The 55,352-nt window shown below is 47.6% G+C and overlaps 2 protein-coding genes and 1 long non-coding RNA gene across 13 annotated transcripts; 1 reads left to right on the top strand and 2 right to left on the bottom strand.

The window, feature by feature from the left end:
- Positions 1–4,097: 4,097 nt before the first annotated feature.
- Positions 4,098–34,531, bottom strand: FYB2 (FYN binding protein 2). 11 transcript variants are annotated; one of them, XM_037404779.1, is made up of 24 exons: positions 33,855–34,530; positions 30,254–30,544; positions 29,879–29,980; positions 28,206–28,445; positions 27,917–28,120; positions 22,911–23,691; positions 21,697–21,891; positions 20,591–20,624; positions 17,754–17,842; positions 16,930–16,958; positions 15,684–15,718; positions 14,736–14,820; positions 14,234–14,387; positions 12,346–12,472; positions 12,203–12,246; positions 11,831–11,900; positions 9,824–9,907; positions 8,504–8,532; positions 7,701–7,761; positions 7,039–7,131; positions 5,363–5,447; positions 4,873–5,029; positions 4,689–4,722; positions 4,098–4,281 (listed from the first exon to the last, which is right to left on the bottom strand). In XM_037404779.1, exons 3-24 carry the CDS (start codon positions 29,963–29,965, stop codon positions 4,266–4,268), a joined length of 2,733 nt encoding a protein of 910 aa, XP_037260676.1. In that variant the 5' UTR covers positions 29,966–29,980; positions 30,254–30,544; positions 33,855–34,530; the 3' UTR covers positions 4,098–4,265. The 11 variants fall into 11 exon arrangements, with proteins under 11 accessions (XP_037260676.1, XP_037260677.1, XP_037260675.1 ...); XM_037404780.1 differs by lacking the exon at positions 30,254–30,544 and having other exon boundaries at positions 12,203–12,243; XM_037404778.1 differs by lacking the exon at positions 30,254–30,544 and having other exon boundaries at positions 33,855–34,529.
- Positions 23,729–26,839, bottom strand: LOC119155774. Its single transcript, XR_005106835.1, has 2 exons — positions 25,166–26,839; positions 23,729–23,823 (listed from the first exon to the last, which is right to left on the bottom strand). It is a non-coding gene; the product is annotated as an uncharacterized LOC119155774 (long non-coding RNA).
- Positions 34,532–34,650: 119 nt separating the features above from the next.
- Positions 34,651–54,709, top strand: C8A (complement C8 alpha chain). The gene is made up of 11 exons (XM_037404791.1): positions 34,651–34,869; positions 36,955–37,051; positions 37,978–38,122; positions 39,289–39,433; positions 40,957–41,146; positions 42,632–42,832; positions 44,164–44,404; positions 48,350–48,478; positions 49,179–49,336; positions 51,496–51,718; positions 54,224–54,709. The coding sequence occupies exons 1-11, from the start codon at positions 34,751–34,753 to the stop codon at positions 54,373–54,375; spliced, it is 1,800 nt and encodes a 599-aa protein (XP_037260688.1). The 5' UTR covers positions 34,651–34,750; the 3' UTR covers positions 54,376–54,709.
- Positions 54,710–55,352: the final 643 nt, after the last annotated feature.

Here is a 55,352-nt window from a genome sequence, read left to right as displayed (position 1 = left end):
TTCTGTCTACTCCTTTTACTGCTCTTTACCATCAGTCATCTTGTGCGCACCCATACAGAGGGAAGAGACACCTATACGTAGGACATGAAATCGTGCCTTCGACATGCATTAGGACTGCTGGAAGCGGCAGCTTTATTTCACAAGGTGCACAAATCCCCCAGCTCACGCACAATCCCACTGCTGAGACACGCAGGCCGTGTTCCTAAATACTTGAAGTACTATTTGTCGTGCGGTTATCTGTCTTCCCCTGTTTATTAGCTGAGAGGAGAAGGGGGAAGAAGACTCGTACGTCCATCCCTTTGAATGAGCCAAACAAAACCCCGCTCCAGCTCCTCCAGTATTTTCCTGGAAAGTTTTAGGATCCGTTTTTGTTTCAGGTGTATGATGTACCTACTAGGGTCACCTTTTTCAAGGTCTTACAATGGTACGGGCTTCCCATTTAGTGCTTCCCTTGGGCTTCCTTTGCCCTTCCCTTAAATATTCCTTTTTTGTCACTCACTCACAAAAAAACCCAACAGCTTCTTGTAATTCTGAATTTCCAGCCTGCCCCTTGGACATGGAGTTAACGATTCGTTCAGCAGTACCTCACTCCCGTGCCTGAGGGATGACCTGGTTTTCAGAATTTTCACATCATATCTATTGACCAAACACTGACTTTTGCAGAGAACAAGCCTGGTATTGCAGGTATTCGGTGCACAAATCTTTGCTCGTTTTGATCATCAAAATTAGGAGAACTGGATGGTCAATCAGAGCTCTAGCTACAAAGCATGAGTACACGTTTGGTGTTAGAAGAATTCTGTTTTCAGCAAAAGCCTTGAAATACCTGCTGAAGCTGCCTTAATTTAAAAATCAAAGTTTATTTGTAAGACTCATCTCTTTTTTTTTTTTTTCCACATTTTGAAATAGTTTATTTATCCTCATCTCACAAAGCTGTGAAGTAGATACTGTAGACATGGTAATATTTATTCTTGTTGCTGAAAGCATGTTCATGTTTTTTATCATGTTATATTCACATGTTTTGTACCTCAATGCATTTGGGTGTTTTGTTTTTTTTCTTTTAGAGTGCAAAGCAAAACTGAATCCCAGGATTACTGTAGTGTCCCAGCATCTTTGGGCAGACAAACCTCAGCTCTATGAGAGAGATGAACCAGACTAGTCCATTTTATTTTTTCATTTGTACTATAAGGAGTATTTATGATTTATTATATTATTTATTTATGATTTGTTGTTGTTGTTGTTAAAATACTGAACTTTAAAAAACTCTTGAGTATAAACATCCCTTCAAACGGATCATTAACATGAAGCTCAGAATAAAATCCTGAGCTCTATAAATACTCCATCCTTCTTGGTATTTTCTGTTTTGTCAACTGATGGACTCGAGGAGGTTTCATTTCCAAGTTAATTGCTGTAGTGCTTTCTGGGACTGGCTGCTGTGGAAGGGCACAGGGCCTGGGTTCAGTTTTGTCCTTTGTGCGAGTAACTGTACGTTAGATAATCACAACGGAGCCTTTTACCTTCCATTGATGGTGTGGAAAGTGTTTCTTGGTGTACTGCACTGCATGTGATAGCTGTCTCCATGGCTTACATTTGCACTTTAATAAACTCAGAGATGAAAAGAGACATAAGCAACAAATCCTTAAAACTTCCTTATTGCACAGTCCCTATTTGCAGGCTGGTGTTGGCTGGTAAGGCTTCCCTCTGGAGATGCTCCCAGCATATCCTGGCTGTGGGACCATGGATGCCTCCAGGCCTTGTGGGGTGGGACAGGGAGGGGAGTAAGATAAACAGCTTCCCCAACCCAAAATATATGCCAGGAGTCAGGCTCAAAGGTTTTCTTTGGTATTAATGTGCATCCAGCAGAGCTGATGGACCTGTGCTAACTCAGATCTCAACTCCTTAAGCAAAAGCATAGGGAAAAAATAAGTTAAAGGTATTGTGCAAAAATAACCTTTCATAGCAGAAAAGGTATTGGGGGGTGGGAGGGGATCGGACACTTAGTTCATATATGCCTGTGATGCAGTGGGATGTAACTCCAGTTAAAGCACAAAGCTGCAGGAAGTGCTCCAGCTCCATCCCTATCTGCCCTCTCCTTTTTACACCATTTAGTGATACAGAATTGGCTTCTTAAGAAATTTCAGTTCACCCTCAGGTCCAGCAGATCACAACTGTTATCATGATGATTTCCATTTTGAGAAGAAATGTGGAGAAACAGGGTTTAAAATTCGCATGAGAATTATTTTAAGTTTTGATACATTTAGGATGTACCAGCAAGGCTATAAAAGAAAAAAAGGAATGGTTTAATTTCCTGACCTAAGTTTAATTTCTGGACCTCACTATAGCCAGCCTCTGGTTTAATTGAGGAAATCTAAGTAGCTGTATGTAAAGCATTTCTGTATTGTCTCCAGCCATTCTGCACCAAGCGTTTTCCTTCTGTACCTGCATTGGAATCGGCTCGTGAAAAAAAACCAGTTCTTACTGCACTGCAAGGTGTCCTCGCACGCAGCCACTGCCAGCAGCAGGGCAGCAGCGTGTGTTTTGCATCGAGCTGTGTCACAGCCCACAAGGACTGTCCGTAATTGCACCAGGATCGGGACCCGATCACATCTGTCACAGGATGTATAGGGGGAATTTTTAAAAAACTTGATTTCAAAAAAAAGAAAAAGGCAAACTAGTCAAGTAACTTCCTTGGGACACAAAAAAGCACTGGCACATGTGGCTAACTCAAGATTTGCCTGTAGTGCTTGCAGAGCGTGTGATTGATAGACTTCAGGAGTTGTGTGCTAGCGCTGGATGGGGGGAGGATGAGGAAGGAGCCGGGGAAGGGAGTGTTTTCTTCATAGGCTCAATCCTAAACATTGCCATGGAAAAAAGCCCCCGAGGTAAACGGTCTCCCCAGCTTCCTTGGGGGAGCTCCCTGCAAAGGCTGGAGGTGAAGGACACAGCCCACGTCCCAGCCTGCCCTGGAGCCAAACACGCACTTCAGCTCCCCGAACTCTCCATCTCCGCTAGAGAAGTCTAAATATTTGGGCTGGCAAGCCTGCAAAGCTGCGCATGCTTACAGGGGATTGTTTTATTTATTTTTTTTCATTGCAAGGATGGATGCAGGCCAACACACTTAATAGTAACCACATGGTAAAATAAATAAGAATGCCTGTATAGACTTAAAAGTAAACGTTAAATATTTGCTCTGTTTTCTCTGATGTCTCCTATGCCAGCTTTGAAATGGCCGTGTGGCAAACAGCACTTTTAGTTTGCTGTGTTTTCTTAAGCCTGGAACATTTAATAATTTCTAATTAAACCATCTACGTTTTTAGGATATTTACGAGCAAACTGATATGGGCTCTTAAAATGTGCTGGGGAGGGGCAAAAGCTGCACACTACAGTCATATTTAAGGTTTTTTTTTCTTCCAAAGCCATGTAAAAACCCTATCCACATTTTTCTGCTTTTGAAAAGCTATCCACTGGATACACCGAGGAGAAGCCATTAGCAATTTATATTTCTCTTCCTACGTGTAAAAGCATTTTTCTTAAAATAAGCAATCATCCTCCAGGCCCACAGTGGAGAATGGCCCGAACACAGGGGCAACTGTTGGGTACCTGCCCGCCGCTGCGACTTGGTGGGAGCTAGAAGTCAGCCTGTACATATCTGGGATGCCTAAGTTAGCTTACAAAAATAAAGTAAATTTTGACTGAATGCTTTATTTACTCTTTTAAAATGTTTCTTGGAAAGAAATAAGTCAACTTTTCCACTATTTTATATATTCAACACAGCAAGAGTGGTGGTACATACTTCTTGTCCCAACACTTTTGTCAAGACCAAAACCAGTTCAAATTTATATGGTTTGCTTTTTGAAAAGCAAATCTTTTGGGGAGTCTTGCTATTCTAGCACCTAAACCAGGCAGTAACGAGATGGAACAACTAAACTGCACCATTTTTTTCATGCAAATGCAGAAATGTTACGGCTGCTTCAGAGCTGACGAACAAGGTACTCCAAAAAGTGAGAAATACTGAAAATAACTAAATGTTGAGATAACCAGTGGAGATGTGCTCTAAATAGCAGACAAAAAAGGAAACGTCCCTTGCACATTAAACAGCGTAAGTGTAAAAAATAAAACTTTATTTACATTCACCTCATCACTCCACCATTGACCAACGTGGGCTCTCATGGATGTGGGAAGCACAAAAGAGACCTTCAGGGATGCTCTAGGAGAAAGCAGCTCTCAGGGAGGGCAGCTAGTACCGTCTGCCTCAAAAAAAGAAAGCTTCACGGCAATGGGCACCTGGGCAACAGGAGGTTCATTTGTATCAATTAAGCATGAACATGCAAGGAAATGATAATGCAGCAGGGAATTTAAGGGTGTGAGTTGGCAAGGCGATGCACACTGCGGGGCCCATGTTTGCAGCAGATGTGAATTAATATGGCATATCTGAAGGCAAGTCAAGAATCTCCAATTTATACAAGTCATGACTGGACAGGGCTTTTTTTAGCTGCAGTTGGACTGGAAACCTGTGTAACAGCAGAATAGCAGACTAAAACTGGAAATACTTATTCAATATTTAATACTGGCTGTTTACATTAACCTTCCCCTGCCTTCAGAAGTTTTAAGTCCCGTTCTCCAGATCTCAGGCATCTACACCCAGGAAGGAGAAGAAAATATGCATCATAATAAATAAAAGCAGAGTTTACCTGAAGTTCAAGTGCTCCACTAGAACATATCCATCTGAGAGAAGGAAAAAAGAACTTGTAAACTCCTGAGCGCACGAAGTGGCAGTGCTGAGCACAAAGAACATACTGTTGCTTGCGAAGCCGATTTACCCCTCAAAATGGGACGGCAGCGGCCACCCGTGCCAGAGGCTTTCTGCAAACTTACATCTGCCCTCCAAATTGCGGCAAATCACTGCGTTGTCCTCCGCGACATCAATAACATCTAGCTGTTCTCCAGCTATGACTGGGAGATCAACCCTCCTCTTACTAGGGACCGAGCACGCGGCAATGGCTGTGTTGACAATGTTGATCTCCTTATCGTACTGCAGGAAAGAAAAAAACCACAAGTTATTCTGTACTCACGTGCAATGTCTTTAAGGGCAGCGAGGAGGGGTGGAGAGAAGAGGTTTCAGGTTGGGCTGTGAGGCTTTGTTTGGAGCTGATGAGATAAAAAAAACCCAGCAACATCCCTGATGAAGATCCCAGGTTAGGGGAGAAGGCAGCAGGCCAGTGGGACATCCCTCCCAGCACACCTAAGGACCAACAACTTTCCACCATGCATCTTTTAAGCATGATAGGATTGTCAAAATTTAGGATTGACAAAAAAACATAGCTGCTTTCCTCTGGCACAACTAGTTCTCTAAACAGACACGCACCATAAATGTTTCTCTAAAAAACTTCTCTTCTTTTTCCATCTTCCTGCTTTTTTCCACATTGCTCTTCTTGATTTTGAAGATATTTCTGCATCAAGAGGGAGAGACGCACATTTCTGAGCTCCATTTAAATAATCCCTGGCACATTGGGAAATACAACCCAGAGCCTAACTCCAGTCTGCAGTGAACTCTTGGAAGAGCAAAGCACACTGTTCCCATCGCTATCTTCTGTAAAAGAATGAACGTGCACCTCAAATCTGCCGGTGAGCATGACTTGAGCCATTTCGTATCCCCATTTGGAATAACTGTTTTTTCTGTAAGCAGCGTGGGAACAAACAAACTATCGAGTGTTTTGAATCAGTCGGGTTTTTATAGAAGTCAACAATTCACTTTTCCCCCAGCAGTTTGTCCCCCTCTGGTTTTATTTATATTCACACATAAAGAGTCCCCAGATAACTCTCATTCTGAGTCATTTATGGCAGTGGGGCTTGACACAGCTCTCCAGATTTTTGGGGTTTTTTTAGCATATGGAGGAGAAAGTCACCCAAGCAGACATTTACATGGCACTGTAAAGTGATTAACAAGCTCTTATAACACCTTACGGGGAGCGATGGCCATCTATGCTGGGGCATTCCCTGGGTATGGAAATACCACTCCTTCTGGTCCGTACCTGAAATTCCAGCTACGGCAATCATTTTAGAATGAAGACAGGGGAAAAAACAAGCAACCAACCAACAAAACACCCACTTGCAATAAATCATTCACCCTTGGCTAACTTTCATGCACTTAAAATTAAGAGGAGGGGAAACAAGAGCTGAAGTTCAGGACTTTTAAGCTGTGAAGAGATTCCTCCTTGGTGGTCTCAGGCCGCAGGACCTGCGAGCTCTAAGGAACAGACAAAAATGCATCGACTTCCCGATAGTCTGTGAAATTATACACATGACTTGGCACAACACAGCAAGTGGTGTTTGAGCAACCCCATGCACGAGCTCTGTGGGGAGAACCTGGAAAATAGGTCTCTGATTTGCATTTGTTTGAAGTCCCAGGTATCGGGTCATGAAAAAGCTCATTGCAATGCACCTTCTTCTGATCTAAATGGGAAACTAAAGCTCCTACTTCCATGCAAAGTTTTGCAGTGCCAATAACAGAAAGTTTTATTTTTGATTTTATGCACAAATGGTACAGCAATAGGCAATGCAATGAACCCAGCTGGAGAAAGAAGACCCAAGAAATCAGTATCTTAAAATAAGGGCAAGAGGAACACACAGGCAATTAACTATGCTGCGTACAGGGCTTCTAAGCACAGCACTCTTGCCAAAATAGCAATAGCTGATCCACAGAGATCAAATATTTAATCAAGGCACAATTAAAGAAGGAATGGCACTGAGCATGGCAGAAAAGCAGCCAAATATATAGCAAGTTACACCTTTTTGTCTCAGCTAAGTGGGAAGACATGATACAACTTCAAGATGAGACCCTCAGGATATCCCCTGCTTTGTTTTGCCCTGAAGATATTTTATGCAGAGATTCCTGAAAGCTGGCTTCAAAGGGAAAGGACCCTGGAGCAGCAGCCAGCAAAAACCATCTGCGCCATCAGGGCGTCCCGCTCCTGCAAACAACTCGAGGGATGTGTGTACGAAGATAGACAACATGGGAAAACACAGAATGGGAATCTAGACCTTTCCACATCATCGCTGCTTCTCCTTTGGTCCTTACTGTCTTTTGCCATCAGAAATTTTGGCATCCAGGTTTTGTACTTGTCATCCTTCTCTCTGAGAAGAGGGGAAAGAGCCACACAGAAATTCAAGGTTTTTTCCAGCAGACCGCATCCCCTCCCCAAGCCCCTGTACCTACAGAGCTGTGATTTTTCTCTGTCTCCCCCCAGAACCACCCCTGTAATGCAGACACTTGCTGTGATTTATACCAGCACGTGCTGCTGCCACAATCATCTGGCAGCAAGACATCAAGACATGCTGTTCCTATTAAAAGTATTTTTTTCTGACAAGAGCTTGCCAGGATGGGGCTGATTATCGGGTCTGGGAGACGAAGTTTTCCTTCCTTAGGAAAACTATCCGAATTTTCACATTTCAGGGAGCAGCTCCCTCCTTTCCACGTCCCTGGCACTAACTAGGTAACATTGAAAAAACATTTTGCAGGATGCTACTTGCCAAGTTAAACACACATGGAGAGGGCACCTGGACTGTCTCCAGAGGACTAAGTCCCGACCAGCTCCTGACCCCCAGTGGCTTGCAGTACCGCAGGCTCCCCTGGGCACAGGTTTGTGCCAAGAGGAACATCTCCTTGGCCCGAGGCCAGCCCCAGGAGAGGGCACCCTCCTCACCTCAGCTCTCTCTGCCCCACCTCGACATTGTCGTACACCATGTCCTCCTGGGAAACAGCCGCTGTCAACCAAAATGCAGCAGAGAAAATTATTAGGAGATGTCCTTCTGAGCCCGCTCCTCCAAATTATGTATTGCAGAGGAAAACTGTGGCTGCTGCTAGTTGCTCAACCCAACGAGGCCAAGGCAATGCAAAAGCGAGATCCTCAGTGCTCCAAAAACCAGGCAAAACTCCCACACAAGGCAGGATGCTCAGGTTTGGTAGTTGAGTGTATGAGACGTTTTCTGGATGGGTTTGGCCATCCAGCTCCAGAGATGGAGTAGGAGCAGTAGCAAAGCCCCAGCTTCACACGGTAGCTAACCCTAGCAGGGTTTCCATGCTGAGAACATGGGTACGTTCACTCCAGCACCTTCTCAAGGCTTCATTAGTGGGAACAGGTTTTGTGTCCACTCCCATTTACATAGTTTTGCAGAGAGCTGCTGGAGTGCCATCGGCTGTTAAACACCACTGCCAGTCTGGAGGCAGTGGCTCAGCACAGACTGCTTTGCACGTTGCCTTCCTGAATATATTCAGAGCTACAGGAGGAATGCTCCTATACAAAGAAAAAACACCCCAAAATGGGCGACAAACTACCCCCAAGTGAAGCACAAAACTCTGTCAAGTCTTCCCATTTTAATGCTGCCACATTAAATGATTTTCAGAAAGGCACGATGCGTAAAGTTCATTTTCCATTGTGCAATACATTTCCCTCTTCACATACACACACACAAATCCCCAAGAGTCAGATATATGTATGTTGCTTACCTAAATTTGGTGTCGAAGTGGAAAACAGTCTGCGGATACAAAGAAGCTTTTAGAAACAAGTTTGCACATCAGCATCGCCCAGAAAGCCACAAGTACCAACAACCTGGCAGTGCTCTCTGCTGAAGAGATGGAGGCAGGTCTAGGTGCATGGTCTCCGTGACACCAACAGCATCTGCCAGTATCACAGCCCTTGCTAAATCAGCATCTCCACCCTCTGGCAGCAACAGGAGCCATGTGTTCGTCAAGTGGGTTAAGAGAGGTCTACATTGCATCCGAAGAACAGTCCAAATTGGCAAAAGCACCCTCCTCCTGCCTCCTCCTGCACCCATTCCCAATAGCTAGAGGGTTGACGGACAGTTGGTAACTGTAGGCAGTAGTAATTCCCTCCTTGCAGTCTGACAATATCATAGGTTGCAATTTATATGTGACAATGACTGTAGGTATCTAAGATACTTGCTGGAGCTTTAAGGGTTCTTTGTAACAGGAGAATGGCATGAAACCTGGTGGCTCCTTCCCTGTGACGATCTTTAGCAGTAGTGCAGGAGGGAGCCGCTGACATGGCAGAACACCTAGTGCGAAAAGGTTTTTAAGTAAAACAAACCTTCCTCATGTAAGAGAGGAAAGGGTTAATCTGGAATTTCCAAAGAAATAAGAAAAAGTAGCATTTGCCTGGACTTCAGGCACTGTGCACAAGGTGAGGCACATGCCGGCAGCAGTGGAGGACAAGTCCAGCAGGCAGCTACCGTGCACTTGTAGAAAAGGCGGTTTCCATGGAACCTTAATGAGGATTTTGAATATTAGAGTACCTGAAAGGGCACTAGAGGCAGTTACACAATGTCCTCTATCCTAACTTGTTAGAATACAGGCTCAACAGTAAACTTCTTCAGCAGATGCTGTTGCCAGCTTGACTATAAATGGTACCTGGAATAAAAACCCTCAGCCCGTAAAAGCCACATCAACAAGCCTTTGCCTAACCCTGGCCCACAGCTCTAGGCAGCAGGTATCACATCTCTGCATTCCCTTGTGTACCTGCATCATGCTGAGGTACTGAGGGCAGCAGAAAGCCTATGAAAACTGGGACACTGATGTAGGACCAGCTCCTGCAGGTTCCCGATGCCAGAGACTTCAGAGAAGCTGCACAGATGGACATTAGGCCACATCTGCCACAGCAGCTCCTCATGAGTTGATAGAAGCACTTTGGGCATAACTTTCCCAATAAAGCTGCATTCCTTACTCCTAGACCTCTTGCTCTCAAATTATTCCAAACAGGAATGTTCAGATTTAGAGGGTGAAGGGGTTGGACCACCACCATTTTCTTACCTTAAGTTCTCCTTGAACCTGGTATTCTTCAGCTTCAACTTTTCTATCTTGAACAAGTTTCCAAATCTCTTCTGTTTTTCTGTTCTGTCCAAATGAGAAACAGATTTTAAATTAAACAGGCACCAGGCACTGAACTGTGTGAGAACTGCCATGCTCGTAGCCCCAGAGATCCCGAAACAGGTACAGGAGGGTCAGCAGACCTTGGCCCTCAGCTCAGCAGTGAGCTTTAAGCCTCGACAGCATCATGTGGATGAATGATGGATTCAATGGGAAAGGCACCAACACAGCAAAAAGTGCTTACTTATTGAAGTCCAAGCTCAAATCTCTGCTTGGCTTTAAACTTTTCTGTGTAACTGAACTTGTCTCCTCTGACCTAACAACCACAGAACGATCCAGGTTTATTTGGAGTAAAAATTCCTAGTGAAAGGGACAAAAATTCCCCAGAAGCACACAGTGACCATTAAAGGAGGACATTGGGAGCACGTGTCTGTGCCACCCTTCACCACACATTTTTGTTGTATATGCTGTTGAGAGAGAAGTTCCACTATACACACTTCTCTCTCAAGCTTACGGGGGGTTGCAAAGCTACACGGCAATTTACTAATAGTATCTGCGAACAACCAAGATCCTCACCTGGGGGACATTATCCATGCGCAAGTACTATTAAAAATACTTTATGTGTATCAGCACACCTCATCCTGCACGTGGGATCAATAGAAAGATTCCATAACGACTGGTTTGGGGATTGAGACGGTGACCTCTGCACCCCGTGAATTCGGTCCCGACTCTAGCTGTGTTATGCAGTTCCCTTGCAAAGCCCGCCAGACGCACTGCTTTCCCGCGCACTAGCAACGGCGTTCAGCTGCTGCTGCTGCTCGGCACCGGCACAGAGGCGCAGAAGAGCCCGGGGGGGACGCACGGTCAGCCCGGGAGCCAGGCGCAGCCACCAGCGCATCACCCGCTGGCCCGAGAAGCTCGTGCGCCTCCACCACACAGCTCTTGTGGGCAGTTTGCAGAGAAATGACACTTTCGCCTCTCAATAACTGCCCAGTCACCTCGGGGTTTCGCGTTTCCCATATCTTTTTTCCCTCTCTGACGCACACAGGCTCTACATCCACGCATAAGCTTGACTTGAATCCAGATGCAAGCCAGTACGAGTCTCACATCCGTAAGGGAAAAGCAGATGTAGAGCAACACCTTATTATTCCTCCCACACTGCTCCTTAGAAGAGAGCCACCAGATGCATTTGAAGCAGTTGTGTGCGGCATCCCCAGCCCATATGTCATTCCCAAAGGCTGTCTCTATTTCTTACAAAGGGATGCAGGAAATCCTTTACTGCATGAGGGTAGGGAACCACACAACGCTAATAAGTAAAAACACACCTAACTTCATGTTTCGCCTTTTAATCCATCTGGGAAGCTCAGGCAATGTATAAACCTGAGCCTGCAAAACTCATTGCTTTTACAACACAGCCTGTGGAAGCAAATATCTTGAGAAGTTATATAAAAAGGAGAAGGTTGCATGTTCGTTGCAGCATGTCCTTTCAGCTTTCCAACATTCTGTGACCTGAAATGGGAGCATTTGGTCCCTTTTTATGGGGACAAGGTCCCCATTTGTTCCTCCAGCCTTGCCTCTTTCGGCACACACAAAAAGGTACCATTTCTCAGCTACAGCCGAGCAAGGCTTCGGAAAACAAAAGGCTAGCAAGGCTGTCCTGTGTGCTTTATGCCAGGAGAGGTCTGTAAGGGGAGTATTTCCAACGGATGGAGAGTGCTACCAACTCTAACAGAAAGGCCTCACTGCTCAGGGTTTTAACTTTGGTAACTATTTTTTGCTCCCTACATGTCAGCCAAAGGGGAAAGAGGGAGGAAGAGGGGAAGAAAGCCACCCATGCAACAACATTTCTGCAGTATTGGGGAAAAAAAGGCTTCCAGCCAGCACCTGGCATGTGAGATCAAGGAATTATGGTCAGTATTTCAAAATACAGGCTAAGAAATTGGAACTTACTCCAGTTTTGTTGGATTATCACCCCCAGTCTCAACATCTTCATATGTTTCTTCACAGCCGTTTCCTGAAACTTAAACCCAAGGTATGCCATTATCACAAACCACGTTCAGTAGCGACGAGGTGAGGTTTGCTGGACAAATTGCACCCAGGCCATTACATTTTACTCTTACAGAGGCTTCGAGGTCACTCAGATGAATTCCATGCTAGCCACATGTATTGCTCCCCACTGGTTTTAATGGGAATTTAGAGCAACCAGGCCAGAAGGAGACACTATAGATGTTGCAAGTTAAAAGAAGCTATTCACAGCATCTCCTGGGGACCAACCCAAATTAAAAGCAGCTCTGTTCAAGCTTCCCCACGTGCTGCACTTACTGCTGGCTGAAGTGAACGGACTTGAGGCATCCGACCCGTGGCTGCTAGAAGACAGAAGTATTACATGGAGATTTGCTGCAGCGTCATTTTTAAAAGACATTGCATAAACACAACCCCAGCAAAGAGCCTAAGTCCATACTCACAGTCTATCTTGCATTTCCCCAACGTCATCATATATGTCCTCCCATGCCTGCAGAGACTGCCAGGTGTTTTGGTTCAAGGCTGTTATCTCTACCCCTGGTTTTGGGGCACCAACATGCATGTAGCGCACTGGAAACAAGAAAGCACCTTCGCTTTAGGAGCTTTTCTGAGGAACTTCTCTCAGGGCAAGGGCAACTGTTGAGGATAACAGTTGATGCCACAACAAGGAGCCTATGGACATACTTTCCATTCCAGGAGTCCAGGAAAGGCTCTGCTGTGAGCCACTTTGAGAAAAAAAAAAAACCAAAAAAATTCTACAAGGTTTCAGGTTCTAAAACATTTAGCTTTAAAACATTCTAAAGTGTTTAAATATTTTACATTTTAAAAAAATTAAAACATCCATCGATATTCTCAGTTGCAGCAGCTCTGACCCAAATCCTCCTCACCAGAAAACATCCCAAGAGACTACTCATGGATATTGAGAGAAGTGATTGAAGGGAGGGTTTGGCATGGTTGGTGATGTTAAGACCCAAATAATGGTCCAGTCCATTGGAAACACACCTGTAAATCAGCATCTCATAAAGCAGACAAGGAAGGAGAGTATCCCAGAGAAGTATTTCACCAAGAGCTGGAACCAAGCATGAGAGCTGCACCTCATGAAGTTAGAAAAAGATTATTACTGGAGGACTCTGTTAAGTGGCAATATTAAATACTTAAAACTGATTTAAAAGAGCTGGAGTAACGTAGAAATGCAGCCACACAAATAAAAGCAGATAGTGTTTCTAAATGAACACATGTGCATGCAGTAGGTCTCACCAGAAACATGCACCACCACAGTACGGTCTAGTTAATGGCCAAAGTTTCTGCAAAACATTCAAATCCCCATGAAGAAGAAAAAGATGGGGAGGGTTGCGGGGGAACCAAACAATTCTGCAAAACCAGGCTCTCTGATGAAACAATAGCAGGAGGCTCACCATGAGTACTTTTTTAAAAAAAAATCCCAACAGAAATTACCTCCAGCTGTTCAAAGGTCACGCAAACCAGCAAGATTTCTCACAAAAACAGACACCAACCAAAAGAGAAAATTATTATGAAGTGGTTTAAAATAAAAAAAAAAACAACCAAACACCTGAGGACCACACCAATAACAACAACCACAGCCACAGTGAATTTACACTTTTCCTTCACGCTCCTGGTCTGTCCACCGAGCCCAACAGAGCTACTTTTCTCTCTTTCATCTTTGAAATGCTGCTGTATCACACTAGCGGCTTGCAGGGGCAGGAGTAAGCTTTTGCAGAATAGAGCCCGTGCACACTTATACCTGAAGTTGCAAAATAGTGTTTACAGAGGGCATGTGACTGGGTTTAATTGTGCAGCCAAGGTGCGTATCACCAGCTCCAGATGCTATGTCGGAGCGTCGTGACAGAAGGAGCCCGAAGTCAGAAAAAGGCTCACTGGAACTATGATGAAAATGGAGCAAGGAGCCATCATCCGTCTTAGTAAGGGAAAGGGGGAGACTTCAGGCTCTCACCCTGCTCATGTGTGTTCCTACCACAAGCCTTAGCCAAATCCTTTTCTGAGACTTAATAAATTATGAGAAGCAGAGGAGATGGATTTTAACTCTCTTGGATAAGGGCAATCTGCTAGAAAAACAAACACCTTGGTTTGAGTTACGCAGGTGGTTAACCAACGTAGGAAGCTATTTGCAAAGCCAAAATAAATGATTCAGACCAGAATACAAATGTGCATGCAACCTTTTGCCCTGGTTTAACTAAATTGGTTCAAGAGTTGCATCCAAATTTAACGTTATTTCCCATATGGAAGAGACATTTGGGCAACAGATGGGACTGAGGACTGAGGAAACACTCAACAGCGCAATGAGATACTCACAGATCTCTGCTCCGTCTTTTGCCAGCCCTTGTAGGGTAGGATGCTCTGCAGCCTGGGTACTTGACACATCCTGCTTCACTGGCAGCACCTTCACCCCACCTCCACCATCTTCCTTGGCTGAGCTAGTGGGAGATATGTATCCATTTCCACCTGTCTGAGATCAGACATTTGGTCTGGTCAATACAGTCTTTAGAAACACTTTTCTCATATAAGTGAATACATTTTACATATATACATCAACAAGAATGTAAATTATCTTTCTGTGGAATTAATACAGTTTCACGCCTTTTTCCATCAGGGATTTCTGGTGGACACGTGCTGCTTGGCAGCACTACCTGCCTTTTAGGCAGTAGCAGTTGAGCAATGAGCAGACAAAAGAGAAGCCAGAAACCCCCCCAGGGGTAATATTAAGGACTCAAATTTTAACTGTTTCCCAAAGAGAGGGAAGACAGAAGGAGAAGAGACCCCACACAGTAATTATTAAAAGTAATCTCTACGATACCTTGAGAATTTTCTTTGCTTCCTGTTTCTCTCTTTCAAGACTTGGCTCTTCCTCTTTTTCATCTTCTACTACAGCTCCTCCAGAACTGAAAATTTCAGACATGAGGGAGATCCCAGAACAGAAATGCTTCAGCAAAGTGACAGGCAGGCAGACTGCTTTATGACTGTGCCCAAATAAGCAGCTCATTTTCCCTTTGAATGAGGTAGATGCCAAAAAGACCACCAGTACTAAAAGTAAGGGGAAATCCAACCCTAAAGGCCACTGGTTACTTGGGGTGATAGCAATCACTCTTGGAAAAGAGGTGAACTAAGACGATTGTTTTCTAGTAGCAGGAATGCACAAGCTATATCCGTTTGCCAGCGGTGGCACCCGGCTCAGGAGATGTGCCTCTCACCACACTATACTGCAATTTAGGGAAGATACAGCAGCAGGAGGCAGAACTTGGTACCTTTTTTCCAGCATCACAACATTTCCCACTGAAGTGACCCCCTTCTACTACATGATTCTTCAGTCCCCATTGAAAAAACAGCCTTCAGCCAGTGGCAGCGATTATATGCTGCAAGGAGTTTGAAACGTGACATTTATAGGGTGGAATTCAGTGTGGACCTTGCCTTACCACATGGCTTTAGACCTGGAACCAGGTGTCCCAGCCTGAGAGCCTCACACCTCCCCCTTCTTACACTGAAAGAGTTCAGGTTTCAGTAGGAAAAGACAATGTATTTTCTTGTGTGCCAGAGGAGGGATGACAATCTCCCCTCCAGGTATCCCTCAGAATGAAAACGATCTTAGAAACCATGAATGCTGACACAGACGAGCATCATCGTCTACATTGTTCTGGTCATGATATGTATGAAATGTCTTTCTATTTACTGAGTGTTACAATACTCTAACCCTCACTGAGTTAGTTGTGGGGTTAGAAAAAGCTTGAGAGAAAGGAAAGGAAATTACCTGGATTTGGCAAAGAGAAAATCTGTCTTCTGTTTCTAGAACGAAGGAGAGGAAAGCTTTCAGCCACTGCGCTTTTTTCAACAGTCAAGCTTTTATACAAGGCCTCAACTGTCATCTAGTAGTTAAAGAAATATTTCTTTAGAAAGCCCAGAAGCATTTTATGTTTGGAATAGTCATCAGACAAGGAAATATCCTCTACTTCGCAGGACAGGGGATACACATATTGACAAACTGTGTAAGGGTAATATAACAGTACAAGGGATCAGGCCGATGAAGCTACTGGTCAGAACGAAAGGTTGGAGAGCTTACAGAAGGGGAGGAAGTTTTTTTTAATTAAATAAAGATTTTCCAACCTACCATAAAATAAGACTACAGCCAAGCCAGAGAGCCTCTCTGCAAATCATGCACAGATAACTGCCTTTGGAAACCTATGCTATTTCCTGGACAATTTGACTTGGAAGTGGAGTTTGACATTTCAGCAGGGCCAGAACCAATACCCAGTACATGACCATCTCCTGGCACGAGGTGACTCGTCCTCTCAGCCCAGCTACCTGCTGTGAGTCCAGCCACGCAGCCCGGCAGGTCTTCCCTAGGGACCGCTGCAGCAATTCGGGCCCCGCGCAAACGCACTCTCCTGCCTTCACTGCAGGGCACCTCCGCTGCCAGGGTGAACTGCCACCCCCTTTGCAGCCAGGGTAAAACGAAGAGAGTCAAGCTGCAGTTTGCAGCAGGGACACCCCCACAGCAGGGGAGGAGGACCCGTGCAGCCATGCACCCCACGGCTGCCCCGCTTACGAGCCAAAACCCGAAGCATGCTGCCATGACAAGGAACCTGGCTCAGTTTGGCTTTTATGCCTTCACAGAGGGACCACCAGCACAGCGTGCCTCTGGCAGGGACTTGCAGAACAATTCAGTGGATTTTCCCTCCAAGAATTCACGGTCTAGATATCAGTGCTTGACACTTACTTGGTCTGCCACCAACGTCCAGGTGGTGCTACCCCTTCCTTACATGTTTGCAGTGGAAGTCAAGGGAACTGACTCGCTTCCCTAGTGTGTTTGGAAACTTCATTAGCCTTCATGTCCCCTCTGCAATTTCTTATTTTTTGAGAGTCTTCACCGACAACACACATAAAGAAACACTCAGCAGATAAGAAATACAGATATTAAAGGTTTCTAAGACAGGAAAGCATGTCATGTATGGTATGGTCAAGCCCAAAAGATCAAAACTGGTGGTGATGAGACTTACCTTGTGTTCTTCAGGCTCTGCCTTGGGTACTAGAAAAGATATTTGTGAATACATATTACTTTTTAGTCCATGTTAAAGTCACTGCACTTTATGTTGCAAACCCCAACTTCAGCCCACACGCTCAGCATCCAGGCACACTTCCACCATGGTACATGCACCATGTCACACTGGCCAGGGTCTTTTCATTTGCCATTTAGCCCTGGCTTACATTCAGAGGGCTGCAGCATCGAGCTTAACTGGCCACAGTTTTCATAGCCCTAGGGGCTAACACAAAAGGGCTGTGGCAGGTTCCTCAAGACTTCCTGACTCCCCTCCAAGACAGCCTGGCTCGGCTTCTGTTCCAAGGGGTGAGAAAACCAATGCACAAGGCAAAAAACCAACCTCCCTCAAAAGAGGCAACTTTGAAAAATGTAAAAGCAGAGCAGCGGCAACTCTGATTGAGAAAATTATACTGGGAAGAAGTAGCGATGGAGATGGAAAATCTCTGTGCCCAGTACCCTTCTGCTCCTAAGCAGATGCTGAGGTTTGCATCACTATCTTCTTTTCTTTCTCTTCTACATGGATAATGTCTCATGACTTTTCCCCACCTCAGCCTTACTGTAAGCACCATTTCACCACTAAAGTGCTCACTTCTATTTTGCCTGTGCCCCAAAGTCCTCATACACTGTCAGTGCACAGAGGGACAGTACAGACAGTTATCTTCGCTCACCAGGACCAACGTGCAGCTGCTTTTCTCATCTTGAAGAAGCTATATTATTTCATTTTCTAAAGGCTCTATCCCACATCGCATGTAATTCACCTAGCAGTCTTGCCTGGCAAAGTACCTTCAATGACACACAAGGTTGTGGTGTCCCCAGACTGATTCAGGTACATCAGGGTCTCTTCATAATTATGATGCTCTTCAAGTTGGGCACTGAGAAGATGAAAGAAAAGAGAGAAAAGATTTTGTTTTCTGGCCCTTTTAGAAGTCTGGAAAAAAAATATTCATCTTAAGGACAAGGAATTCAAGCGCTTTGATACTGTGCCTACAAAAAAGCAAAGTGAAATCAGGAATTCCTCGGAGGGAGAGGCAACCTGTGCCAGGGCTCAGCTGAGCCTTCCCCCCGACTCCCCACTCCCACTGCTTTTCCTTTGGTAGGACAGGTTGCGTTTATAGGGCTCAAAGCACATCAGGGGACTTCATACTGGGATTATGGTCTTCTGCCTACAGCGATCCCTTAAGTAGAAACAGAACAAAAAAATTCAAGGAAATCAGAGCGCAGCATTTTTCAAACCCACTACAGCTACTTTAAAACGAGTAACAACCCAGTTGCAGTTTGGTATGCTGTTTCTTACTTAAGGAAACAGGCAGGGAAAGCAGAGCTATCAGAGGGTACGGTTAAAGGTCCTGCTCCTGAGCTTAGTGAGACACATGCTCCGCGTCGATGGGGCGAGCGGCATGTGCCAGTCGCGGGAGAAGGCAACGTGCCGCAGCCCCAGCACCGCTCAGCCGCAGGTACTGGGCTTCCCAGCCCGGTCCCCATCTGCTCATCCTCCTTTTTCCTTTCCTCCTCTGGAAATTCCAATTAGCATCATTTGGGAATAGGTGCAGAGAGAAATCCAAGCCTTCCCAGATCACCCAGGCAAAGCCCCTTAGGCATCCCCTCCATCCACGGCAGCAGAGGTGTCAGCAGCTCAGGAGCACCGGGAAGCGGCAACTGCACAAGACGCAGCTTATAACACATACTGGGGTCATGGCAGGGAGAGTTATAGTGAGAACTGCCACACCTTTTAACAGTAAGTCTATAACAAACCCGAGGAAGGGCTTGGTTTTCCTTGAATCACCCTACTGCCACAACTCAGCTTCAACAGAGTAAACACTAAGTAGTTGTTGCAAACCAGAACGAGAGGAACAAGAAACTCAAGGTGCATTTTACCAGTAGTGAAATCAGATAAGAAACAGCACCTCAAGTAGAGCAGAAGCTTGTGATGCTCCCAAAGGCTGCCCTGGCCTCCTGCTGTCCCCTGCAGCCCCCAGCACTGTGGGCAGCGCCTGCCGCCTTACTGGTCCCACAGCGTGTTTTGGACACGTAGGTCCCCCTGAAGGGGACACGCATACACAATTGCAAAAATACTGCAAGCAGGTATTTTGTCCCTGGTGCCACTGCTTGAGAAAGAGGAGGCCGGGAAACCCCGATTTTTCACTTCTCCAGCCCAACCCCTGGATAAAATCGCACCCTGGGAGCTGTGCCAGACACCAGCCAGCCCTTCACATATACCACAGCGCTACACCGGACCTGCGACAGAGCTGGGCTGCTGGGTCCCTGACCAGCAGTAGTGAAGGCAGGCTGTTTATTCCCAAACGAGGAATCGGAGCTCAGGATTAATCAGCCCAAGTGACTACGTCAGGGTCTCTAAGAGACCAGACTTCAGTCAAGGCGAGGCTTCAAGGAGGGGAATTTCTGCTCCCAAAACCCCACGATTTTGCTTCCGTGCTGGAGTTGATGTCATTCATTTCCCCAGTTATCACATGGTTAATAGTTAACAATTGACCTTTGTACAGACCGTATCACAAGGATTAGAGCAAGGCAGCTAATCTTGCGGCAACATATTACTAGGACAGTTTCCTTGTGGTGCATGACAGCTTTGGAGCTGGTTATTTTTTGACCAGTCCTCTTCTGACAAGTACAGGTTAAAAGTTAAACAAAACACCAGCCAACGCTGGCAGGAGCACCTCATGATGTGAAAAGCATGGCTTGCTGTGGCGATAGCTGCAAGGGTTCATGGTTTGGGCACAGAAAGCATTTTAAGAATTTCTCTCTTGCTTTGGTTCATCCACTCTGTTTCCCATTTTCACAGCTGTATATTCATGCAGCTAAGACAACATGTATATGAATATTTTTCTCCATTTTTGCCGTTCTGGTGGCACAGAACAAGGACCACTACGTAACCACTCATAACAAGTTAAAGACTTATTAGAAAAAGTCAGGATCCCCTTGTATACAAAACCATCTGTGCCTGTAAGATTTCTGAGCCATTTCAGACATTTGCGGTAGCAGAAGATGAACTTGGAATTTGACGATGAAGATGAACAGTGAATTTGGACCACCACTCAACAAAAATCTCACTTCAGCCTCTGGAGACAGCTGAAGTCCTGGGGAGGGGGAGGGCGGGCTGTGGCTCCTGTACCCTGGCTGTGCTGGCTGCACAAACATGAGGGAGGGCAAGCTCCCCCGCTGCTGGCAAAAAGCCAACACCTGCTGGTTACATCAGGGCTTTGTTTCAGCAACAGTTGTTAAAAAGCATCTCTTTTCTAAAAACACCGAGCCTGAGTATATAGAAAACAGGAAGCAAATGCCACATGGGTGCTGAGTCACCTTTGCAGCCAAAGCACTGGCAGCGTTCCCCCCCAACCCGCTAAACCAGACCTAAGGACACCTGGGCAGGGTTCCCCATGCTGCTCAAAGAACCCAGAGGAGAAAATAGGGATGAAGCTTTCTACTTCAGAAGGCCATCCCAGCCAGCTTTGAGCTTCCCACGTGGCTTTGCACAATCCCTGGAGTAAGTCGCTGCCTCTGGGAGCAGGATGTTCGCTCCAGACTGCACAAGGATGCTTCAGCATCGCAGGATGGGGATGCTCCCATTGCTGGCGAGCCGCATGTTTGCCTTGCCGCACGCTCACCTTTCGGGGGTCAAGTAATCCTCTTCTTCAGCAGCTGCAGACAAACACACAGAGGATTAGTGTTTGAAGGCAAGACCGTTCTCTTACAGAACACCGGCTGCCGCGACGGGGAGGTGTGACGGGGACGGCCTTTCCTCCAGGCAGCACGCTGCACACAAAGGCAGGCGTGAGATAAGATTGACAGCGGAGACTGGGGCTGTGGCTACGTTAATATGTCATTATTTCATGTTTCCAGGCAACAACCTCCGGCTTTCTAGAGATCAATAACTGAGTGATACTGAGAGGGCACGGAGATGATGACGTAGAACTGTAACTAGTTTCCTCCATTAAATATGTTTAGAAAAGGCAAGTAGATTGGAAAAGAGTTGCAGTGAAAACCTCTCTCTTCCCCTTCTGTTTGTATCAAGGCCAGGGCAGACCAATAAGCACTGGCACAGTCCAGCCAAAGAGAGTTTAGCAGAGCCCTTCCTAGAAAAGCAGCTCCCTTTGGATTCGTAAAAGTTGTGCCTAAAGATCTGGCTATAATTAAGGCCGTATTTATAAAGAAACACCATTTAGCAGCTTATTAAGCGGTCCAGAATATTCTATTATGCAACATCGATAGGGTTTTATTACAGGAAACTGAACTTTTGCATTTCTTGATGTCGGAACATTTAACAACGTTGCCCTCTGTTGTATTTAAAACAGAAGAGGGGATTAGCAGACCGGTTTCCACCCATTTTATCCTGCCTTCCCACAGTTGTGTGCTGCAGAGTGAAGGCATTTCCCATTGAAGAGGAGCGATAAAGATCAGCTCTCCGCACACAGCTGCTGCGTTACAGCCAGCTGTAACCCGCTCACAACACGCTGCACTTGGGAGGAAAGCGGGTTGCTGCATGGGGGTGACATCCGACCTGGAAAACCAGATCCCTTTTCCAGATTAAGAGGAAAAAAATCAGTCTGAAACTGTTGAGCAATTTTTACTGTTTAAGGAAGATGTTAGAAACAAGTAGCAACATCTTATTTATGTGTGCTTGGAACCATGGCCTTATAAATGACAGTAAACTGCAAATTATTATTCATTTTCTGCAAAACAGGTTTGGGGAGAAAGACTAGAAATCTCTTACTTGTTTCATTCCCCCTGTGGACTGAAAGTATGGCGCTTTGGAAAGCACTGAGATCGAACTTTGGGGGTCTTGCAGGCTTCCCAGGGGCAGGACCCAGGGATTCAGCTGAAGGGAGAGGTTTAATCCTTGGCCACTTGCTCCTGGGGCACGGAGACCATTTTCCTGCTCTGGGCTGGCAGAAGGGAGGCTCTGATCCTGCTCCAGAGAAACACAAATACAGGCAGCAATTAGCCCTCATATAAGCAAAAATTCCTGTAGCATCGTTAGTTGTTATGCAGACATTTCTACCCAGCTCTGCTTCCTCCCAGTCTCAGCATCCCTGTCACACAGCGGGGCTCCCACCATGTCACCAGAATGGAAAAATAAATGGAAACGTCCATTTTTACAGATCTTTACAAAGTTAACCCTGTTGGGGCCTCAACTCCTGACAGCTCCCTTCCTCTGGTTTATAAAATACTAGCTTAATTATCTGTGCCGATAACAGTTTAATCTGCCAGGATTTAGTGGCATAGCTGTTTTCAACACACAGCCCGAGCGAGGTAGCTTTCCAGGGTAAACAAAGGCTTAATCTTTTCAGTGCCCCGCCACTCCATGTGACGTTAGCAAGAAGAACTTCACGGCATTTGAATTTCCTAACACCAGTTTCTGTAAAAAATACTGCAAGGAGAATATGCTTTCTGAGCTCAAACGTGACCTTTTGCAAAGCCAGGAGGGTGAAGAGGCAGGAGTTCAGGTTTAAGCCTGAACTTTTAATTTCAATTTTCAAGTAGTTTGAATTTTAATTCGAACCAAACTGTCTTGGCAGAAAAGCCAAGCCTTTAGGGTCTGTGGGAAAACCAAGTGGCAGGGCGTAGTCACATTTACCTTGCAACTGCAGAAGGCCAGAGCAGACCAAACCTGAAGACACTCCCCTGTCTTCACCCTTCATTTGACTCTCAAAACATGGACATTTGCTTAGAGTGAGCTTTAAAAAATTTGGTGCAGCTGAGGAACACTCCCCTTACCCAAGCTCAGCAGCAGTTTGGGGCCCATTTCTTATCTCCAGGACCTCCACAGAAAGAAGAGACCACTCGGGCCAGTTTGGCCTCTTCTTTGGGGGTCCCAACTGGTAACAGCTTTTCTCTCCAGCTGCTCTATGCTGCACTTTCAGAGCACCTATGTACCTATACGTTCATATGCGTCAGAGCTCACTGTAAGAGTACAGCCTACTATACCTTTTTGGTGCTGAGGTTGCTCTCTTGGTGCACGATAACCCAGCTGGCAGGATTTGGTTGCCACTGCGCCCTCAGCACCTGCTTCGTCAGAGCTCCTGTGTCCTGTGGGAGCGTGGGGAAGAGCCGGCCCACGGCCGCGCAGAGCATCCTTCTTCTGGGCAGGCAAGGCCAGCGCAGGCTCACTGCCAGCTGGTCGCATCCTGCTGCTGCTCAGCACAGCCGGAGCACGCGCTGCCCTCTGCTCCAGGGAAGGGTGCACGTATAAGTTTGCTGCCCGTTGGGCTGGGAGTGTCGCACTTGCTTTCTCGCTGCAGGATAAAGTGTTTTCCCACATCCGTAGGGCATGGTGGAAAGAACTTGGGAGTGCAGGGCCCTCTGAGGCTCTTTGGGCTGATCCTTGCCGGTCAGTGCAATGGGATGGCAGAGGTTTCTGTGGACTGTTCTTGGGAGAACTCGGCCCTTTCTCCAAGATGTTGCCTTTGTGCTCTCTGTTGTGCCCCGTCGGCTCCACGTATCCCAGCTTGGCTGGAGGATGTGCCAAGGGGTTGCATTGGGTGAGCGCAGGGTGCGGACGGGCAGGATGGGCAGGTTCACCCTTGGGTTTTAGTATTATCCCTTCTCTCTTACTCAGGGGCAGAGGGCTGGACACAGCGTTCCCTCCAGAGCCCAGCTTGGGCACGATCTCGGTGGGAGGCTTCTTGTGTGGCTGCACCAGCTTGCTGGCCAAGTTGGAGTCATTTTGAAATTTTGCTCGGAGAGCTCGGAAATCAGTCACACCTTCCTGGGTGGGGGAAGAAAGGAGAGCACAAAACATCTGCTTTCACAGGTGGCAACAGGCAATTTATTTGATCATGATCATTTCAGAGAGAAAGAGGCTGCAGACTCCACCCTGGTCACCAAGGATATTCTGAGCCTGGTGAAAATTTAAAAGCAGGAGAGGAGAATTAGCTCATTCAAAGGATCCTCCGAAGGCTCACAAATCACTTCTAATAAAGGCAACAGAGCTGAGACGGGGGGGAAACACAGGAGCAGAGCATGGAAACACAACCAAGCAGGACCAGCAGAGATGGGTTCCTGCTCCCCAATGTCGGAGAATCTCCCTCAGGAAGACCCGGCAAGCACTAAAACAAACTTCACAGCCTCCCAGCAGAGGTGCTGCGACCTGCTAGGTGTGAGAGCTGCACTTTTTTTTCAGTATACACAAGCACCAGCCAGAGGAGAGGCTGGTGCTGCTCTGGAGACCCCCAGTCCATCCCCTGCCCCCTTTAGAAAACTCCACCATGGGAAGAGAAGCACTGAGCATCCTCCTTGGCAGGCTCCACATGACCTCTGGGACAACATTTCCCTCCACTGTGTTGGTTCAGCTCAAGGTCCCCACAGCTCTTTGGATGCTTCTCCCCTTGCTGTCACTCCCACCCTGGGAAGCAGAGGACATACAACCCAAGCACGTGGCACACAAAGACAGCAAGAGCATCTCCCAGTCCAGGTAATGAATAAGGTGAAGACAATTCCTCTCCCATACAGTTACCAGATGACAGGATTTATGATTCTGAACAAAGATTGCTAATCAGTGACAGCACTGTTTAACAGGACACTTAAAGAACGTTTTGTTTCAGGCCTTCATCCCCAGGCATCTCACTGTCCTGTGCTGTAGAAAGGGGACCGCAATTTCTGCCTGCAATGTCGTGGCTTAAACTCAGCCCTGAACTGAACTAGAGAGAAAATATGAAGAAAAATTTATGAGCTACTTAAGTCCTTGAACTGCTCTATAACTTTTTATATGTCACGATTACATTAGGTGCACTACTCTGGCAGCTTAGTTCAGTGAGGAGAACTGTAAGGCTTCACGAGAACCTGTCTAATGAGGAAATTGGAAAAAATTATCTAGGACAGAACTTCGTTATTCTGAAAAAAGCCCCAGCCTTAAGTGTTAAGGCAGAACAGATGAATAGCATACTGAGGTTTTATTGCATTTAATTGCACGATTTATTAAACACTGACAATTTCTCTTGAATAACCCCTTTCACTGACTTTATTACTTTCACAGGGTAGTGCATGATGTAAAGAACCAACCCTTGGGGGAGAGGTTTGAATTGCTCCAATTATATTTCATATTAGTGGTCAGCAGCATGATGCCGTGTAAGCTGCCCAGACAGCCTAATCTAGCGGCGAGCCGATGGGAATGAGAGTTTTCAGAAGCATACGGAGGATGAATCAGATTTCGGGGAAAAAAAAAAAAAAAATCCCACATGTACCCGATCCCTCCAGCGATGCCAGACAGGAAATCAAGCAGCGAGGTGCCCTAATGCAATTGCACCGAGCTTTCACACGTGCTGCAGCAACAGTTGAAGAGTTCAACGCTGTTTACCTCTCCTTACTGATTTTCTGTACTGCAGCGCATAGTTCCTCATCAGTGCCCTCAGAGACAAAGAAAATAGAAAAGAAAAAGTACCTGCGTGTCTCAATATGCCACAGGCGAGGCGGAATCATGCGAAACAGGGTTCAGTCAGGCCTCTCCCTGGCACTGGCTGTGGCAGAAATGGCTGTGACAGTCGCTAGCTCCTTTAATTAAAGAGGGGTGGATACAAGCCTCCCACGGCCCCCCTTAAGTTGTTATTCCTCTTGCCTTGAAATGGCAGCTTCAAATGATTTGCTTAATTAACTGGAAGATTATCTGTGCTTAATGCGTGCTTGGTGCCCTTCACTAGAATATGGTTTCCCCCAGTTTGCAGCCCACTGGGACACTCACACCGGTGCCACGAACAGAGCCGGTGCGGCAGGAACACGAACGGGGTTAAACTGCACCCCACGGCCACCTCCTGCACACCTGGACACCCCCTCCATCCCCACAGGCCGGGAGGTCTTGCATCCCTGCACAGGGCTGAGCTTAGCACGACGCTCCGAGGTGCAGCGAGTTCTCCTGGTCTCCGCAGGGATGGCCTTCCATCGCGCAGGGATGTTTCAAAGCACATCCAAGCAACTCTCCGGCTCGACCCACGCACCTGCAGTGGGCTGGGGGAGATGCTCAGCCTGAGCATGGCGCCGGGTGGGTCGGACAGGAGTGAAACCCCTGTCCCAGCGCCCCACCACCCCAGGGAGGGCTCGGCATAGTGGGGAGAGGAACTTCCCTGGAAATCTGACCAGTTGACAAGTAGGGAGAATGCACTCATAAATTTAAAAGGGCTGCCAAAAGCTCACAATACGTATTACAGCTACATCTGGCCAAATAATTCACTGTGAATAATAAAACATTTGGCAAAAGCCCACGCAAGATGAGAGAGGGAGAGAATAAAAAGGAAACAAAACTTCCACCGGCCGGAAAGCTGTGAGCGTTACGGAGTCAGGGGACAGCTAAACTTTCCATATTTTCCCCCTATAAATAACACGCTCTTTTAACGTGAACATCGCTCCAGGAGGCAGAGCAAAGCGCGGCTCAAGCCCGCGATAAGGAGCCTTTGAGAAGGCCCAGCAGCGGGGGGCTGCGCCCACACCAAGGGGGGCAGCAGGAGCCCGGCTGCCCCCAGCTCTGCAGCCCCTTCCTGCCGCCCCACAGGAGGCGTGACACGCAGCCCAGCCCAGAGGGAGCGCTGCGCGTCCCCCTCCTCACATTTTCCTGGTTTAGTCGGTCCTTTAGCCGGTTTCCAGGGGAGCTCGGGGTGGGTTAATGCTTAACCCGCGCCGCCCTCTGCGCCGGGCTGGAGCCGTGCCCGGCCGGGGCGGCCCCGCGCCCCCCCGCGCTCAGAACCCACCGGCTCCTCCCGGGGGGGCGGGGGGGCAGAGATAAATCCACCTCTGCTCTCCGTTAAATCAAGGGGCAGCTCACGGCAGAGCGGGGGGGCAGAGCCCCGGCGCCGGCAGCCCCCCCCAGCCCCGCTTCGGGGGGGAACAGCGCCCACCCCGCGGCTGCGCTGCCCCCGGCGCCCAACAGCCCCCCGCGGCGAGACCCCCCGGGCGGGGCGGGCCGTGGGCAGTGCCCCCCGCGGTGGGGGCGGCGGGACCCCCGGCAGTTACCGCAGCCATCCCTTCGCCGCTCCGCGCCGGCTCCGGCGGTGCAGCCCGGCTCCCTGCCGCCGTCCCGGCCGAGGCGGGGCGAGCCCGACACACACCTGGGCCGGGGCGTGGGGCTGCCCCGGGGCGGGGAGAGCCTGGCCCGGGCACGGCTCGGCTCGGCCCGCGGCTGCCCCCGCGTCCCCGCCCGCTGGCGGCAGCGCTCGGCTCGGGGTGGGGGGGCGGGCGCGGGGGGCTGCGCTCGGTTCGCTGCTGGGGAGAAAGAGCGGGGCTGGCCCGGCACGGGTGCCCCCCAGGGGTCCGTACGCAGACCTCGGGGTGACCAACACAGGCGGTTTCCCGGAGGAACCACACGTTTTCCTCCACTGTGGCCAGCAGAGCCCAGCAGACACAGCCCCACCCCCCTCCTCCCGCAGCAACCCACGCGTGTTCCCTGGCGGAGCAGCCCCCTTCCGTGGCGAGCTGTTTCTGAGTCCTGAGGACAAACCACTTGAATCAGGACAAACGAGGCTTTTCCCATCACTGGCTATTTCTGCCCAAGAGGACGGCCTGAAAGGTCTGTTCAGACACCGAGCCCGTGTTTTCACAGAGCACATCTCCCAGGAAAAGCCAGGCTGGTTAGCTTGGCGAGAAGAGAACTGAGAGCCCCAGGGCTTTTTCCCTCTGTAATTGATCAAATATTTCATCTTTCTTTGCAGGAGCGCTTGATGCTTCCCTTTGAGCAGAGCTGGCTGCTGCATGGAGCAGGGTGGGATCCAGGGGATGCTGTCTGTGGAGCTGGGAACCACCAGCACCCTCAGCTATACTCACCCATCACCAGCTGAATCCTGGCACCCCTCCTATATACCAAATATATATATACCAAATATATACCTATATACCAAAGAGCTGCCTGGAAAACAAATGCTGCAGCAATAGCGGGCCTTGAGGTTAGGGGAAACAGGACTGGGAAAGCATGTCTGGGGGTTGTAGGATGCGAGAGCAACCTGCGTGCGTACGATTGTCTGAAGGGTCCTCCCGCATTGCTCCTCACTGATGTGAAGGTGATGGGTGTGACACGTGACTTCTGGCTGGACGTTCCCCCCCCTGCACGTGGACACTGAGGAAAGCCTTGCCCCAACCATCCTTAACGGCCTTGGAGTGGGACCGATGCTCTCACAGCCTAACCTGACCTTACTTTCCAGAGCCAAGCTTAAGGAGCGCTGAAAAAGAAAGGAAAAGAAATTAGGGGAAAAAAAATATTAATTTTTCAGAGACATGACTCGAAGTGTGGGTCTCGTTCCTCACCACATGAAAAGCCCTGCTGCTGCCTGGTGGTCTCGGAGAAGAAAGCGGGGTCCTGCCGAGCCAGGAGTTGGCAGGGAAGCCCCCCAAGCTGGGGCTGGAGCCGCGGCATGATGAAAATGAATGCCAGCTTTGTGTGCAGGTAGCTGGGGAGGATTTATGACCCGCCCAGTGGTATGAACACAGGCCATGAATTAAAGCACTGTTGGAGAATCGGGAGGTTGTGACTTCAGAGCCATGGACCTGCAGAAAGGGACAGGACAGATTCCTCTATATGGGCTCTAAAAATAAGAAGAAAATGCCAAGTTTCTTTAAAACGTGCATTCTGTGAGTGCTAGCCCTGGGAGGACCCCACTTGCCTCACCTCCCTTTGACAGCAGCCCCAGGGCTGCCATAAATCGCACCGGGCTATAATAACCACGCGGGGAGCACGGGGCAGCCCTGGTGTTGTACAGATCAAACGCAGCAGAAGGGGAAGCCGACTTTTTTCTCCGACTCCGGACCTTTCTGGGGAACGCCTGATGATAAAGGGCTGGCGCTGCTCTGTGTAAGTCACCTTTTAATGGGCCACTGGCACCATTTCCTTAGAGAAATTAGACAGGTATGTCAGCAGACGTCAAAGCAAGATTTTATACCCACCCTGGAACGCCGGAGGGAACGCAGGTAATCCCTCTGACAGCCCTTCCCTCCTGCCCCACCTCTCCTCCCCGTGCTGGTGCCTCCCGAAGGGCCTGACCAAGCTGCAAATGGCCGTGAATGGTGACGTCCCAGCCAAACACAATGGCCACCTTGTCCACTGCCACCGTTAAACAGGCAGCAGTTTGGAGCAGAAGCTTGGCGTTTGGTCTGGGCTTGTGTACCAGAGGCACCGACCCAGAACGGGAGTTGCCCCAACTCGAATAAACCCACCCTGAATGACGCTAGGGTTCACAGCACCGAACACCTCCTCAGCATGCACAATCGCCCCAGAACAAACCATTTCATCCTGCTTAAAAATTTTGAATGTTATGATTTAGATGGGTTTTTTTTGCAGTGATGCAATTAGTAACTTGTATAAACACATCAGTCCGAGCGCTGCAAGCACAGCATTCAGCAGACTTGCTTTCCCTGCATTATTTTTTTCAGCTACTTAGCGACTGCTGGGATTTGTCATGTATGATACAGATTCAGAATTTTGGGGTTTTTTTTTGCATTTCACAGAGATTTTACTATAGGCCAGAAACAACAGCAGATCTCGGGAATATGATTTATTCCTAATGTTTTGGAAAGGTGGGGCAGCATGACTGGTGAAAAGCAGGGAAATTCTGGGACAATCCAGTCTTCCTTGGAAGACAACTTGATTCAGGTATTGCCCACAACATAAATGGTGATGATGTTAGCCCAGTGTCACAATATTATAAATTGGGGATGGTCTGGCAAGTTATTTTTCCTTGTCACAGCTCCTGGCCCCACATGTGGGCCAGCACCGACGGAAAGAGATGGGGCACAGAGTGAGGGAAACGGCAGCTCCTGACTGCAGTGCAGGAGGGTCTGTATGTCTGGAAAAACACCTCAGAACCCAGAAGAATGGGCAGAAGTGGATAGCAGGGCAGAACCTCGTGCTAGGGGGGATTTCAGCTCCGTTTTATTCTGGTCCTCGCAGGGCCAGCGCAGCCACCCAGCCCCGCGCTTCCTACCCGTGTTCTGCCAGGAGGCCATATCGTGGTTTTCCAGCAGAGGGGGAGATAGGATCGCTTGTTCCACCATCGAGCCGCTCGCTCCATCTTGCATTACCGGCACTAACGAGAAATTTAAGAAAATGCAGTATTATTGATCCCTGCACTCACAAAGCTAACACTGAACGGCCAGGACAAAATGCTGTTTAGGAGGAGCCAACGTAGGTACCCGCGCGGCTCCTTCAGAAGTTTTAAGATCAGCCCCAGCGAAGCACTGAGCACTGTAGCAGTCAAGAAAATTAATTTAAAAGCCTTGCAATGTTTCAGGGGTTTTATCTGTCCGAGCTACAAGGTTGTCTCTGCAGTACGGCCCCAATCCTACACTTAAGTGCATACCGCTTTTTTAGCAGTATAGCCCGTACAATTGCTCCTGTGTTCAAGGCTACGTGTTTACTCTGGTAGAAGGTGTTCTCAGACACCTGTGACACCAAATGAGGACTGGCATGTCCAGCACTAGACCTCTGCTCGTCTTCTGGTCCTTAGGTGGACCTTTTCCACACCTCTCCACAGCCACTCGGCTCAGTAACTGGGACACGTGGCCGATGGTGCACACAAATGACCCATGGCTTTGTGGGTCCTTCCAACGCACTGTCTCACCGCGAGCACCCAGCAGCCGGAGAACTGAAGCTGGGGATGAAAAAGAGGTGAACCCCAGAAGTGAGACGCACAACCAGTGCAGAGGAACGGCATGTTGGTGGTTGTGCAGGTTGGTCATCCCTGTCACCAGGACACGGCTGCTACCTGAGATGTGGGACCACCACGGTGACAGTGACCGCTCCTGTCGGGACCTGCAGGCAGTGTTTGCCACCACCCCGCTCACATGGCGGATGATGACCAGGGTTGGGTACCACCTGCAGCACCCTCTCCCTGCCCTGCGGTGATGCCACACACATGGACAGAGGCCTTCAGGACTGCACAAACACCACCTCACGCAGAACGCCTGCTCAGCACCATAAACTATGGCAAACGCATTACATCTCTCTTATCCTTCCTAATACTTCCACTTGTCTCTTCTGTTTGCTAGACAATATTAAGCCACCTTCCAAATCTAAACCCTTCTCTTGAAGGTATCTCTGCTGGGACTTTGAATTTTGAAGTTCAGAGGTGAGACCTTGGTAACCAGCTTTGCTCCTTTGGCAAAACAGAAGTTGTTTTACCAAGCTACTGTGCAGAGAAAGCTCCTCAGCGCTTGCAGAGAGGGTGAGCTGAGAAAGCCCATGTGTGCTGCGAAAGCACGTGTGAAATGGCGAACTTTCCAAGGGCAGAGCTCCAATTGCTAGGCGTAATTTCTTGATCTTGCCACATCTAACATCTTCATAACCTCTGTACATTGCAACAATCTCTGTATTTTTTAAAAACCACCACCCTACCCCTGAATGAAAGGCTGCCTGCTCTGCACTTTTCCCTGGGGAACCACAAGAGAACAAACAGCACATGGCAGGTGTCAGTCACATTGCTTGATGCACGACAGCAAGCGGCTCGGATATGACTTTGGGGGGGTATGATGTATCGAACAGAATAAAAAAGAACAGGACTCTGCCTTTAGATGTTCACGGTCTTCAAGTCAGGAACAAAATTCAGATTTACAGTATTGCATGAATAATGTACTGCAAAAGAAATTATAAATAGAATATTGGCATAAAAAAGGATGATTCTTTTAAGTTACTGCATCCCCTGCAGCAAAAACTGTATGAATATATGAAAAATAAAAATCTACATATAAAGAAAACACAAATGCAAATAGCTGGACAACAACAACAACATTATGTTAGGTCTTGTAATGTAACGTCCCCCTGGAGCTAGGCTGGTGCAGACAGCCACATTACCGAGCGTGCCGTTCAGGTGCTATTTCAAAGCTCAATGCATTCCGCAGGCAGAAATCAATTCCCCTTGTTGGGCCAAACACATTTGAAGTGGAGACTTTTTGAAGTGGAACAGAATCCTGGATTGCTGTCAGCGAGGAAATGTGGGTGCCCCAGATTACACTGAGCTAATCTGCCCCTGATTTTAGATACACAAGAGTTGTAAATGAGGAGTTACGTGTCTCCTAATTAGAGGCTGGCAGTGAAGAGTTCTTCAGTGTCGGGGAAAAGAGCTTTGCAACAGGAACAGTCACAAAGTGCCGATGCAGGCTCGCTGCTCAGCCCAGCCCGCTCACAGCCCCTATTTCCCTGCTCCTGAAGAGCCCCCGGGCTTCAGGCCATGGCTCATCCTCCTGAAGGTGACTGCGCTGCCACCGACAGCACGGCTAGCGTTGCAAGCCAGAGGTTCAGAGAGTTAATTCAGGTTCAGAGGCAAGGTTCCAACACACATTCTAGACAAGTTCAATTCATAACGTTATAAATGGAACCATAACTTTTATATATATCACTTTTGGAACATAACACCTTTGAGAGAGGTTCTTTAATTTCACCTCTAACGTGGTGTGCCCTGCTGGCTGCTTAAATCTCTCCCGCACGCCTCCCCCCCCAGACGACCTCACCTATCAGTGCGAAATTGTTGTTGTGCCTGATTGCACAAACCAGCCCAGCCTTTTACCTGGCAGATGTGCCACAAATAACTTTCATTATATATACGGTGTGTTTCTGATACTGCTATCAGAAAAGAGAAGATATACTGCTTCGACAGCCTTGCTTAGATGCTGAGGAGGCACTTGACCGTGCAAAGCAGCCATTTGTACTGCGGGACGGCCCAAGTCTGGACCGAAGACAGACTTGGCAGGCGGCCAGGGAGGTCCCCACCATAGGGACAGTGGGGTCCACCCCCACCAGACCTCTACAAGCATTGCTAAAGCCTTTGTATGTACTTGTCTTAACAGCGATATGCGGAGAGGCTGCAATGTGTAACAGGGAGCCAACACGGGGGATCGCCTTAGGCCAGTTTACATCCCCTGCTTTTTTCCCAGGCAAAAGCAATTTAGGTTTAACAGTATATATATAAAAAAATACTAAACCCCTCATTTGAGCTCTTCTTGTGTAGGTGAAGAAAGGAGAAGGACTTTCTGAATTCATCTGAAGTGCATTAGTAGGTAAGGGATTACATTAACATACTCTCGAAGGTCACAAAAAGGCAGATTTCATTTTACTACAGAGTTTACCCATGTGCTACATTTCTTTGTGTTTAGCACAGATAAGCCCCAGGGTCATTCTGAACTTTAATTACATTAAAATAACACAGTAAGAGGTCCTTTTATTTTGATAATTTACAATACCACCTATTGAAATGAGCTTTGCAATTAATTTGGGAAATACACAAAGTGACACTTACTTCCCAGTCTTTTGTGGACAGAGGACAATTCACTGTCTACTTAACAGCTGTAATAGCCCACAACAAGATTTTCCTACAGTAATTACACTTTCTCTTGAATTTATTGAGGCTCAAGCCTCCAGTTGTCTGCTGGGAACACTTCATTTCTGCATGAAGCATCTCAGCCCACTTATGCAGAAGAAAAAGCAGGGAGATACAGACCCTTGTTGGAACACAAAAGTCTCAACAGAACTTTTACCTTTCTTTTTTTAAAACCCAATATCTAATGAAGTTATAGATTTCTTGTGCATTTTTGTGCCTGCCCATGAGCCCTTGGGGGAATTTTGCAGGCTGAGTGCAAGCCTGAGGGAACAGTTATGGGCCAACTTGGGCTATAGCCTGTCCAAGTGTCTTTCCAATGGCCATTTTTTTCTTTCTTCCAGCACAAAACTAAATATTCTCATCTTGTCATTATTATCTTACTAATAAATAACCCATGGTGTTCTTGCTTTCTATGGTATTGCTTTCTTACACTTGGGCACATCCACTACTTCTGTGTTAAGATCCCACCCAGCTAGAAGCATCAGAGGCACCACTAACAGATGGGTTTGCACAGTATATGGGTAAGACACAAATTCAGATGAGGGGGCATCCTCTTCACCCCAAACCACTTTAGGAAACAAAGATTTACCTTCTTGTGTTGCAGCGACTGTGCAGGGCCATCCAAAAGCCAGGTGGTAACTTACAGCAGCTCTGGAGATGGGACACTGTCTTACGGAGACGGCAATGAGAAGAAGCTGAGTTGACGTTTCTTTGAGTGGGGGGCTGACCCTGGCTGGAGCCCAGGCGCCCACCAAAGCCGCTCCGTCACCCCCCTCCTCAGCTGGGCCAGGGAGAAAGCACACGGAGAGGCTCATGGGTGGCGATGAGGAGGGGGAGGGAGGCTCAGCAGGTGCCGTCACGGCCAAAGCAGACTCGGCTCGGGGCCGCCCGGCAGCGGTGGGTCCGGCTGGGAGCCGGCGGCACCGGCTGCATCGGGCACGGGGGCAGCTCCCCGCAGCCGCCCCCCCCAGCCGCCCCCGTACCCCCCAGCCTTGCCACTCAAAGCCAGTACATCTTGACGTATCTGGAAGGTACACGGTCCTCATAACACAATTTTATGATAATCTTCAATTTGCTCTATGGGGAAGCTCTTCCCTGGCCAGCAACCAGATGCACCGAAATTGCAGTTAAGCCACTGTGGGAATTAAAATGATTTCCCTCCTCCTGCAAATTAAAAGGAGGGTGGCAGGCTGGACAAGAAACACACTGGCTGCAACTGGACTTGATTGACTTTAATGTGGAAACAGTTGCACAGTTTAATAGATTCCCTTGCCAGAAAACTGGGAATTTGTTTCCAGAAGGGCAAAGGCCTCTGGGACGTGTCTTGATCCTTTGTGATCTGATCCGTGCTGCTGTCAATGATTTACCGCAGCGCTCTGGGGGCTGGTGGGCTCCGCGCTTGCTCTAGCAGTGCCTGCCCGACGGCATCCTGAAGCCTGAAGCTTTTGTTTGCAGCTGTAGCAAACATTTACATATGGAAAAATAATGCGGTGGAGCCTGTGTCGGCTTTCTCCTTTGATTCTGTCTATATGCTCGCTGGCTCTAACGGCTCGTCGGGCCACGGCCACAGTGCGCGGGGAGCTCGAGGCATCGCCTTCCCAGAGGTAAGCCCGCTCCCCCCTCACTTTACATATAGAAATTACAGACAAGTCAGTCAGCCCATCAATTTTGTCCTGACTTGAGGCATGTGCACACGGTGCTCTCTGTAAACAGCTATCGGGGAAAAAAAAATAAATAAAATATTGGCAGTTGGCCAAAGCCTAAGCTAGGCATCATAATTCCTTCTTATAGGAACTGTTTGCACAATGGTTTTTCTTTCGCAGATGACTATTAAGCTTTCTTAAACTTCCTTACCAAAATTACCATACTGGGTTTGGGCACTTGCAATGAATTCCCTATACAAGATGATTTACGAGCGAATATTTTTCATATTCTTTTTCATTATAATTATTTTGCATTTGACAATGTGAAGTTAACAAGTGCATGTGAATAACCCAATTTTCAATGCAAGCCAGATCCTCATACCTCCTTTTTTTTTTTCCCTTCAACATTATTATTAACCTATACAAGTGTCACTTAGGCTTTGAAGGAAGGGAATAAACAAGTTACTTTTTTCTAAAGCTATAGTGTCATGATAGGAAAATGGTAGGTGTTTTTTTTTTTTTTTTCTACAGCTATTAATTTCAGGCTTGTTCTAAAGGCAAATATGATTTAGAAGGATCAAAAAAAGGTATCAGTGATAATTGGAACATGGAGACAAGAAGGCGGAAAGGAAAAAAAAAAGTGGTAGTGATACACTTAATTATGAAGGCTTATTCCGATAATCCCTTTTGAAAATGAACAAAGACGAGATTTTTGATGTTTGATGAACTTATCAAACAAGGCAGAATAATGAAGAGGTAAATGTAAAATCCAATCGAAGGTGAGCCAATTAAGTACTTTGTGAAGTGCTGAATGATACAGCCCACAAATCCTCCTGTCAGAGCAAAAAAGGCATCAATACAGGCGTGTCCTCCAGCTCCGTGTTTGTCTGCAGGCTCCTGTTCTCCTGGAGACACAGTGGGTTTTTATCTCACACACTGATCTGCATCCACGGGCTTCCTTGCTGAGCTGTGGTGGTTTTCATTTAGGAACTGTTCCACAGCCTACATCTACACTGATGCTTCCCCAGTGTGCCCCGCACCTCAGCTAATTATCAATATTTCTCTTTGGACTGCGGTCTCCTAAGTAAAACAGACTGCTCATTAGTTAAGCACCAAAATACTTATACTAATAATGCTGTTTTGGCTCAGAGTAACCCCTCAAAATGCTTTGAAGGCTGTGGCAAACACAGAGTTGTATTAGGATGCCACAAAGTGCTCCTCAAGACGGAGAATGCATTGCACAAAGATCATAGGAGCAGGGACAGAAATAGAGATTGTAACAACTGGGCTAGGAGGGCAGGGAAGTATTTTCTTACTGTTGCATAGTGATACTCGGTGTATGTGCAGAGAGTCTGATCCAAGGGCCATAGAGATACAGTACCCTTGCCGTTTGCTGCTTTTACACCCTTCCTTTAGTTGTTTTCCTCTTCTCAGAATGTACTTCCTTTTAGAAAGAGTCAACACTGCTTTGTATCTAGCCTTCTCGGCACTGCTGGTGCAGCCATTCCCACTGCTCCAAAAGCCCACGGGAATCAGACCCTGATTTCACACTCATCAGGAAAAACACTGACCATGAACTCACAAAGGTGTAAAAAAAAATGAAATCAATAGATTTCAGAACAGGCCCAAGGTGATAAACGTCACTGCTTCTGGAGTTTACGATGTGCTTCTGAGAAGACAGGGAAAAAAGAAGCCTTTCCTTAAAACCTGTCTCTTCCTGACATTCCTTCTGTTTACTCAGCGTGTTTGGTGATATAATATGTGACGTAGATGTATTTCATTGGAAAGGGCTAGGAGCTCTTGGGAAAGCAGGCAACCCAGGTCCTGCACCTGCTGCCGCTGGGGCCAGTTCTGATGGTGAATCCCTGGACGGGGCATCTTGGGTAGTACAGCCACCCTGGCTACAGGATGCTTCCCATTTCCTACAAAGTGGATTCCTGGTGGAAAAAAAACCACACAGAGAGATGAATTCCCCCCTGCTAGCCCCCATCCCTCCTTAAAACACAACTTCAAAGACCACAGACCACTGTCTCTTCCCCTCCTCAGAAGAAGCAGCAGAGATGTTAATTCTCCAGCTCCTGTCGACTGTCAGCTGAGCCAGTGGTCAGAATGGACTGATTGCTTTCCTTGCCAGGAGAAAAAAGTAAGGCTCCACCGTAATGTATTAATTTATCTTCAGATGTGTCTGTGATGAGGATGTACACACATTAATTATATATATAATACATATTCATCATTCTGAAGCATCCAGTATACTCATCCAAATATGACGGAGATGCTCCTCTAATAGAGAGGCTCTTACTTACCCTGGTGTAAACTGGGGAATAAATTCATTTAAGGCAGCAGAACAGCAAAATGCGAAATCAAGGCAAATAGCAGAAGAATCAGGCCCGAATATTTGCCCAAGACTTTCTTCCTTTTCTATCTCAGATTTAATTAAGTATCCCCTGATTCTTAATGCACATATTCCAATGAAATTAGAAGCAGTCTTCATTCATCAGCTCCTGTTCTCACTTTTTTATATCCTTTCACATATGTCTTCACAATTCAAAAATTTATTTTCAAATACTCGACATAATTTTGCTTTCTACTGAGTTTTTATCCCTGCATTTTTTTTGTTCCTATGCTTATAAATGATTTGGTTCTTCTCTCTTTCCTTGTATTTTTTTTCCTTCCCGGTTTAAAGACCAGCGCTTCTTATTAATAATCCATCGGTAACGTTGCAGGACCAGTGTTGCATTTAGTGTCTGTGTCCATCTGAGCCTGATACATTTCAGGACAAAGCACGTGTAATGAAAAATCCCAGGTACAAAGTAGGAAAGAGATATTTAAAAACAGTCACCCCAGCCCCACCTGAATTCACTTACATGAACCTCAAGCAAATCTCCTGAGCTCCCCCCTTGCTGCTGACTCTCCTCCATTTATCATGGACAAAGTCTTTGGGTTGCATGAAAAGATAACAATACAGATAGAAGTGATGGTTTTAATTGCTTTATCGCCTGCGGAGGTGGTGTCTCTGAGGGACATGGGTTAGGTGCTGGCGGTGTTTTTCTCTCTTGTGCGGTTTAGCACCGGTACCGGAGGCTGATGCAGCCGGCGGGGTTCGCAGGGCGGCGATGCGCGGGGCACCTCTGGGGTGAGCAAGCTTGCCGCGCCGAGACAACATGCACGGGACCCCCCAGCTGTGGGAAAGACTTTCGGTGTGAGGAAACAGGTGAGTGAACCAGGCACAAACTCTTGCCAAAGAGGTTTTGGTCCTGGGCGGACAGACCTGGGGTGATAGCAGCCCCCGCCACGGGCAGAGCTTTGCCAACCAGCCAGCAGGAGGGTAAACCAGTGCAAAAGGAAGCGGGAAATATCCCCATCTTTGTCTTTCCCCTCACTTTTACAGAAATCCATCCACGTTACACCCGAATTTGGATAGAAAAGAAGGCTGTGTGACTTGGAAAAGGTTAATTTTTCAGTGGAAATAAGAGAGCAGAAATATTCTGCTCCAACTGCTGTGCTGCGTGCTCACACTCCCCTCCACGGGCACCAGCGCTCCCACAGCACGCCACTTTCTCCCTCTGCAAAAGACATAGTTCAATCATGAATCCAACTAGCAATCTGTTGGGGTGATTTATTTATTTTTAGCCATCCCCAGCTCTGAGGATCGGGACAAGATACGGCTGTTCTCTGAAAGTTTGACTAGCCTTGACAGATTTTTGTTTTTTACACAAATGGCTCAAACTCCCATCTTGAGCCTTTAATGAAAATTCTATTGAAATTTAGAACTACGCGCCAGCCCTTGACCAGCTCATCAGCTGGAGCAGGTCATCACCACTCCATCGAGGCAAGTGCAGCAGCACCAGTTCCCTCCTGCCATGAATGTCATGTCAAGGCTTCCTCCTCACTCCCAGAAGCAAACACACTTTCAAGCTGCCCTTCCAGAAAACATCCATTCTTGAGCTATAATCACAGCAAGAAACTTCCCAAATACCTCCTGCAATAGGAAGAGGCTAAATTTCACTTTAATCAGACAGAATCGACTTTCTTGAGCCAAGTGGAGAAGCTATTGCTTCCTGTAGCTCCTTCCCACAAGCACGATTTTGAGTAACAAAATCAGCCCACCGAGGTGACCTCTCCTTGACTCCCATCCCCTGGGAGCCCAAGGGAGAGGCCAGCTTGGATCCAAGCTGTGCTCACGCCAGGTTGCAAAGGAAAATATCCTGCCAAGGAGCTGGGAAAAGCAAGCTCCCAATGGAAAAGCGTGGTGTTTAACACCCAGTGGGACTTCTTGTGGCCCCAAGATAAGGGTGGTAAACAGCACCATCAGGGCAAGCTGCCAAAAAAGGTCTTCTGAAGGGTGGATAAACCACTGCCTGTACCTGTGCACTGTAGGTCGCTGTGTTCAACGGCATCTGGTGTGCAACGGAGAGCCAGACTGCAGGGATGGGTCTGATGAGAGTAACTGTGAGGATGAAGGTATTGAAAGCCCTTGTGAACACCTGTTCCCAATCCCAGGGTCTGAAAAAGCAGCCCAAGGGTGAGTAACGAATCAATAGCTGCTACTCTCACAATCAGAACAGGACTGAGTTTTTGTAAATTGCTCTTCCTTCGTAACAGCAGTGCTCCGTGAGTTTATAGGGTGCCGTACAAGACCCAAAGGAGAGCTCCCGTCTCACGTAGCCATGTGTAGCAATGAAGGAGGCAGGAAAGTTCACCCCGGCTTTTATTTCAAATCCTGTCTTGGATTTACTGTCTGACCCTGGCCTCTCCCAGCCACTCTGTGCTTGTGATGCCCTCTTTATACTCCTGTCAAAAAATATCCTAGTTATCTCACAGCTTTCTCCAGTTGATAAAAGCCATATATTAAAGCAAACAGAAGACTTTGGAGATTCAGCAACCTGGTGCTGTTCATCCTTAAGGAGACCTGACTCCAGGATTTAGGACTCCAAAGCACAGACTGAAGGCAGAGAGCCTGAGCACCACACAAATAGATACAAGCAGGGTAAATACTCTATCCATGAAGAAGTGTCACCCTGTTCAGTTTCAAATTTTGATTAGGTAATACATGCAAAAGAAAACTCCAGACCAATTTGAAAGGCAAACTGTCTGCTGCGACACCCCTGGTTTAAAACTTATGCTTTAGCCAAGGTACTGCTTAGTCTCACTTGGAGAACACGTGCTGCAGTATGAGCACATAGTCAGCCACCCGAGAACCTTCCCATCAGCTCGATCCAACGTTCTCTGGAGTCCATGAGGTAAATGTCTCTCTGGTCCAGGGCCGAAGAGAGTCCATCAAAATTTTTTCAAGGCATACATTAATTTTAACCAAGCACCCATTTAGTCCCGCTCTCTGATGCATTTCTCCTGCAGACCACACAAAAGCAATAGCATTTACTAGCTTAGTCTTAAAGATGATTCCCTGTTGTGAGGAGCAATGCTGCTGTCTAGTTTGAATAATGCTTTTACTTGGGCCATGGAATTACAGGGAATATTTGGTAATAGGCAAGACTTCAGAGGGAAGCAGCTGCGATGGCTGGAGAGCAGGAAGAAAGGTGTAAGGAACAGTAAGTGAGAGACTTGGCAAAGCAGAAGCAGGCTGCAAGTCTAGGGAGGGTGCTAACTCCCCTGATAAATGAGACCATTATTAAAAGGAAGGAGATGAAATTAAGATAGAAAACAATTAACAGAAAATGCCAGGAAACACTTTGTGACAGTGAGATGCATTAGGCTCACAGGGGACCTGGAGGAATGCCAAGACGTCGGGACTTTCATCACTACTTGCTGGGATGGGCTGGACAACTTCACCAATTTCTTCTACTTCTAGCTTAGGAGTCCAAAGCGATGTCTTGGAAATAAAATGCCTGTTTGTCTCCTTTGGGAAGGACATAGCAAGGAGATAATAAACCCAATCCTTAGATTTTTAGGTGCTATCCAAATTCAAAGTCAGAGACCTGAGGACAGATAACTTGGAGTGTCAGGAGAACAGAAACAGTGACAGAGACTATTGGGGAAATACAAGGGGAGCTATGGATAACTTTCCAAATGCTGCTTCTTTCCAAGATACAATATCCTAACACAGGAAGAGAGCCAGTACGTGTATGATCCTAATTTTTTTGGAGGCCACTGTGAGTATGTCTACAACGGTGAGTGGCGGGAGCTGAGGTACGACGCTGCCTGTGAACGTCTGTACTACGGAGACGATGAGAAGTATTTCCGCAAACCTTACAACTTCCACATATACCAATTCCTAGTAAGTACTCTGGGTAGTCAAATTTAGGAACGTTTTCCCAGATAAAAGTCAAGCTTGCTATAAAGATATTGTACGGTTTAGCATTCACTATGGATTGTCTTGCAAGGTACCCTTCTCCAGCTGTCCCCGAGACAAGCAGCAAGCGATGATATAAATGCTGTTTTATGGCACATCAAGGAGCTGACGTGCTATATCACCCAGGCATCGCCACTGCTTACTCTGGCCCGCTCAGAGCCAAGAGAAATGTGTTTTCTCTAAATTCTGCTATTAATGAGCTGCAGAGCTTGCACAAGCCACTTGCCTCTCCAGGGATGAATTTGGCCATGTGGAAAATGGGAACAATGATACTGGTTCAATCTTAGAAAGCCTTTTAAGTCTATGGCATGGCTACAAGGGATATAAATCCAAATCCTGAGCGAGACCGAGACCCTGCAAGCCATCACCATGAATCACAACGCCTATACTGTGGGGTCACATCTGATGTTGGAGACTGAACTAAGCAGAGCAAGGGTTCAGCCTGGGTCTTCCATGTCCTAAGTGGGTGCCTTGGCCACACTGTTCAACATTTCTCATGCTTTTTGACATGAATGAAAGAAAACACATTATTCCAGGGGAACGTTACAGCCACAGGCTCAATACAAGTGGCTCTCATGAACTCCCAGCAGGTGGAGTCCCCTGTGCTCCCTAGTCCCCAGCTGGAACCCAGACAGACCCACCACACGGACCACCTTTTCTTGCCCCCCTTATCTGCTGCTAGCAGTGGTGGACATCTGCACCGTGGTCAGGCGCTGAGGGACACTCGAGCATGCCCTATACACGTCTAGCTTAGGAGTGTACCCGCTGGGGTCTAGGAAGTCACTCACAACGGTGTGAGATGGTTTTTTGCAGTGTTGGTAGTTCAGCTGGCTTTTTACAGGGATGGCAAATGACACAGCCTGGATTCAGCAAGGCTGCTCCATTTCACATGCTGGCAAAGTAGAGCTGTCAAGGAAAAGGTCACTTCTCTAAAACACAGGCAAAACAATGTTTGTTTTCTAGTGCTGCCATTGCAAGTGGCTGATTTTTTTTCCTAAATAAATTCATCCAGAAGCAGGCTGGGGAGAAAAAATTCAGTCCAAATCGTTAGGATTTGGCAGAGCTGTAAGGAAGCGGAAGGAAGGCTTTATGATGGGAACGTCAAGCTATCTTAATATGTACCATTACTGGTTCTGGCTCTAATGGTACTGCTTGGACTGGCTAAACACTAACCTTTCCCCCATCTGGAGACAGTCGAAGCAAAATGCATGGCTTTACCCACATTTCTCACCTATTTCCAAATGTAACAGTACGTGACTTAATTCTCTATTCCACATCCACTGAAGTCAATGTCAGTGCTGTCAGGAGCATCGCGGGCTTCAACAGAGGCATCATCAGCTCCTTAAAGAAACAGAGGTTAAAAAGGAAGGGAAGTACCTGAAAAATTAATGTCTGCTCCTCTCACTTTAGGCTCATGCTGATTCTGGATTCGCTTTTGAGTTTTACGAGGATTCAAAGGATCTGCTTGATGCCCTTAAAAGTGACAAAACCAGAACAAACGGCTTTACCATTGGTATTGGGCCTGGAGAATCAGATATCCAATTAGAACTGGGCTTCACTTTATCAGGTGGCAAAGGATCCTTGAAGAATTTCACACAATACACTGCAAAGGTAAAAAAAAATAAAATACTATCAGTGATGCATATGCTCCAGTCATGTCATCTGTGCATCACATGGTCTGGCTGTAACTTATGTCAGTTTATTTTCTCAATTGCATTTTTTAACACATAGTAATTGTACCTTAATTTGTTCATGTAATTGCAATATGATCGTTAGTAACCCTGTTTGTTGTTCTTATTACGTTTTAGCAAACAGGGAGTGGGAATAAAATTGAATTACGAAGTACCGCAACACATGTCATCTCACCCCATCCTGTTTCATGGCTACATTAAGCACATAAATAAAAAAATGCTTAAAGTGACGATGAGGGAGGAGGAAATATCAAGATGTTGATCAAAACAGTTGTCCTCAGGGAATGATCTCCGGTAGCAAATATATCTTGTTCAAATTAATACAAGCTGCCTTGTGATGGGGAAATATGCTACTTTTTATGGGAGGTTAAAATACTGCTCCAAAAAAAAAAAAAGAGTACCCGGTAATAGGGTGCATGTCTCACAGTGGGTTTACATCACGGACCAGCTGTGACGACCTTTTTCCAATCTAATAACACGAGTGCTGGTATTTCCCACATTCACTGTGCCCCATCTCACTTCTCTCGTGGCTGCTGACAGAAAACAATAAAGAAGAATTACTTTGATGGTTTTCTGAGTTAAAATGCCCTTAAAAGCTGTTTGAAATGGGCACCATTATAGTATTTACTGTGCCCTTGTCTAGACCCACACAATGTTTGCAGCTAAATGATGATCTATTGTTGGAGGAATCATTCAAAGGGCTGTTCTGGTTGCACCAGGGCCTTGCCTGAGGCAGCAGCTAAGCTGGAAGAGGAGCTGTGGATCGGGTGGTATATCCAGGGAATCCTCCTCCCGTTGGCGCCTTCCTCACCAGGGTTCCCCTTCCTGGCCAGACTGGGCTGGGCTTGCCTTCAGCCCTTGTCCTGCACTACTGGTTGAGGCTGTGGAAAAAAGCAAAAGGGAATAACCAGTATGGAAAGGAAAGCAGAAGAAAGAAATGGAGGATGGAGGAGAATCATGCAGAGCCCTATTCTGATCGTTTTCACACACCAATAAAAACCCCCACAGCATCCAAACCCACGGCTTTGCCCTCCACCTCATACAGCACACCAGAAAGAAACACTAAAGAATTACCACCGATTTCGTTTAAACCCAGGTTTGTTTTCATGCCTTCAACATACACTGACAGTCAGAGAGCCAGGCTTTCCTCTGCAAACCTAACAACTAGACATGACTTGTTTGTTTGTTTGTTTGTTTGTTTGTTTTAAACAAACGCTGAGTGGCAGCTCTTCTTTCCTTTACCTCCAACAGGAGGTTGGATTCATTAGAAGTGTGACGAAGGTGCAGACAGCCCGTTTCAAGATGAGAAGAGACAACATAGTTTTGGATGAAGATGTGCTGCTCTCCCTGCAGGAGCTCCCGGACACCTACAACTATGGCATGTATGCCAAATTCATCAACGACTACGGCACCCATTTCATGACGTCTGGCACCATGGGGGGCGTCTTTGAGTACATCCTTGTCATCAACAAGGAGGAAATGAGAAGAAAAGGTTAGAAAATGACACAGATACTCTCTCTTCACAACTTCTGCTCTAAACCAGGGGTTTCCAACCTGGTGGCCATGGGGTGGGTCCAGTCCATGGGAGCAATTCATCTGGCTCTGGCTGCTCCCCACAGCCATCGTGGCCCTGGCCCTGGGAGGGTGGGTGCTCTTTGGCATCTCTTTGCTGAGCTGGCACGCATGCCCCGTCACACGAGAGACACGTACTGGTCACAAGCCCCAAAATGCATGGTGGGGGTGGGGCAGGGGTACCTGCGTGTTGTTCACTAGGTGGACACTCTACTGGCCACAGAGCAGGGGACAGATAAGCTTGAGTATCAGAAAACGTCCTTCCTGCTCTAATTTCAGAATCTGCGTGAGATTTTGGTGTCTTAGGGAGGAACCCGAGCATCTTCTTCTCCCTTTCTTTCGGTGTGACTTTCTAGACTTCTCCAAACTTCCCCTATTTCTAATAGTCTTTGTTCTGGCCATTATCATGAATGCTCCAGGACTTCAAACTCATCCAGAACAAAGAAAGATAGCCCACTCACGGTTTAGCCTCCTAATAGTGAGGATTTCAATTTTCTGTAAATGGCAATAACGCCTTGCACTTGGCAATAGCTCTGCCACTTTACTCTGGTTAGTGTCAGATCTGAAGACTAACAGACTTCTGTTAGCTCCAGTTCTCAACAGACCAGAGTCTATGAGGCTGGAGAGCCATATCTCTAAATCTCAGTTACATAAAACATCCACTGCAGATGCCTACAGAGCAAGAATAGCCATTACTGGCGAGCCAAAAGCATGACATTTTTCCTAGTCAAAAACATAAGATGCAGAACAATAACAGGGCACTTCAGTACACTAACTGGATTGTCAACTCCTGCAAAGGTGTCAACCATGCCATAGATCCCACTGCCCGCTCTGCCAAGGATAATGGTGCCTCGGTAACTCCAGGCTGGACGTTTATGCAAGAGAAAATTGTGATCTTGGACAGGACAACAGGTGGAAATTGCTGCAGTTGGTGCCAATTGCTGTAATTCCATTAATTTCCATGGTTCTGCCCCAAATTCTGCCTCTGGTCTGAAATGGTCTGGTACTATCAGCACTAGGATAACTATGCACTCCACGGTGAGGGCTGACCATGCCAGTTTTTCCACAAGGAATTACCGACTGAGAGAATTTTCATCAAGTTCCTGAACTACTAACATTTGGAAACACGACGCCTCTGCAGATCATTTATTCACTTTGAAAAGCGAGTGATATAGAAGTGAAGAAGATCTTGGCAAGCAAGTCTTCAGGAAGCAGGCTGCCAATTTCAGAGGAAGAATGAATCGAGAGCATGTGGAGGGAGGCTATTATTTCACTTCATCTTGTGCCTGCTGCGTATATAAAGAGGAGATTTACTGCCACGAGATGCCTTATCTTAGGAAAGAAGGATGCTGAAGTTCAGTAAAAGACAAAAATGTGCCCCAGTAGAGAGGTCGTTTTCATTCTAATGTAGCATGCTTCTGTAATTTTCATCTAACCCAGGCTCTGCCAGAAAGTCCCCATTTCCCAGGTCAGAGGTGCTCTACGTCACACGACGCAGACCCAGAAGGACCCAACCACGTGGAGCCGCGTGACGCAGAGCACCGCTGACCTGGGAAACGTGCCACACCACGGGCACACACACACATGTTTGCAAGAGGACTATCCACCTTCCCTGAGGAATGGACAGGATCAGGACAGAAGTGCTCAAGACTTAAAACGCGACCTTCCTAAGAGTCTGAAGCGCTGCAGATGCCTGCAGATGTACCGCTGAGTCCCCACAGGGATGAGCAGCATGGCACCTGCTTTAGATCAACCACGGCTCCCGAGAGCCCGCCTAGCCCACGAAGCTCTATGTTAAATGCTCTGGAAGAGAAAACACTCCTTTTTTATAGACCAGTGATTAAAGCGCATGCCCAGGAAAAAGATCCCTAGGCTGGGTCCAAGGACAGCTTGGGTGATTGCTGAGCGTCTAGCTAGGCACAGGCATGAGCTGGACTCTAAGCATCTAGGAAACCTGAATTTTGCAAACGAAGACACCCTCTGGGTTTAGATACCCAGGAATAGGCTGCAACTCACCGGTGCAGAGCTCAGGGTGGCAGTTTTGCTGCCAGACCCATTTCTAGCTTTCAGGCTGCAAGGGCTTGCATGGATGTGGTCGTGAATGAAATAAATACATATGTCAGAACAAGGTCCCTTGATGCTCTGCCATCAATATTTTTCATTACTAGTTTTTAAAATAGATTGTTACGGTTCTATTATTTAGCAGAAAACAGTATAATGTGTTCACACATTACAAGAACATTTATGGGAGAAAGATTATGCACAGATTAAATTAGAAAGAGTCTTCATATATTCTGATTAATTCAAAATGCAGCAGTAAATCTTATCACTTGAGCACATTTAGCTATCGCAAATTATATCATATAAAAAACCTATCAGAGCTCCCCCCTCAAGTGCCAATATTTTCTATGACCACCCTTTTGCAATGATAACCACTTTTCATTTATCAAGACCCGATCTTGCTGCAACCAATAGCGAATTGTATTGACAGACCCTCGCTGATCATAATTACTCAACAGGAACCATGGCCAATCAATTAATCAGGGTGTTCCTCAAGTTTAATTTTATGGCCCTCCAACACCAAGATAAGCAATCACTCATATTGCTTTGGGTGAATGAACTTTACCCACTGTGTTTACAACTGTTGAACGGTTTAGTACGAGTAATTGAGTGCCACACATTTAATCTTTCTCAAGGGCCCAGTTTTGCAATGGGATGTAATCCCCCCTGAAGTCTTGAGCATGCTTCAGCTCTCACCAGTTTGAATCCAGGACTTGTAGCCCCTTCCTCAAGATGCGGAGCAGCTCCGCCAGTTGGGACCCACCGCGCCAACGAGCAGCTCCAGCGAGCCTCTCCTGCAGGGTGTGTAGAAGGCAGCAAAACAGCAAGCTACGGGCGTTTTACCAGTATTTTAAACACAAGCAAGGCCAGACCCTGCTCCCCGATGCTGGGCTGAGGCAGTTCAGCAGACACCATTCCGGGCTGGGGCTCGGACAGAGCTTCAGCCTTTAGACCATTAAGCCATGATGCACAAATCCTGCTGACCTCCTTGCCCCCCTTCCAGTGCCACCGCATTGATCGCTGGGCTGCTTTGTAAAACACTTTAAGGTCCTCCGACAAAAAGAGCAATATAAAAGTTACCTATTACTTACAATACCTGTATTTATAGAAATCAATGGATTTTTTACCTGTTAAAGAAGACGGCCTTATATTTGCAGCACAGTGGTATGTACATAAACCCAGGCTATATGAAATATGCGCATTGCTTACCTTGGTGAAACCACCTCATTAGTTCCCTTCTCCCCTCTGCAGTCCCTTCATGGGTCTCCAGTTACGTATTTTCATGATGTATGTGGTAGTGCTGGCTGGCAGCAAGGCTTTGGCAGCTCTCAGCAGACAGACCCTCTGCAAGTTGCTACTGAAGATGCTACTTAAACCCCCAATACAGGGGTCAGGTCCTGAGTTTAGGGAAATTAGTGAGCATCTATTGATTTCAGCTGCTGTTCCTGGCTTTACCCTAGATTCAGTCTGCAAAACCCTCAAATGTTTTAGTTTTAAATAAATAGACCAAACAAGGAAATAAGTGCCTGAAGCCCTGTGTTCAGGTTTCTGCTTTCTTTTAATACTTTCTAAGGAAACAAATTTCACGGTAAGGACATTTCCCTACTCACCTATCATGTGACAGGCCCAACATACCCCAACAAAATATTGGCTGTTCTCTGCCTGGAACAGCTCCTGAATTTGAAAAACAGGCCACACAAATAACTAAGTATTTTCTTCATTGATGGAGGGGAAAAAAGCAGGTAAATGAACAACCTTCCACTCAGAATGAGCCACTGATTTTGTCGGTTTTCTTGTTTTGCAGACATCAGCGCTGAAGAGATAAGCGCCTGCATTGGCCACTCCATTGGCCTTACAGTCAGGGAGAGTGAACAGCGTTTGGAAGCATCTGTGTCATCCTCCGACTGTGCAAAGAAAGGATTTCTGAAAACTGGTATGACAGCAGGGCAGATGTCTGTCACAGCATCTGGCATCGCTTTGCTTGGTCACTTGGGCGTGGAGATTCAAGCGGGGTCACACAAGGGGACGGAGAAGGGAGCTCTGGTGCCATCTCCAGCCGTGGATCCGGCCCAGTTGTGGGACCAACGCGACTTTGGGTCCCAGTCTCCGGGAGTGCTAATTGCTCTTGAAAGAGCAGGAATTAAGGCAGCAATCCCTGGATTAGGAACACGTGTACATAGAGGCAGTGGGGTGGCTGGAAGGCTGCAGTTCCTGTGGCCATGACAGACTGGGAATGGATGACAAGGGCAACATGGCAACTATTAAAGAAGTCAAAACTGACTATAAAAAGTATAAAAAGAGGCTAGGAAGCCCCAGATCGGTAAATCACTTAACCAGCTACAGACAGCATGATCTACTGCCCACATGCTAACTAGAAGCCAAGGCTGGAGGCATGTAGGCTCTTCAGGCTGCACCAGCTTAGAGCCTTCGGGATGCTCAATTCATCACCGGCCGCCCTGTGGTAACGTGGTCCCGCAAGCAGGGGATGCCAAGCTCCCATCGATTCCAGGAGGCAGCATCGGTGATGCTCACTGACAGCCCCCTTGCATGACTGATCTTACCTCCATTAAGCAATTTCTTGTGTACGTGTGGGAACGGTAGCTAAATAATATGGGTGTGATTCAACTTTTCAGATGCTGAGAGCAACAGTGCAGTTGTGGAAGATATTATTCCCCGGATAAGAGGTGGAGATACCAGTTACAGCGGAGGGCTCTTAAACAGTTGGGATGGCAATATGTATCGTCACTGGGGAAGGTCATTAAAATATAATCCTGCTGTTATTGATTTTGAGGTAAGGCTTTTCTGCAGTTGAAGAAACTCTGCCACTATAAGGAATGAAAGTGTAGTCGAGCAGATCATTTTGTATTTTTATTGTGATTCCATCACAGAACAAGATTAAATGTAATGGGCCACTGATCTGGTAACCTCTTATTCATTTCACAAAGGGGAGTACATCTCCCACCGACCGCATCCGCAGGGAGACGGACAAGGAGCTTAATGCTGGATTAGTGGCGAGTTCAGTTTTTGATGTGTTCCCAAACAGCTTCCCAATGAATGGCTCTTTGCGGCTGCATTCACCTCTATTATTTTCCCCGCTGCTCTCCGCCCTCCCGTATAAGCAGGGGACCCCTGGGGGGCTGGGGAAGGAGTATTGCCTCCCTAGGCAAGGGCTCTGCATAGACCCCCCCACTTTTCACCTGCCTCAGAGCCGCAGTGGCTATGCCTAACCTCTGCAGACCATGGTGGGTGTAGCTGAGAGTGCTTCCAGGGAATTTAGAGCAGGGGGCTCCTGGCTGCTTTGCCAGGTGGGTCCTGTCTTTCTCCATGCTCCAAAAGGGGGTCCGTGGCCATAAAAATCCACCAAGAGTTGCTTCTCCCTTTCATTTTATCGGATGCTCCATAAAACGGAAAGATCACCGAAGCATCCTACAGGGCTCCAGAGGTGGGGAAGAGACAGGTGCAAGCAGAGGGGATGGGAAGGGAGAGAGAAGAGCAACCCTGCAAACAAATAATGCAGGGCCAGAGAGTGCAGAGGTGTGAGGAGCTGGGCACAGCTCCTTGGCTGTGGTCAGGAGTACCACATCTACCCCGAGATGCTATGACCACTGCTCTGCTCCGGGAGCGCAGCTGGGGGGTGTGGGGGAAGTACCTCAGTCATGGCAGGGACATGCTGCCCCATCCATCCCTCTCATCTTCATTTGAAAGCACCCCGCTCCCGGCTCTGACAGAGGGTGGGAGAAGGGAAAACAGAACGAGGAATTACCTGCGTTATTGGCAGGGCAAGAAGGATGCTGCAAACCTTCCTGGACAGCACCCCAGCGGCAGAAAGCCCCAATAACACAAAAGCACTTTCAGTTCCAGCGGCAGGTTATTCACCTTTCTGCACAAGTTCCCATCAATCCTGGGCAAAATTTATTGCAATTTTCCAGTAAACCATGCGCTGACCTCCCTGCTGGCTGCTCCGGGGCTCAGCAGTCACTGTGCAACCAGAGCTGCCAATAAGTGCTCGTGTCACCTTCAGCAGCTCTTATCTGCAGCTCCCTCTCGTTTGTTAATCGGGCTGGTGCAAATTTGCCTAAGAGCTCTTCTCAAAGCTTGGCTGATGCTCCCCATGACTCGCTCTCACTGAGCCTTGTGCTATGAGACAGTGCCTCACTCTTCTCTGGGACCAGTTTCCACAGATCCCCAGGCAAGACACACAGCACTCGCACAAGACTCATGGACAGACAAATGTAAATATGTGTCCTCAGCCCAGCCCTGAGCTTTTAGCTTAAATATTCATATGCATATGAATATTCAGTTGTTACAATTGCAGTTGCCCAAACTGGACTATTTTTGCTGAATGATCTATAGAACTGGGTTTTGCTACTAGAAATACTAGGAGCATGTTATATTCTTAAAGCTGTAGACGGCACAGTATCATTTCATGACATCAAAAGGCAAAAAGTATGTAGGAAGAATTCTCCACACTCAGCATTTACTGGACGGTTCCCATCGGGTGACCATTAATGGCAGGTTGGCATCAAAGTTTTGATGATAACCACTGTCCAAAGCTCTTACCAAAACATTTTGATTCAAAAAGGCAAAAAGCATGCGAGAATCTCTGAGATCATGACAGCACCAAGAAATCAGTCAAAAAATGGGCTTACTGGGGTGTTTTGATTTATCATTTGTATCTAAACTGGAACTCCAAAGCACGTCCAGAAAAGCCAATCCCACACAAATCTCTAGGATGAGGAAGGTTTTGGTACGGTGGTTTGTCGCTGGGGCCCATCGGTCATGGTAACACATTTGCATGATGTACATGGAGCTGTCGAGGAAGACAAATGAGTTTTTTCTGAGCCCCGAGTTTATCGAGCAATGTCACAGCTCTCTGGCTGCGGTGTGGTAGCGTCCCAGTTGAAGCCCAGCTGAAATTGTCTCCGTGCTATTCATCTCCATCCTACGCAGCTGCAGCCCATCCATGAAATTCTCCGCAGAAGCAACCTCGGCGATATGGAAACCAAACGGCAAAACCTGAAACGGGCTTTGGACGATTACTTGTTGGAGTTCAACGCCTGCCGCTGCGGACCGTGCCAGAACAACGGTGAGCCCGTTTTGGTGGGAGACACCTGCTTCTGCCAGTGCCGCCCCGGTTACGGAGGCCCTGCCTGCGAGCAGACGAAGCGCCGAGGTAAGACCCCGGCCCACACCTGCGGCAGGGAGGGGGAAAGGCAGCAAAGGGACAGGGTCCTCCCCCCCCGCTTACCCAACAGCTCTTTGCATCCATGCATCAATCAAGCCTTCACTGCCATATTGCTCTCCTTGCCATGCCATCCTAGGCAGCCCTGCGAGACACTTAAATTAGCAGCTTAGGTGATTATGACAGATAAATCAGTGGAAACGAGGATGTGTTTAATAGCCGGAGACTGGCTGACATGTTGCAAAGAGCTGAGCTGGGATTCGGCGGCAGCACCCTGGCAAAGCCCCGCTGCCTGCACTGCCCACCCAGGGGTGGGCTCTGCCTGCCTGCAGTGCTCTACGGGCACAGCTCGTTACTGTAAATGAGACCGTCACCTGGTCCTCACCAACCAGGATGTCACGTATTCAGGACGGACATTCTCTGGAGTGCTTGCAGCGTGCGGCTAAGGATGCCTGCTGCAAGGGTGACAGCACCGACCTCGCTGGGCAGGGAGGGCAGGGAGCTGAAAGGGCCGGGCGAAGCAGCTGGGGAGTGGTGCACAAGCAATGTGCCACCCAAAATGCTGTTTGAGTAAAAAATTGCCACATTGCCAGACTTCTCCCCTCCAGTGCCCCCGGGAAACACTTTAACTAGAGGCAAGTATCTATTTGGGGAGAGAAAAAAAATGTGTTTTTCCAAAGTGACAGGCTTTTATTTATGTTTTCTTTATCACTTTATATACTATCCTAAAAAATTAAATAAGTGGCAAAAAAAGCTAATCTTGGAACATGCTCTTATTTAAAAAAAAATGTTACAGTTCTTTCTGGATATTTTTGTCCTAATTTGCGATGACAAAAAACTCCAAATCTCAGCACATGAAGCTGGCAGGAAAATCTATCTTCAGAGCAGTTCCACCAGGCAGGGCTCCAGGCTTTCAGCCATGTGCTCATAACTAGGGTCTCACCACTGGAAAACCAAAGCTGTGGTGAGATAAGGAGTTAGAGCAGAGCTGGGTAGATGGTTTACGAAGCTGAGCTCAAAAGCATTGCTTCAGTGACTGCAAAGTGGGTTTCTTTAAAAATCTCAGGCTCTTTGGGTTGGCTTCAAATCCAGGGGATGTGCCTGAGATGGTCCCATGGGATGGGGGAGAGAATCAGAAGAGTAAAAGTGAGAAAACACATGGGTTGAGATAAAGACAGTTTAACAGGTAAAGCAAAAGCTGCACACGCAAGCAAAGCAAAGTGAGGAACTCGCTCACCGCTGCCCACGGGCAGGCAGGCTCAGCCGCCTCCGGGACAGCTGGGCTCCATCATGCCTAACCAGCACTTGGGAAGACAAGCATCACCATTACCATGCCGAATATCCCCCCCCCCTTCCCCCAGCTTCATAGGCTGAGCACGACTTATGGTATGGAGCATCCCTTGGGTCAGCGGGGGTCAGCTGTCCTGGCTGTGTCCCCTCCCAGCCCCTTGTGCCCCCAGCCGCCTCGCTGCTGGGCTGGGGTGAGAGGCAGAAAAGGCCTTGGCTCTGTGTGAGCACTGCTCAGCAATATCAAAAACATCCTGTATTATCAACCCTGTTTCCAGCACAAATCCAAAATGCAGCCCATACTAGCTACTGTGAAGAAAAACCCAGGTGAAACCCATACAGATGAGGAGCTTGGAAAGCTCAGGCCCTGGCCCCAAAGCGTGCCCACCGAACTGGCCAGCCCCCCTGCTCCCTGACTTTAGCAATAGCGGGGACAGACACACTTCCAGCTCGTGGGCAATTTTTCATTTCAGATTTTTAGTTCCAAAACTCATTTAAGGCCAAACTCCGTTTTTGTAAAGCACGATGCTTCAGCAGACGGCAAACGCAGCTTTCCACCCAGCACTACGTCAGAGCACACACATCCATTTGTGCTGTCTGGATTAATAAAGTGCCCAAGCCAGGCATGAAGGCCAGCTGAGTAAATAAAAACCGACAGTAAATGACAGCCATCAAGCTTTCCCATCATTCAGGAGCACCACCATAATCCATAGTATTGAATGCTCCTGACAACTCAGTCTGTACTGTAATGAAAAAGCCTTGAAATCACCCACCTCCAAAAGGATGGGCAGACTTTTCAGACACCTCCACGACACTAGGAGACCTCTGTCCCTCTGTCTCGGGCAGAGGTGAGAAAGTCAGTGCAGGGAGAGCTGTCGGCTGCCCTTTGGGAAGGAAAGCCAAGATGCAGCCTTTCAGATGAGCAGAGGAGAGAAAGAAACAGCTAGTGGTGCCTGAAGGAGATGATGCTGGCTTCAAAGCACCTTGATCACAACAGCCGTCCGTGTGCTGGGCACGGCGGGGGTGGACCAGCGAGTCCCACCCACAGCACAGGGTACAGAGCCAGAGCCGAAACCGCAAACTGCTGGCAGCACCTTCCACCCTCCCCTGCTCCCACCCAAAGCACGCCACCGCAGTCAGGCCCTACGGAGCACTTCAGACTTGAATATTATTACTTTTTCCCCCCTCTTTTTTAATATACGCTTACAGGCGGTGAGACGAACGGGCGCTGGAGCTGCTGGTCGCAGTGGTCTCCCTGCCAGGCGGGCACAGCGCGGCGCAGCCGGCAGTGCAACCAGCCGGCCCCGCAGCGTGGCGGCGAGCCCTGCGCCGGCAGGGCCCTGCAGAGCAAAGCCTGCTGAACGCCCCGGTCGGCATCGCTCCCCGCCGCCACGGTGGAATCTGTGCCTGGCTATGGAATTACACCCGGGACAAGCAATTGCCCAGTATCGCATTTCTAGACGCGTGGAGACATGCTGGATTCACGGGGTAAAAGCAGAGCAATGGCTCCAGGTGACGGATCATGCCTGGCTGCCCCCTCGCCCCACCAGGTGTGATGGGAGCCCACCAGTTCACAGCCGCACGGCTGCACTGCGGGAGATGGTGGAGAATCCACGCGGGTGGCTTTGCTGCTGGGTGACTGTGGGGCTATAACTTGTCAAGAAATAAATTTACTGGAAGTGTTTACATAAATAAGCTTGACTCGCAGCAATTTTTATATTCGACTTTGGAAAACCCATTGAAAGCTCATGGTCCCTGCGTTTTTATGCAGCTGGTATTGGCATATGTACTACGAAACTTTTGTAAGTTGGCACTGCCAGATTTTTAAGTCCAGCATGTTGGCCAGGGCTGCATTTGCAGCAAAGCCATATGCTGTTCTGCATGGGAGGAGGCTTAAGCCTAAAGATGCAGAAGCATCATTGTGAAACATGAACCCAAACTGATGAAGAATCTTAAATTAATAAATAAATAGATAGCGAGGCTCGAACACACCTATTCGGCCGAGGATGCTCACACACAAGCGAAGGCTATTCCTCTTTAAGATCAGTGATGAATCGACTATTAGCACGCAGGCGTTTTATCTCCCAGGCACCCAGAGCTGGAGAAGATGTTAACGGGCTGCTTGATTTAAGGGGCTTTTTTGAATGTAAGACGTAAATCTCACCACAAGAATACACACAGTATTGAACTGCGTCCAGAGACTGCGGCGACAGCCCACAGCTCCCTCTTCTTAATGAACTGCCACAAAAACCTGGGGTGGACGGGAGGCAAATGGCACTTTTTTTTTACTGTGCTTTTCAGTACAAGGAAGTAGGGGAGAAACAAAAGCTCCGAGAAG

The sequence above is a fragment of the Falco rusticolus genome, chromosome 11 (genome assembly GCF_015220075.1).
Source record: "Falco rusticolus isolate bFalRus1 chromosome 11, bFalRus1.pri, whole genome shotgun sequence".
NCBI classification, from domain to species: Eukaryota; Metazoa; Chordata; class Aves; order Falconiformes; family Falconidae; genus Falco; species Falco rusticolus.
Note: the sequence above shows the minus strand (reverse complement) of the source record. Positions and strands in the feature narration are given on the sequence as shown.

Excerpts from the sequence above, each read along its gene's own strand:
- FYB2 (XM_037404779.1), bottom strand. The coding sequence starts at position 29,965 with ATGGAGCGAGCGGCTCGATGGTGGAACAAGCGATCCTATCTCCCCCTC. Across the intron at positions 17,843-20,590 it reads GATTACTTGACCCCCGAAAG|TGCCCAACTTGAAGAGCATC; the intron begins GTGAGCGTGCGG and ends TCATCTTCTCAG. Across the intron at positions 4,723-4,872 it reads CCGCAATTTGGAGGGCAGAT|ATGGATATGTTCTAGTGGAG; the intron begins GTAAGTTTGCAG and ends TCCTTCTCTCAG.
- C8A (XM_037404791.1), top strand. The coding sequence starts at position 34,751 with ATGCGGTGGAGCCTGTGTCGGCTTTCTCCTTTGATTCTGTCTATATGC. Across the intron at positions 37,052-37,977 it reads TTCCTTGCCAGGAGAAAAAA|CACCGGTACCGGAGGCTGAT; the intron begins GTAAGGCTCCAC and ends TGTGCGGTTTAG. Across the intron at positions 49,337-51,495 it reads CTGCTGTTATTGATTTTGAG|CTGCAGCCCATCCATGAAAT; the intron begins GTAAGGCTTTTC and ends CATCCTACGCAG.